The 69,284-nt window shown below is 43.0% G+C and overlaps 1 protein-coding gene and 2 long non-coding RNA genes across 11 annotated transcripts in view; 1 reads left to right on the forward strand and 2 right to left on the reverse strand.

Moving 5' to 3' along the window:
- Positions 1–33,360: 33,360 nt before the first annotated feature.
- LOC139746789 (uncharacterized) lies at positions 33,361–38,269 on the reverse strand. Its single transcript, XR_011712230.1, has 2 exons — positions 38,188–38,269; positions 33,361–37,113 (listed from the first exon to the last, which is right to left on the reverse strand). It is a non-coding gene; the product is annotated as an uncharacterized lncRNA (long non-coding RNA).
- A 3,801-nt stretch (positions 38,270–42,070) lies between these two features.
- Positions 42,071–55,695, reverse strand: LOC139746954 (uncharacterized). Of its 7 annotated transcripts, none has more exons than XR_011712275.1 (5): positions 55,545–55,695; positions 51,605–51,759; positions 47,858–48,019; positions 42,966–43,178; positions 42,071–42,762 (listed from the first exon to the last, which is right to left on the reverse strand). It is a non-coding gene; the product is annotated as an uncharacterized lncRNA (long non-coding RNA). The 7 variants fall into 7 exon arrangements; XR_011712278.1 differs by lacking the exon at positions 55,545–55,695 and adding an exon at positions 52,749–52,858; XR_011712277.1 differs by lacking the exon at positions 47,858–48,019 and having other exon boundaries at positions 55,545–55,693.
- Positions 55,696–63,914: 8,219 nt separating this feature from the next.
- LOC139746861 (uncharacterized) overlaps positions 63,915–69,284 on the forward strand; it is a 526,669-nt gene continuing 521,299 nt past the window's right edge. For all 3 annotated transcript variants that reach the window (XM_071658484.1, XM_071658485.1, XM_071658486.1), the window contains exon 1: positions 63,915–63,988. The gene's annotated coding sequence lies outside the window, so the exon portion shown is untranslated. The remainder of the gene's footprint in view (positions 63,989–69,284) is intronic.

Consider the following 69,284-nt stretch of genomic DNA (forward strand, 5'->3'; position numbering starts at 1 on the left):
TTTTCCGGGTTAAACCTTAGTGGATCGCAGTGAGGAGACTGCTCTGCCACTCACGGCACCCAGGCTGGTACGCAAGTCGTATGCAAACGGTTCGGCACAGCACATCAGGTTTTGGTTGATCCTTATTTGGGATGGGATAAAGTAGCAACTGTAGCTCTCAACTCTACCCAATTTCCTCCCTTTGCTGCTGCTGCGGCATTGGTGTAGAACACCAAGACCTACGATTCGCACGCGCACGGTCAAGCGACATGATGCATGTACTTGGCGAGGCAGAAGCTTGGGTCTAACCATCACCGTCTAATCATCATAATTGGCTGGAGTGGGTGCCACCACAACATCCCGCACCTTTTTAAGAGAAAATCCCATCTTGTGGAATTCTCAGGAAATGTGCTGCATTGAAGGCGACGGGGGAAGGCAGGCAGCACTCACAATAGGAAAAAGCCATAAACGGTGAGGCGCCGTCTCCTCCGTGCCGCAGCGGAGGCCATGACTGTTCCATATGGATAAGAATGTCTTCGAAAAGACAGACCAAGGATATCATTAGACTGGGTCTAATGGAATTGAAGAAGGATACTACTAATGCAGCTGCCGCTGATGATGTTGCTGCGGCGGCGGCATTGGGGTCGAACACTAATACTACGATTCGCATGCGCATGGCCGAGCGACAGGATGCATGTACTTGCCGAGGCAGGTCTCCCTGTACCGTCGTTTAAGTTTCTAACAAACCAACAACAAAAAGGAGAACTAAACGCATACGACCAAGGAACTCCATAGGCATTCGTACAAGTATTAGACTCTTATGGTTTTCGTGCCTAACCTAACCCAACCGCCCCAGGCACATACCACACACAAACCTAGCCAGCCAGCTACCTCCTCCTCACTCTCGCTTTCGATGACGCGCGGCCGACCATCCCTTCCTCACACACGGTGATGGTGGTGAACATCAGTGAACCATTAACGATCGACAAGTAAATGTACAAGTCGATGGCATGTACATTCACTTGCGTTTTATGTATGTCATCGACTTGTACATTCACTTACGTTTTATCTTTATGTCATCGACTTGTACAAGTCGATGGGTAATAAATAAAAGGCATTTGTACGATTTGCTGGCATATAAATGAAACGTAAGTAAATGTATAAGTCGATGGCATATATATAAAACGTAAGTATATGTACAAGTCGATGGCATACATATAAAACAATTGTGCAAGTCGATATATATATATATATATATATATATATATATATATATATATATATATATATATATATAGTAACGTATCCCAACTTCTTAAACCCTAAAAAAATTCATAACATGTGTTTCTTACCCCTAACAAGTTCCCCATTTTCTACAATGACTAATTTCTACCATTTTCTGTGATTATCATTTCAAGCCTAACGTAACCTAACCTGTCGATAGCATATAAATGAAATGTAAGTAAAATTAAAATTCGATATCATATAAATAAACCGTAAGTAAATATACAAATCGATGGCATATAAATCAAACGTAAGTAAATGTACGAGTTTTCTTTGATTATTATTTCAAGCCTAACGTAACCTAACATTTCGATGGCATATAAATAAAACGTAAGTAAAATTACAATTCGATGTCATATATAAATCGTAAGTAAATGTACAGGTCGATGGCTTATGAATAGATTTTAAGTAAATGTACATGTCGACGGTATATTAATAAAAGGTAAGTAAATGTAAAAGTCGATATATATCTATAGAGAGAGTAACGTAACCAAACTATTTAAACACTGAAAAATTCCTAACGTGTTTGTTAATCCTTAAAAGTTTACCATTTTCTACACTGAATAACTTACCATTTTCTGTGATTATGATTTCAAGCCTAACGTCACCTAGACTATCGATCGCATATGAATAAAATGTAAGTAAATGTACGAGTCGCTGGTATAAAAATAAAACGTAAGTGAATGTATAATTTGATGGCATATAAATAAAACTTATGGAAATTTACAAGTCGATGGCTTATAAAAACGAAAGTGAATGTACAAGTCTATATATATATATATATATATATATATAGAGTAACGTATCCCAACTTCTTAAACCCTAAAAAATTCACATGTTTCTTACCCCTAAAAAGTTTAACATTTTCAACAATTACTATTTTCTACCATTTTCTGTGACTATCAATTCAAACCTAACGTAACCTAACCTGTCGATGGCATGTAAATAAAACGTAAGTAAATGTACAAGACGATATATATCGAGTAACGTATTCCAACTTCTTAAACACTAGATAACTCATAACGCGTTTGTAGAAAATGGTAAACTTTTTAGGTGTAAAAATGAATAATTTCTACCATTTTATGTGATTATCATTTCAAGTCTAACATATCCTAACCTATCGATGGCAAATAAATCAAACGTAAGTAAATGTACAAGCCGATGGTATAGAAATAAAACGTAAGCGAATGTATAATTCGATGGCATATAAAAAAAAACCTAAGGAAATTTACAAGACGATTGCTTATAGGTAAAACGTAAGTAACTGTACAAGTCGATGGCAAATAAATCAAACTTAAATAAATGTAAAAGTCAATATATACACATACACACACACATATATATATATATATATATATATATATATATATATATATATATATATATATATATATATATATATTTATAAATATATATAAGAGAGAGAGAAACGTAACGCTACTTTTTAAACCCTAAAAAATTCATAACATGTATCTGTTACCCCTAAAATGTTTACCATTTTCTACAAGGACTAATTTTTACCATTTTCTATGATTATCATTTCAAGCCTAACGTAACCCAACCTGTCGATGGCATATAAATACAACGTAAGTAAATATACGAGTTGCTGGCATATAAATAAAGTAAGTATAAATAAGACGTAAATGAATGTACAATTCGATGGCTAAAGGGTACAACGTAAGTAAATGTAAAAGTCAATGGAATATAAATAAAACGAAAGTAAATGTACAAGTCGATATATATAGAGAAATTTATTCCAACTTCTTAAACCCTAAAATTCATGACGTGTTTGTTACGCCTAAAAAGTTTACCATTTTATACAACCATTAATTTTTACCATTTTTTGTGATTATCATTTCAAGCTTTACGTAACCTAACCCGTCCATGGTATATAAATGAAACAAAAGTAAAAGTAGAAATCGATGGCATATAAATAAAACGTAAGTAGATGTACAAGTCGATGACATATAAAACATAAGTATATGTAAAAGTAGATGGCATATGAATAAAACGTAAGTAAATGTACAAGTCGAAATATATAGAGTAACGTATCCCAACTTCTTAAACCCTAAAAAATTCAAAACGTGTTTCTTACCCCAAAAAAGTTGACCATTTTCTACAATAACTAATTTTTACCATTTTCTGTGATTATCATATAAAGCCTAACGTAACCTAAATTGTACATTTACATTTTATCTATATGCTATCGACAAGTCGATGTCATATAGATAAAACGTAAGTGAATATACAAATTGATGGCATATAAATCAAACCTGAGTAAATGTACGGGTTTTCTGTGATTATTATTTGAAGCCTAACGTAATCTAACCTTTCGATAGGATATAAATAAAATGAAATTAGAATTATAATTCGATGTCAATATAGATACAAAGTAAGTAAATGTACAAGTCGATGGCATATAGATAAAAAGTAAATATACAAGTCGATGGCATAAATAAAACGTAAGTAAATGTACAAGTGGATATATATATATATATATATATATATATATATATATATATATATATATATATATATATATACACAGCTTTCCATGGTTTACCCCAGACGCTTCACATGCCCTGATTCAATCCACTGACAGCACGTCAACCCCGGTATACCACATCGATCCAATTTACTCTATTCCTTGCCCTCCTTTCACCCTCCTGCATGTTTAGGCCCCGATCACTCAAAATCTTTTTCATTCCATCTTTCCACCTCCAATTTGGTCTCCCACTTCTCCTCGTTCCCTCCACCTCCGACATATATATCCTCTTGGTCAATCTTTCCTCACTCATTCTCTCCAATTGCCCAAACCATTTCAAAACACACTCTTCTGCTCTCTCAACCACACTCTTTTTATTTCCACACATCTCTCTTACCCTTACATTACTTACTCGATCAAACCACCTCACACCACACATTGTCCTCAAACATCTCATTTTCAGAACATCCACCCTCCTGCGCACAACTCTATCCATAGCCCACGCCTCGCAACCATACAACATTGTTGGAACCACTATTCCTTCAAACGTACCCATTTTTGCTTTCCGAGATAATGTTCTCGACTTCCACACATTCTTCAAGGCTCCCAGGATTTTCGCCCCCTCCCGCACCCTATGATTCACTTCCGCTTCCATGGTTCCATCCCCTGCCAGATCCACTCCCAGATATCTAAAACACTTTACTTCCTCCAGTTTTTCTCCATTCAAACTTACCTCCCAATTGACTTGACTTGACCCTCAACCCTACTGTACCTAATAACCTTGCTCTTATTCACATTTACTCTTAACTTTCTTGTTTCACACACTTTACCAAACTCAGTCACCAGCTTCTGCAGTTTCTCACATGAATCAGCCACCAGTGCTGTATCATCAGCGAACAACAACTGACTCACTTCTCAAGCTCTCTCATCCACAACAGACTTCATACTTGCCCCTCTTTCCAAAACTCTTGCATTCACCTCCCTAACAACCCCATCCATAAACAAATTAAACAACCATGGAGACATCACACACCCCTGCCGCAAACCTACATTCACTGAGAACCAATCACTTTCCTCTCTTCCTACACGTACACATGCCTTACATCCTCGACAAAAACTTTTCACTGCTTCTAACAACTTGCCTCCCACACCATATATTCTTAATACCTTCCACAGAGCATCTCTATCAACTCTATCATATGCCTTCTCCAGATCCATAAATGCTACATACAAATCCATTTGCTTTTCTAAGTATTTCTCACATACATTCTTCAAAGCAAACACCTGATCCACACATCCTCTACCACTTCTGAAACCACACTGCTCTTCCCCAATCTGATGCTCTGTACATGCCTTCACCCTCTCAATCAATACCCTCCCATATAATTTACCAGGAATACTCAACAAACTTTTTTTTTTTATTATTATACTTTGTCGCTGTCTCCCGCGTTTGCGAGGTAGCGCAAGGAAACAGACGAAAGAAATGGCCCAACCCCCCCCCCCCATACACATGTATATACATACGTCTACACACGCAAATATACATACCTACACAGCTTTCCATGGTTTACCCCAGACGCTTCACATGCCTTGATTCAATCCACTGACAGCACGTCAACCCCGGTATACCACATCGCTCCAATTCACTATTCCTTGCCCTCCTTTCACCCTCCTGCATGTTCAGGCCCCGATCACACAATCTTTTTCACTCCATCTTTCCACCTCCAATTTGGTCTCCCTCTTCTCCTCGTTCCCTCCACCTCCGACACATATATCCTCTTGGTCAATCTTTCCTCACTCATTCTCTCCATGTGCCCAAACCACTTCAAAACACCCTCTTCTGCTCTCTCAACCACGCTCTTTTTATTTCCACACATCTCTCTTACCCTTACGTTACTCACTCGATCAAACCACCTCACACCACACATTGTCCTCAAACATCTCATTTCCAGCACATCCATCCTCCTGCGCACAACTCTATCCATAGCCCACGCCTCGCAACCATACAACATTGTTGGAACCACTATTCCTTCAAACATACCCATTTTTGCTTTCCGAGATAATGTTCTCGACTTCCACACATTCTTCATATATATATATATATATATATATATATATATATATATATATATATATATATATATATACAGTAACGTATCGCAACTTCTTAAACCCTAAAAAATTCATAACGTGTTTGTTACCCCTAAAAAGATGACAGTTTTCTACAATAACTACTTGTTACCATTTTTTGTGATTATCATTTCAAGCCTAACCAAACTAAGCTGTCGATGGCATATAAATAAAACTTAAGTAAAGGTACAAATCGATGGCATATATGACGTAAATTAATGTACAAGTCGATGACATGTAAACAAAACATAAGTAAATGTAAAAGTCGATGTCAAATGAATTTTTAAAACGTAAGTAAATGTACGAGTCGATGGTATATACCTAAAACGTAAGTACATGTATAAGTCGATATATATATAGTAACGTATCGCAACTTCTTAAACTCTAAAAAAAATCATAACGTTTTTGTTACCCCTAATAAGATTACCGTTTTCTAACTACTTTTTACCATTTTTTGTGATTATCAATTCAAGCCTAACGTAACCTAACCCGTCGATGGCATATAAATAAAAGGAAAGTATATGTACAAGTCGATGGCATATAAGCAAAACATAAGTAAATCTAAAAGACGATATATATAGAGTAACGTATACCAACTTCTTAAACCCTAAAAAATTCTTGACGTGTTTGTTACTCCTTAAAATTTTACCATTTTCTACAATAACCAATTTTCACCATTTTCAGTGATTATTATTTCAAGCCTAACGTAACCTAACCTGTCGAGGGAATATAAATAAAATGTACGTAAATGTACAAGTCGATGTCATATATATAAAACGTAAGTAAATATACAAATCGATGGCCTATGAATCAAACGAAAGTAAATGTACGAGTTTTCTGTGATTATTATTTGAAGCCTAACGCAACCTAACCTTTCGTTGGCATATAAATAAAACGAAAGTAAAATTACAATTCGATTTCAATATAGATAAAACGTAAGTAAATGTACAAGTCGATGGCTTATAAATGAACTTTAAGTAAATGTACATGTCGATGGCATATTAATAAAAGATAAGTAAATGTAAAAGTCGATATATATAGAGTAACGTATCCCAACTTCTTAAACCTTAAAAAATTCATAACATGTGTTTCTTACCCCTTAAAAGGTTTCCATTTCTACAATGACTAATTTTCACCATTTTCTGTGATTATCATATCAAGCCTAACGTAACCTGACCTGTCGATAGCATAAAATAAAATGCAAGTAAATGTACAAGTCGATGTCATATAGATAAAACGTAATCAAATATACAATTCGATAGCATATAAATCAAACGTAAGTAAATGTACGAGTTTGTGATTATCATTTGAAGCCTAACGTAACCTAACCTTTCGATAGCATGAAAATAAAACGAAATCAAAATCATAATTCGATGTCAATATAGATAAAACGTAAGTAGATGTACAAGTCGATGGCATACAAATAAAGTGTAAATAAATGTACAAGTCGATATATAGAGAGTAACGTATCGCAACTTCTTAAACCTTAAAAGATTCACAACGTGTATGTTACCCTAGAAAGATTACCGTTTTCTACAATAACTACTTTTTACCATTTTTTGTGATCATTTCAAGCCTAACGTAATCTAACCCGTCGATGGCATATAAATAAAAGAAAAGTAAATGGACAAGTCGATGGCATATAAATATGACGTAAATTAATGTACAAGTCGATGGCATATAAGCAAAACATAAGTAAATGTAAAAGTCGATATCATATGAATAAAACGTAAGTAAATGTACGAGTCGCTGGGAAATAAATAGAAGGTAAGTAAATATACAAGTCGATAGCATATACCTAAAACGTAAATGGACAAATCAATGTATATATAGAGTAACGTATACCAACTTCTTAAACCCTAAAAAATTCCTAATATGTGTTTGTTACCCCTAAAAAGTTTACCATTTTTTTGCAATGACCAATTTTTACCATTTCTGTGATTATCATCTGAAGCCTAACGTAACCTAATCTGTCGAAAGCATATAAATAAATTGTAAGTAAATGTACAAGTCGACGGCATATAGATAAAACGTAAGTAAATATACAAATCGATGGCATCTAAATCAAACGCAAGTAAATGTACAATTTTAAGTAAATGTACATGTCTGGCATATTGATAAAAGGTAAGTAGATGTAAAAGTCGATATATATAAAGCAACGTATCCCAACTTCTTGAAACCCTAAAAAATTCATAACGTGTTTCTTACCCCCAAAAAGTTCACCATTTTCTACAATGACTAATTTCTACCATTTTCTGCGATTATCATTTCAAGCCTATTGCAACCTAACCTGTCGATGGTATAGAATTAAAATGTAAGGAAATATACGAGTCGCTGGCATAATTAACCGAAAGTAAATGTACAAGTCGATACATATATAGAGTAACGTATTCCAACTTCTTAAACCACAAAAAATTCATAACGTGTTTCTTACGCCTAGAAAATCTACCATTTTCTACAATGACTAATTTTTACCGTTTTCTGTGATTATCATTTCAAGCCTAACGTAACCTAACCCGACAATGGAATATAATTGAATGTAAGTAAATGTACAAGTCGATGGCATAATGAAACGTAAGCAAATGTACAAGTCGATGGCATATAAATATAACGAAAGTAAATGTACAAATCGATGTCATATGAAAAAAACGTAAGTACGAACCGCTGGCATATATATAAAGCGTCAGTAAATGTTTAAGTCGATGGCATATAAATAAAACGTAAGTAGATGTATAAGTCGATGACATATATAAAACATATGTAAAAGTCGTTGGCATATAAATAAAACGTAAGTAAATGTACAAGTCGATATATATAGAGTAACGTATCCCAACTTCTTAAACCCTAAAAATTCATAAAATGATGTAAATGTACATGTCGATGGCATATTGATAAAAGGTAAGTAAATGTTCAAGTCGATATATAGAGTAACGTATCCCAACTTCTTAAAACCTAAAAAATTGATAACGTGTTTGTTACCCCTAAAAAGTTTACCATTTTCTACAATGACTTTTTTTACCATTTTCTGTGAATATCATTTCAAGCCTAACGTAACCTAACCTATCGATGGCATAAATAAAATGTAAGTAGATGTACAAGTCGATGGCATGTAAATAAAACAAATATGCAAGTCGATAGCATATATATAAAACAAGTAAATGTACGAGTCGATGACATATTAATAAAATATAAGTAAATGTACAAGTCGATGGCATATAAATCAAACATAGGTAAATGTTCAAGTCGATATATATAGAGTAACGTATCCCAATTTCTTAAACCCTAAAAAATTCATAACGTGTTTTTTACCCCTAAAAAGTTTACCATTTTCTACAATGACTAATTTTTACCATTTTCTGTGATTATCATTTCAAGCCTAACAACCTAAACTGTCGATAGCAAATGAATAAAATATAAGTAAATGTACGAGTCGCTGGCATATAAATAAAAGGTAAGTATATCTATAAAGCGATGGCATATAGATAAAACACAAATGTATAATTCGATGGCATAAATATAATACGTAAGTAAATGTAAAAGTCGATATATATAGTGTAACGTATCCCAACTTCTTAAACCCTAAAAAATTCATAAGGTGTTTGTTACCCCTAAAAAGTTGACCATTTTCTACAATGACTAATTTTTACCATTTTCTGCGATCATCATTTCAAGCCTAACGTAACCTAAGCTGTCGATGGCATATAAATAAAAGAAATGTACAAATCGATGGCATATAGATAAAACGAAAGTAAATATACAAGTCGATGACATATAAATAAAACTTAGGTAAATGTACAAATCAATGGCATATCAATAAAACGTAAGTAAATGTACGAGTCGCTCGCATATAGATAAAACGTAAGTAACTGTATAAGTTTTATAAATAAAACACAAATAAATGTAAAAGTGGATATATATACAGTAACGTATCTCAACTTCCTAAACCCTAAAGAATTCCTAATACGTGTTTGTTACCCCTAAAAGTTTACCATTTTCTGCAATGACTGATTTTCCCATTTTCTGTGATTATCATTTCAAGCGTAACGTAACCTAAGCTGTCGATGGCATATAAATAAAACGTAAGTAAAAGTCCAAGTCGATGACATAAATAAAACGCAAGTAAATGTACAAGTCTGGGGAAGAAAAGTGATGTTTTTCATGCTCCAAATTCAAGCATTTATAAAAGTCGGTCACTAAGTAGATAACGAGGAGCCATTTATAATAGTTTGATAGTTATCAACCATAGAAGTATCCTAATATACTTCTTTTTGGAGGGGCACTCGAACATGGGAAACATTTGCAAGCCCCAATCCACATCAAGAGAAGGTTTGAACGGATTACCCACTCCTTTCGGAGGGGGATAGCACGTTGAACACTTCTGTGTAGCACGCGTTCGGCCCAGAACATCTAAGGGCATCACAAACATGTTATTGCTCAATCTCCTGCGGCGTCGCTCAAGAGAGGCATTTGCTCTTGGCACGCCGAAGGAGTCAGAAGCCGTGGGTAGATATAGGAAAAAAGGAGGAATCCCCTCTTTGGGGACTCCTCCTGAGAAGACTAAGAACGAATCCCATAACATCCAAAAATGTACTGCATTGAAGGCGACGGGAGAAGGAAAGCCGTGCTCACACCAGTTAGAGCCTAACAAGACACATACTTCCATGGTGAGGCGTCGTCTACCCCGTGCCGCAGCATGTGCCGTGACGGTTCCATATGGAGAAGAATGTCTTTCGAAAAGACCAAGGATATCATGCTCCGTGTTTTAGCAGTTATTACTATTCACACTGCTACACCCCTCTGATCTATCCTCTGACCGACCAAATACACCGCCCCTAAGTGCATGGTTTCTCTCTGGTTCTAGCCAACACCAGCAACAGTAGCTTTCAAGATCGTAATAATCATAGAATCAATGCATGGCTTATTATCTGACCGACCCACATGCAACACCCCCAAAGTGCATAATCTTTGGTTTTGGGGTCTAGCCAACACCAACAGCAGCTTGGGGTAGAAAAACAAGACCTACGATTCGCAAAAACGAGCACGGTCAAGCGACATGACATGATGCATGCCTGCAGTTGCCGAGGCGGCGAGGTAGAAACTTGGATGTCCCAGTACAATATCAACAGGATCTTCTTTCCCCGCTCTTTGGCGCAGGCCCTACGTTCTCCTACCTGTGGGTTCGCTAGATAGTAGATGAGGACATTGGATATCACTAACTCGTTCATAAGCGTCACTATTTACACGAGACATTTGTTAACAATACACATACAAAGCAGAGCATGTGTATTGAAGGAGGATGCTTGTACTTACATTTGCATGGCTTAATCTTTGAGACAAGCATATGAGTATGCTCATGCACGACCCGTGAAATACATGTCTTATCCTGTGACCGACCCACATGCATGCACCCCGCCCCAAAGGTCCATGCTTTGTCTGGGTCTGTCCAACACCAATAACCGTAGGGCTTTAAGACCATAATCAACATAAAATCATTCGGTCTTATAATGTTATATATATATAACCAGTCTTGCACTCTCTGGTTCCCATAGCACATACACACCATTGTACGCATGTTCAAGACCGCTATCTTCATCATAGAATCATTCAGCATGTTTGCCTCTGGGTCTGGCCAACACCAACAACAGTAGGTTTCAAGACCGTAATCATCATTATAGAATCAAAGCATGGCTTATCCTCTGACCGACCCACATCCGCCGCCACTAAGTGCATGGTTTGTCTTTGGGTCTGGCCAACACCAACAACAGCTTGGGGTAGAACACTAAGACCAACGATTCGCACGCGCACGGCCAAGCGACATGATGCATGTACTTGCCGAAGCGCGGAGGTCTCCCTGTACCGTCGCCTAACAAACCAACATAAAGGAGAACCAAAGCGCCTACGACTAAGATACTCCACAGGCATTCGTACAAATGTGAAAAGACTCTTAAGGTGTTCATGCCTAGCCTAACCTAGCCAAACCTAACGCTATCAGTCGCAACAAGCCTCTGATAGTGCAGACTGCATTTCACAGATGCAGCATCAAAAGCGTTGTCATTTTAAAGGTTGAAATAGTATAGGCTGTCCACACTCAACAATAGGTCGCTCTGTCCAAGAGCACTGCTTTCGCTGCTCAGGCTGTGAGGGAGAGCCAAGGCGCCTATGACCAAGGAACTACACAGTCATTTGTACAAGTATGAAAAAAAAAAAAGATGTTTTTCATGCCCCAGATTCAGCATCTATAAAAGTCAGTCACTAAGTAGATAATGAGGACGCATTTGTCATGGTTTCATAGGTATCAACCATAGAAGCATCCCCATATACTACTTTTTGTCTTACGCGGTTTCCATTTTCTCGACATGCTTTGCATGAACTTTTACTCAAACAAACATATAGGCGAACCCAAGCATATTCTCCATATACCCCATCAGTCGACACAAGCCTTTGAAAGGGCACACTGCACTTCACAAACAGCAACAGAGCCGTCATTTCAAAGGTTAAAATAGTGTAGGGTATCTGCACTCAGCAAAGACCGCTTTAGCTGCTCAGGCTGTGAAGGAGAACCAAAGAACCTGCGACCAAGGAACTCCACAGGCATTCGTACAAGTAAAAACTCGTGTTTTTCATGCTCCAAATTCAGGATTTATGAGAGCCCGCGTCATTAAGTAGATACTGAGGAGCCATGTATCATGGTTTGATAAGTATCAACCATAGAAGTATCCTAATATACTTCTTTTTGTCGAGACACTCGAACATGGGAAACATTTGGAAACCCCAATCCCCATCAAGAGAAGGTTTGAACGGATTACCCACTCCTTTCGGAGGGGGATAGCACGTTGAACACTTCTGTGTAGCACGCGTGCGGCCCAGAACATCTAAGGGCATCACAAACATGTTATTGCTCAATCTCCTGCGGCGTCGCTCAAGAGAGGCATTTGCTCTTGGCGCGCCGAAGGAGTCAGGAGCCGTGGGTAGATATAGGAAAAAAGAGGAATTCCCTCTTTGGGGACTCCGAGAAGACTAAGAACGATTCCCATGACATCCAAAAATGTGCTGCATTGAAGGCGACGGGGGAAGGCAGGCCGCGCTCACACCAGGAAGAGCCTTACAAGACTTATTACTTCCCCGGTGAGGCGTCGTCTACCCCGTGCCGCAGCATGTGCCATGACGGTTCCATATGGAGAAGGATGTCTTCGAAAAGACCAAGGATATCATCCGGCGGTCTTTTTAACTTGTTCCGTGTTTCAGCAGCTATTGCTATGCACACTGCTGCACCACTCTGATTTATCCTCTGACCGACCCACAAGCACCGCCACTAAGTGCATGGTTTCTCTTTGGGTCTGGCCATCACCAACAACAGTTGTTTTCAAGATCGTAATCATAAAATCAATGCATGGCTTATTTTCTGACCGACCCACATGCACCGCCACTAAGTGCATCTTGTTTGGTCTTTGGGTCTGGCCAACACCATCATCTTGGGGTAGAACACTAAGACCTACGATTCGCAGAAACGCGCACGGTCAAGCGACATGACATGATGCAGGCATGCAGTTGCCGAGGCGGCGAGGTAGAAACTTTGATCTCCACGTACAATATCAAGCTAGAGTAAAGCTCAATAGGATCTTCTTTCCCCGCTTTTTGGCGCAGGCCTACGTTCTCCTGTCTGTGGCTTCACTAGATAGTAGATAAGGACATTGGGAATCACTAACTCATTCATAAGCGTAATTGTTTAGGTGACGAGGCATTTGTTAACAGGACACAACCTAACCTAACTATACACCGGACCTAAGTGAATCTTCTTTGGTCTTCAGTTCTGACCAACATCATCTTGGCTAAATATTTGAGAAGCATATGACTATGCTCATGCACGACCCGTGAAATGCATGTTTTATCCTGTGACCGACCCACATGCATGCACCCCGCCCCAAAGGTCCATGCTTTGTCTGGGTCTGTCCAACACCAATAACAACCGTAGGGCTTTAAGACCGTAATCATCATCATAAAATCATTCGGTCTTATAATGTTATATATATATATATATATATATATATATATATATATATATATATATATATATATATATATATAACCAGTCTTGCACTCTCTGGTTCCCATTGCACACACACAATTGTACGCATGTTCAAGACCGCCGTCATCATCATAGAATCATTCGGCATGTTTGCCTCTGGGTCTGGCCAACACCAACAACAGTAGGTTTCAAGACCGTAATCATTATAGAATCAATGCATGGCTTATCCTCTTACCGACCCACATCCTCCGCCACTAAGTGCATGGTTTGTCTTTGGGTCTGGCCAACACCAACAGCAGCTTGGGGTAGAGCACTAAGACCTACGAATCGCACGCGCGAGGTCAAGCGACATGACATGATGCATGAAGTTGCCGAGGTAGAAATTTAGGTCCCCCTCCCCCCTTATCGTTTGATCATCATATTTGGCTGGGGCGGGTGTCACCACAACATCCCGCCCCCTTTTTAAAACAAGGAGAAAATCCCATCTTGTGGAATTCTCAGGAAATGTGCTGCACTGAAGGCGTCGGGGGAAGGCAGGCAGCACTCACAATAGGAAAAAGCCATAAACGGTGAGGCGCTGTCTCCCTCGTGCCGCAGCGGGTGCCATGAAGGTTACATATGGAGAAGAATGTCTTGGAAAAGACAGACCAAGGATATCATTAGACTGCGTCTAATGGCATTGAAGGATACTACTGATGCTGCTGCAGCTGTTGTTGCTGCGGCGGCGGCATTGGGGTCGAACACTATTACTACGATTCGCACGTGCACGGCCAAGCGACATGATGAATGTACTTGCCGAGGCGCCGAGGTAGTAACTTGGGTCTCCCTGTACCGTCGTCTAACAAACCAACAACAAAAAGGAGAACCAAGGCGCCTACAACCAAGGATCTCCACAGGCATTCGTACAAGTATGACAAGACTCTTATGGTTTTCATGCCTAACCCAACCTAACCTAGCCTAACTTAACCAAACATAACCCTATCAGTCGCAACAAGCCTCTGATAGTGCAGACTGCATTTCACAGATGCAGCAGCAAAAGAGTTGTCATTCTAAAGGTTGAAATATTATAGGCTGTCCACACTCAACAATAGGTTGCTCTGTCCAGGAGCACTCCGCTTTCGCTGCTCAGGCAGTGAAGGAGAACCAAGGCGCCTACGATCAAGGAACTACACAGTCATTCGTACAAGTATGACAAGGCTCTATGTTTTTCATGCCCCAAATTCAGCATCTATAAGAGTTCGTCACTAAGTAGATAATGAGGAGGCATCTGTCATGGTTCCATAGGTATCAACCATAGAATTATGCCCATATACTTCTTTTTGTCTTTCGCGGTTTCCATTCTCTAGACATGCTTTGCTTGAACTTTTGCTCAAACAAACATGAAGGCGAACCCAGGCATATTCGCCATATACCGCATCAGTCGAAATAAACCCTTGAAAGGGCAAACTGTACTTCACAGAAACGGCAGCAGAGTCGTCATTTTAAAGGTTAAAATAGTGTAGGCTGTCTGCACTCAGCAAAGGGTTGCTCTATCCGAGAGGATTCCGCTTTCGCTGCTCAGGCTGTAAAGGAGAACCAAGGCGCCTACGACCAAGGAACTCCACAGGCATTCGGAAAAGTAAAAAAAGACATGTTTTTCATGCTCCAAATTCAGGATTTATAAGAGTCCGTCACTAAGTAGATAACGAGGAGCCATTTATAATGGTTTGATAGGTATCAACCATAGAAGTATCCTTATATACTTTTTTGTCGGGACACTAGATCATGGGAAACATTTGCAAGCCCCAAGCCCCATCAAGAAGAGGTTTGAACGGATTACCCACTCATTTCAGAGGGGAAAAGCACGTTGAACCCTTCTGTGTAGCGCGCGTGCGGCCCAGAACATCTAAGGGCATCACAGACCTCTTATTTCTCAATCTCCTGCGGCGTCGCTCAAGAGAGGCATTTGCTCTTGGCGCGCAGAAGGAGTCAGAAGCCGTGGGTAGATGTAGGAAAAAAGGTAACTTAGGCCTCCCCGTACAATATCAGGCTAGAGTAAAGCTCAACAGGATCTTTTTTCCCCGCTCTTTGGCGCAGACCCTACGTTCTCCTGTCTGTGGGTACACTAGATAGTAGATAAGGACATTGGGAATCACTAACTCATTCATAAGCGTCACTATTTAGATGAAGCATTTGTTAACAAGACAAAACCTAACCTAACAATACACTGAACCTAAGTACATCTTTGGTCTGTAGGTCTGGCAAACACCAACAACAGCTTGGGGTAAAACACTAAGACCTGCGATTCACACGCACACGGTCAAGTGACATGACATGATGCATGCATGCAGTTGCAGAGGCGGCGAGGTAGAAACTTAGATCTCCCTGTACTATATCAAAATAGAGTAAAGTTCAACAGTATCTTTCCCCGCTCTTTGGCGCAGGCCCTACGTTCTCTTGCCTTTGGGTTCGCTAGGTAGTAGACAAGGACATTGGGAATCACTAACTCATAAGCGTCACTATTTAGATTACAAGGCATTTGTTAACAGTACACATACCAAGCAGAGCATGTGCATTGGAGGAGGATGTTTGTACTTACACTTGCATGGCTTAATCTTTGTGACACTTATGCACGGTCCGTAAAATGCATGGCTTATCCTGTGACCGACACGCATGCACCCCACCCCAAAGGTCCATGCTTTGTCTGGGTCTGTCCAACACCAATAACAACCGTAGGGCTTTAAGACCGTAATCATCATTATAGAATCAATGCATGGCTTATCCTGTGACCGACCCACATGCATGCACCCCGCCCCAAAGGTCCATGCTTTGTCTGGGTCTGTCCAACACCAATAACAACCGTAGGGCTTTAAGACCGTAATCATCATTATAGAATCAATGCATGGCTTATTTTCTGACCGACCCACAAGCACCGCCACTAAGTGCATGGTTTGTCTTTGGGTCTGGCCAACACCAACAACAGTAGGTTTCAAGACCGTAATCATCATCATAAAATCATTCGGTCTTATAATGTTATATATATATAACCAGTCTTGCACTCTCTGGTTCCCATAGCACATACACACCATTGTACGCATGTTCAAGACCGCTATCTTCATCATAGAATCATTCGGCATGTTTGCCTCTGGGTCTGGCCAACACCAACAACAGTAGGTTTCAAGACCGTAATCATTATAGAATCAAAGCATGGCTTATCCTCTGACCGACCAAATACACCGCCCCTAAGTGCATGGTTTGTCTTTGGGTCTGGCCAACACCAACAACAGTAGGTTTCAAGACCGTAATCATCATCATAAAATCATTCGGTCTTATAATGTTATATATATATATATATATATATATATAACCAGTCTTGCACTCTCTGGTTCCCATAGCACATACACACCATTGTACGCATGTTCAAGACCGCTATCTTCATCATAGAATCATTCGGCATGTTTGCCTCTGGGTCTGGCCAACACCAACAACAGTAGGTTTCAAGACCGTAATCATTATAGAATCAATGCATGGCTTATTTTCTGACCGACCCACAAGCACCGCCACTAAGTGCATGGTTTCTCTCTGGTTCTAGCCAACACCAGCAACAGTAGCTTTCAAGATCGTAATAATCATAGAATCAATGCATGGCTTAATCTTTGTGACACTTATGCACGGTCCGTAAAATGCATGGCTTATCCTCTGACCGACCAAATACACCGCCCCTAAGTGCATGGTTTGTCTTTGGGTCTGGCCAACACCAACAACAGTAGGTTTCAAGACCGTAATCATCATCATAAAATCATTCGGTCTTATAATGTTATATATATATATATAACCAGTCTTGCACTCTCTGGTTCCCATAGCACATACACACCATTGTACGCATGTTCAAGACCGCTATCTTCATCATAGAATCATTCGGCATGTTTGCCTCTGGGTCTGGCCAACACCAACAACAGTAGGTTTCAAGACCGTAATCATCATCATAAAATCATTCGGTCTTATAATGTTATATATATATAACCAGTCTTGCACTCTCTGGTTCCCATAGCACATACACACCATTGTACGCATGTTCAAGACCGCTATCTTCATCATAGAATCATTCGGCATGTTTGCCTCTGGGTCTGGCCAACACCAACAACAGTAGGTTTCAAGACCGTAATCATTATAGAATCAATGCATGGCTTATCCTCTGACCGACCAAATACACCGCCCCTAAGTGCATGGTTTGTCTTTGGGTCTGGCCAACACCAACAACAGTAGGTTTCAAGACCGTAATCATTATAGAATCAATGCATGGCTTATTTTCTGACCGACCCACAAGCACCGCCACTAAGTGCATCTTGTTTGGTCTTTGGGTCTGGCCAACACCAACAACAGTAGGTTTCAAGACCGTAATCATTATAGAATCAATGCATGGCTTATTTTCTGACCGACCCACAAGCACCGCCACTAAGTGCATCTTGTTTGGTCTTTGGGTCTGGCCAACACCAACAACAGTAGGTTTCAAGACCGTAATCATCATTATAGAATCAATGCATGGCTTATCCTGTGACCGACCCACATGCATGCACCCCGCCCCAAAGGTCCATGCTTTGTCTGGGTCTGTCCAACACCAATAACAACCGTAGGGCTTTAAGACCGTAATCATCATCATAAAATCATTCGGTCTTATAATGTTATATATATATAACCAGTCTTGCACTCTCTGGTTCCCATAGCACATACACACCATTGTACGCATGTTCAAGACCGCTATCTTCATCATAGAATCATTCGGCATGTTTGCCTCTGGGTCTGGCCAACACCAACAACAGTAGGTTTCAAGACCGTAATCATTATAGAATCAATGCATGGCTTATCCTCTGACCGACCAAATACACCGCCCCTAAGTGCATGGTTTGTCTTTGGGTCTGGCCAACACCAACAACAGTAGGTTTCAAGACCGTAATCATTATAGAATCAATGCATGGCTTATTTTCTGACCGACCCACAAGCACCGCCACTAAGTGCATGGTTTGTCTTTGGGTCTGGCCAACACCAACAACAGTAGGTTTCAAGACCGTAATCATTATAGAATCAATGCATGGCTTATTTTCTGACCGACCCACAAGCACCGCCACTAAGTGCATGGTTTCTCTCTGGTTCTAGCCAACACCAGCAACAGTAGCTTTCAAGATCGTAATCATAAAATCAATGCATGGCTTATTTTCTGACCGACCCACATGCATGCACCCCGCCCCAAAGGTCCATGCTTTGTCTGGGTCTGTCCAACACCAATAACAACCGTAGGGCTTTAAGACCGTAATCATCATTATAGAATCAATGCATGGCTTATCCTGTGACCGACCCACATGCATGCACCCCGCCCCAAAGGTCCATGCTTTGTCTGGGTCTGTCCAACACCAATAACAACCGTAGGGCTTTAAGACCGTAATCATCATTATAGAATCAATGCATGGCTTATTTTCTGACCGACCCACATCCGCCGCCACTAAGTGCATGGTTTGTCTTTGGGTCTGGCCAACACCAACAACAGTAGGTTTCAAGACCGTAATCATCATTATAGAATCAATGCATGGCTTATTTTCTGACCGACCCACATGCATGCACCCCGCCCCAAAGGTCCATGCTTTGTCTGGGTCTGTCCAACACCAATAACAACCGTAGGGCTTTAAGACCGTAATCATCATTATAGAATCAATGCATGGCTTATCCTGTGACCGACCCACATGCATGCACCCCGCCCCAAAGGTCCATGCTTTGTCTGGGTCTGTCCAACACCAATAACAACCGTAGGGCTTTAAGACCGTAATCATCATTATAGAATCAATGCATGGCTTATCCTCTGACCGACCAAATACACCGCCCCTAAGTGCATGGTTTGTCTTTGGGTCTGGCCAACACCAACAACAGTAGGTTTCAAGACCGTAATCATTATAGAATCAATGCATGGCTTATCCTCTGACCGACCAAATACACCGCCCCTAAGTGCATGGTTTCTCTCTGGTTCTAGCCAACACCAGCAACAGTAGCTTTCAAGATCGTAATAATCATAGAATCAATGCATGGCTTATCCTCTGACCGACCAAATACACCGCCCCTAAGTGCATGGTTTGTCTTTGGGTCTGGCCAACACCAACAACAGTAGGTTTCAAGACCGTAATCATTATAGAATCAATGCATGGCTTATTTTCTGACCGACCCACAAGCACCGCCACTAAGTGCATCTTGTTTGGTCTTTGGGTCTGGCCAACACCAACAACAGTAGGTTTCAAGACCGTAATCATTATAGAATCAATGCATGGCTTATCCTGTGACCGACCCACATGCATGCACCCCGCCCCAAAGGTCCATGCTTTGTCTGGGTCTGTCCAACACCAATAACAACCGTAGGGCTTTAAGACCGTAATCATCATTATAGAATCAATGCATGGCTTATCCTCTGACCGACCAAATACACCGCCCCTAAGTGCATGGTTTCTCTCTGGTTCTAGCCAACACCAGCAACAGTAGCTTTCAAGATCGTAATAATCATAGAATCAATGCATGGCTTATCCTCTGACCGACCAAATACACCGCCCCTAAGTGCATGGTTTGTCTTTGGGTCTGGCCAACACCAACAACAGTAGGTTTCAAGACCGTAATCATTATAGAATCAATGCATGGCTTATCCTCTGACCGACCAAATACACCGCCCCTAAGTGCATGGTTTCTCTCTGGTTCTAGCCAACACCAGCAACAGTAGCTTTCAAGATCGTAATAATCATAGAATCAATGCATGGCTTATTTTCTGACCGACCCACAAGCACCGCCACTAAGTGCATGGTTTCTCTCTGGTTCTAGCCAACACCAGCAACAGTAGCTTTCAAGATCGTAATAATCATAGAATCAATGCATGGCTTATTTTCTGACCGACCCACAAGCACCGCCACTAAGTGCATGGTTTGTCTTTGGGTCTGGCCAACACCAACAACAGTAGGTTTCAAGACCGTAATCATCATTATAGAATCAATGCATGGCTTATCCTCTGACCGACCCACATCCGCCGCCACTAAGTGCATCTTGTTTGGTCTTTGGGTCTGGCCAACACCAACAACAGTAGGTTTCAAGACCGTAATCATTATAGAATCAATGCATGGCTTATCCTGTGACCGACCCACATGCATGCACCCCGCCCCAAAGGTCCATGCTTTGTCTGGGTCTGTCCAACACCAATAACAACCGTAGGGCTTTAAGACCGTAATCATCATTATAGAATCAATGTTGTGTCCTTTTGAAGACCTTCTCCGTACGGAACCGTCACGGCACATTTGCTGTGGCACGGGGTAGACGACGCCTGACTGCGGAAGTAATAAGTCTCGTAAGGCTTTTCCTGGTGCAAGTGGTGCCTGCCTTCCTCCGTCGCCTTCAGTGCAACGCCTTTCTTGGTTTCGTGGTAATCGCTCTCTAATAGTTCCCAGGACGTTGTAAAGGGGCAAATGTATAGGAGGAGCGATCGATGGTCCATAGGTAATATGTAGCGCCTGGCCCTACGCTACTTGCCTAGTACTCAACGCCAAGAAGAAGTGGTCGACGTCGAGAAAAGTTCTGCCAAATGCACACATATCTAGGTAGCTTGGTCTTTTTCGAAGACGTTATTCTTTTGCGAGATAACTGTACGGGGAGACCTAAGTTTCTACCTCGGCAAGTACATACATCATGTCGCTTGGCCGCGCGCGTGCTAATCGTATTATTAGTGTTCGACCCCAATGCCACCGACGAAGCTGCAGGAGCCTTCTTCAATGCCATTAGACCCAGTCTAATGACATCATTGTTATCTCTTTTTGAAGACCTTCTCCGTATGGAGCCGTCACGGCACATTTGCTCTGCTACGAGGGAGACGACGCCTGACCGCTGAAGTAATAAGTATTGTAAGGCTTTTTCCTGGTGGAGGCAGACCTACGAATCGCACGCGCACGGTCAAGCGAAATGACGATGAATGCAGTTGCCGAGGCAGAAGTCCCCCCCTTAACGTCTCATCATTATCATAAAAATTGGCTAGGGCGGGTGTCATCACAACATCCCGCCAATTGTTAAAACAAGGAGAAAATCCCATCTTGGGGAATTTTCAGGAAATGTTCTGCATTGAAGGCGACGGGGGACACGACGCCTGACCGCGAAAGTAATAAGAAATCTTGTAAGGCTTTTACTGGTGTGAGTGCCGCCTGCCTTCACCGTCGCCTTCAATGCAGCACCTTTCTTGGTTTCATGGGAATCGCTCTCTAATAGTTTCCAGGACGTTCTAAAGGGGCAAATGTATCGAAGGAGCGATTGATGGTCCATAGGTAATGTATAGCGCCTGGCACTATCCTACTTGCCCAGTACTCAACGCCAAGAAGAAGTGGTCGACGTCGAGAAAAGTTCCGCCAAATACAAACCCAGCTAGGTAGCTTGGTCTTTTCGTAGACATTGTTGGTTTCTGAGATGACGGTACGGGGAGACCTAAGTTTCTTCTTCTGCCCCTCGTCAAGTACATGCATCATGTCGCTTGGTCGTGAGCGTGCAAATCGTAGTATTAGTGTTCGACCCCAATGACGCAGAAGAAGCAGCAGGAGCCTTCTTCACTGCCATAAGACCTAGTCTAATGACATCATTGTTGTGTCCTTTTGAAGACCTTCTCCGTACGGAACCGTCACGGCACATTTGCTGTGGCACGTGGTAGACGACGCCTGACTGCGGAAGTAATAAGAACTCTTGTAAGGCTTTTCCTGGAGTGAGTGCCGCCTGCCTTCTTCCGTCTCCTTCAATGCAGCGCCTTTCTGGGTTTCATGGGAATCGCTCGCTAATAGTTTCCAGGACGTTCTAAAGGGGCAAATGTATCGGTGGAGCGATTGATGGTCCATAGGTAATGTATAGCGCCTGGCACTATCCTACTTGCCTAGTACTCAACGCCAAGAGGAAGTGGTCGACGTTGAGTAAAGTTTCGCTAAATACAAACCCAGCTAGGTAGCTTGGTCTTTTCGAAGACATTGTTGGTTTCTGAGATGACGGTACGGGGAGACCTAAGTTTCTACTTCTGCGCTTCGGCAAGTACATGCATCATGTCGCTTGGCCGTGCGCGTGCGAATCGTAGTATTAGTGTTCGACCCAAATGCCGCCGAAGAAGCAGCAGGAGCCTTCTTCAATGCCATTAGATCCAGTCTAATGACATCATTGTTGTCTCTTTTTGAAGACCTTCTCCGTATGGAACCGTCATGGAACATTTGCTGTGGCACGGGGTAGACGACGCCTGACTGCGGAAGTAATAAGTCTCGTAAGGCTTTTCCTGGTGCAAGTGGTGCCTGCCTTCCTCCGTCGCCTTCAGTGCAACGCCTTTCTTGGTTTCGTGGTAATCGCTCTCTAATAGTTCCCAGGACGTTGTAAAGGGGCAAATGTATAGGAGGAGCGATCGATGGTCCATAGGTAATATGTAGCGCCTGGCCCTACGCTACTTGCCTAGTACTCAACGCCAAGAAGAAGTGCTCGACGTCGAGAAAAGTTCTGCCAAATGCACACATATCTAGGTAGCTTTGGTCTTTTCGAAGACGTTATTCTTTTGCGAGATAACTGTACGGGGAGACCTAAGTTTCTACCTCGGCAAGTACATACATCATGTCGCTTGGCCGCGCGCGTGCTAATCGTATTATTAGTGTTCGACCCCAATGCCACCGACGAAGCTGCAGGAGCCTTCTTCAATGCCATTAGACCCAGTCTAATGACATCATTGTTATCTCTTTTTGAAGACCTTCTCCGTATGGAGCCGTCACGGCACATTTGCTCTGCTACGAGGGAGACGACGCCTGACCGCTGAAGTAATAAGTATTGTAAGGCTTTTTCCTGGTGGAGGCAGACCTACGAATCGCACGCGCACGGTCAAGCGAAATGACGATGAATGCAGTTGCCGAGGCAGAAGTCCCCCCCTTAACGTCTCATCATTATCATAAAAATTGGCTAGGGCGGGTGTCATCACAACATCCCGCCAATTGTTAAAACAAGGAGAAAATCCCATCTTGGGGAATTTTCAGGAAATGTTCTGCATTGAAGGCGACGGGGGACACGACGCCTGACCGCGAAAGTAATAAGAAATCTTGTAAGGCTTTTACTGGTGTGAGTGCCGCCTGCCTTCACCGTCGCCTTCAATGCAGCACCTTTCTTGGTTTCATGGGAATCGCTCCTAAGTTTCCAGGACGTTTCTAAAGGGCAAATGTATCGTGAATTGAGGCCATAGAATGTTGCCTGCCTATAACACCTTGCCAGGAACTCAACGAAGAAGTGGTCGACGTGAGAAAAGTTCCGCCAACAAAACCGCTAGGTAGCTTGCTTTTCAAGACATTGTTGTTTCCGAAGCGGACGGGGAGACATGTCTCTCGTGCCCGCAAGTAATGCATATGTCCTTGGCCGTCGCGTGCGATCTAGATAGCTTCCCTTCAATGCCGATGAAGACCGACTCTCAATGCATACATCTGTTCATGATGATAGCCTTCTCTAGACTCCGCTGCACGCATTCTCTTACGATGGAGACGACGTGGCTGGAAGTAATAAGAGTTTGTAAGCTTTTCTGGTGAGCACTCTACGTCGCTACGCGCCTTCAGTCGAATATGTAAGCATTGCGAGCAAAGCCTTAAAATCCAATTCTAAAAATTGCTAAGAGCGGTGTCCAACACGCAATTTTAACAGGGAAACGCATTGGGAACTTAGGAAATGTTCGCATTGCGGGCAGAGACCGCCGGCCAAGTAATACTTGGCTTTACTTGTGCACAGTAGGGCTGCGTCCGAGCAAAGTTCCAATGCACACTTCTAGGTTCTAAGTCTTCTACTTTTTCGACGTAAAGGGAACGGGGACAAGTTTGCTGGCTCAAGAATTAAGCGCTGGCTCTCTGCCTAGATAAGTCAGCCAATGTGCCGACGCAGAAAAGTCTCTTCACAAACTTATGAAAATTTCCTTGAACCGTAGGTAGGCTTTGCTTGCAGTGGTACCGCTGAGGATATAGTTAGGTTTCCTGAGTGATGCGCATTCCCGGTAACAGGATGACCTAGTTTCTTCTTTGAAGCCCTCTGTCAGTAGGCACGGCAGTTTGGTCTGTAGGAGCGCGCTGCAAATCGTATGTAAGTTTCCTGAGAGACCCACGATCGCAGACGCAAGCAAATGACGAGAAGCGCTTGCTCAGCAGAAGTCCCTTAATCATCATTATCTAATTGTAGCCTTGTCATACACATCCCATGTACAGGGAAACCCTCGGTTCAGATGTTGCTGTGGCACGGGGAACACGCCTGACGCGAAATAGATCTGTAAGCTTTGGTGAGTGCCGCTGCTTCGTCCTTCAAGCAGCTTTCTGGTTTCTGGATCGTTATAGTTCCAGACTTCTAAGGCAATGATCGGGGAGCGATTGGGCCATAGTAAGTATAGCGCGGCATTCTATTGCCAGTACTCAACGCCAAAGGGTGGTGGAATTCGCAACAAACCGCTAGGAGTTGGTTTTCGTAGACATTGTTGTTGAGATGACGTACGGGACCTAAGTTCTCTCCCTCTAGTAATGCATTGTGTTGTTGAGTGCATGTATTAGGTTGACCAATGCAGAGAAGCAGCAGCTTTCATGCATAAGCTTAATGACAATTGTTGTGCTTTGAAGACCTTCGTACGAACGTACGCAATGCTGTGCAGTGTGACGAGCTGAGCGATAATAAGAACTTGTAGTTCTGAGTGATGCGCTGCCTTCTCGTCTCTTATGCAGCGCTTTTGGGTTTATGGGACGTCGCTATAGTTTCAGCGTCTAAGGCATATCGGTGAGCGATTGATGGTCCTAGTATGCGCTGACTTCTATGCTAGTACTAACGCAGAGTGGTCGACTGAGAAGTTAATACACAGTGGTTGGTTTTCGAGACATTGTTGGTTTTGAGATACGGTACGGGGAGACAGTTATTTGCTGCAGTATGATAGTCGCTTGGCCGTGCGCGTGCGATCGTATATTGTGTGCAATGGCGAAGAAGCGAGGAGCTTCTTCATGCCATTGCCGTCTAATGATATGTTGTCTTGAGCCTTTCGTATGGTAATTGTGTGCGGTAGAGGCCTGACTGCGGAAGTAATAAGTCTGTAGGCGAGCTAGAGCCTTCTTCAATCCATTAGACCCAGTCTAATGACATCATTGTTATCTCTTTTTGAAGACCTTCTCCGTATGGAGCCGTCACGGCACATTTGCTCTGCTACGAGGGAGACGACGCCTGACCGCTGAAGTAATAAGTATTGTAAGGCTTTTTCCTGGTGGAGGCAGACCTACGAATCGCACGCGCACGGTCAAGCGAAATGACGATGAATGCAGTTGCCGAGGCAGAAGTCCCCCCCTTAACGTCTCATCATTATCATAAAAATTGGCTAGGGCGGGTGTCATCACAACATCCCGCCAATTGTTAAAACAAGGAGAAAATCCCATCTTGGGGAATTTTCAGGAAATGTTCTGCATTGAAGGCGACGGGGGACACGACGCCTGACCGCGAAAGTAATAAGAAATCTTGTAAGGCTTTTACTGGTGTGAGTGCCGCCTGCCTTCACCGTCGCCTTCAATGCAGCACCTTTCTTGGTTTCATGGGAATCGCTCTCTAATAGTTTCCAGGACGTTCTAAAGGGGCAAATGTATCGAAGGAGCGATTGATGGTCCATAGGTAATGTATAGCGCCTGGCACTATCCTACTTGCCCAGTACTCAACGCCAAGAAGAAGTGGTCGACGTCGAGAAAAGTTCCGCCAAATACAAACCCAGCTAGGTAGCTTGGTCTTTTCGTAGACATTGTTGGTTTCTGAGATGACGGTACGGGGAGACCTAAGTTTCTTCTTCTGCCCCTCGTCAAGTACATGCATCATGTCGCTTGGTCGTGAGCGTGCAAATCGTAGTATTAGTGTTCGACCCCAATGACGCAGAAGAAGCAGCAGGAGCCTTCTTCACTGCCATAAGACCTAGTCTAATGACATCATTGTTGTGTCCTTTTGAAGACCTTCTCCGTACGGAACCGTCACGGCACATTTGCTGTGGCACGTGGTAGACGACGCCTGACTGCGGAAGTAATAAGAACTCTTGTAAGGCTTTTCCTGGAGTGAGTGCCGCCTGCCTTCTTCCGTCTCCTTCAATGCAGCGCCTTTCTGGGTTTCATGGGAATCGCTCGCTAATAGTTTCCAGGACGTTCTAAAGGGGCAAATGTATCGGTGGAGCGATTGATGGTCCATAGGTAATGTATAGCGCCTGGCACTATCCTACTTGCCTAGTACTCAACGCCAAGAGGAAGTGGTCGACGTTGAGTAAAGTTTCGCTAAATACAAACCCAGCTAGGTAGCTTGGTCTTTTCGAAGACATTGTTGGTTTCTGAGATGACGGTACGGGGAGACCTAAGTTTCTACTTCTGCGCTTCGGCAAGTACATGCATCATGTCGCTTGGCCGTGCGCGTGCGAATCGTAGTATTAGTGTTCGACCCAAATGCCGCCGAAGAAGCAGCAGGAGCCTTCTTCAATGCCATTAGATCCAGTCTAATGACATCATTGTTGTCTCTTTTTGAAGACCTTCTCCGTATGGAACCGTCATGGAACATTTGCTGTGGCACGGGGTAGACGACGCCTGACTGCGGAAGTAATAAGTCTCGTAAGGCTTTTCCTGGTGCAAGTGGTGCCTGCCTTCCTCCGTCGCCTTCAGTGCAACGCCTTTCTTGGTTTCGTGGTAATCGCTCTCTAATAGTTCCCAGGACGTTGTAAAGGGGCAAATGTATAGGAGGAGCGATCGATGGTCCATAGGTAATATGTAGCGCCTGGCCCTACGCTACTTGCCTAGTACTCAACGCCAAGAAGAAGTGCTCGACGTCGAGAAAAGTTCTGCCAAATGCACACATATCTAGGTAGCTTTGGTCTTTTCGAAGACGTTATTCTTTTGCGAGATAACTGTACGGGGAGACCTAAGTTTCTACCTCGGCAAGTACATACATCATGTCGCTTGGCCGCGCGCGTGCTAATCGTATTATTAGTGTTCGACCCCAATGCCACCGACGAAGCTGCAGGAGCCTTCTTCAATGCCATTAGACCCAGTCTAATGACATCATTGTTATCTCTTTTTGAAGACCTTCTCCGTATGGAGCCGTCACGGCACATTTGCTCTGCTACGAGGGAGACGACGCCTGACCGCTGAAGTAATAAGTATTGTAAGGCTTTTTCCTGGTGGAGGCAGACCTACGAATCGCACGCGCACGGTCAAGCGAAATGACGATGAATGCAGTTGCCGAGGCAGAAGTCCCCCCCTTAACGTCTCATCATTATCATAAAAATTGGCTAGGGCGGGTGTCATCACAACATCCCGCCAATTGTTAAAACAAGGAGAAAATCCCATCTTGGGGAATTTTCAGGAAATGTTCTGCATTGAAGGCGACGGGGGACACGACGCCTGACCGCGAAAGTAATAAGAAATCTTGTAAGGCTTTTACTGGTGTGAGTGCCGCCTGCCTTCACCGTCGCCTTCAATGCAGCACCTTTCTTGGTTTCATGGGAATCGCTCTCTAATAGTTTCCAGGACGTTCTAAAGGGGCAAATGTATCGAAGGAGCGATTGATGGTCCATAGGTAATGTATAGCGCCTGGCACTATCCTACTTGCCCAGTACTCAACGCCAAGAAGAAGTGGTCGACGTCGAGAAAAGTTCCGCCAAATACAAACCCAGCTAGGTAGCTTGGTCTTTTCGTAGACATTGTTGGTTTCTGAGATGACGGTACGGGGAGACCTAAGTTTCTTCTTCTGCCCCTCGTCAAGTACATGCATCATGTCGCTTGGTCGTGAGCGTGCAAATCGTAGTATTAGTGTTCGACCCCAATGACGCAGAAGAAGCAGCAGGAGCCTTCTTCACTGCCATAAGACCTAGTCTAATGACATCATTGTTGTGTCCTTTTGAAGACCTTCTCCGTACGGAACCGTCACGGCACATTTGCTGTGGCACGTGGTAGACGACGCCTGACTGCGGAAGTAATAAGAACTCTTGTAAGGCTTTTCCTGGAGTGAGTGCCGCCTGCCTTCTTCCGTCTCCTTCAATGCAGCGCCTTTCTGGGTTTCATGGGAATCGCTCGCTAATAGTTTCCAGGACGTTCTAAAGGGGCAAATGTATCGGTGGAGCGATTGATGGTCCATAGGTAATGTATAGCGCCTGGCACTATCCTACTTGCCTAGTACTCAACGCCAAGAGGAAGTGGTCGACGTTGAGTAAAGTTTCGCTAAATACAAACCCAGCTAGGTAGCTTGGTCTTTTCGAAGACATTGTTGGTTTCTGAGATGACGGTACGGGGAGACCTAAGTTTCTACTTCTGCGCTTCGGCAAGTACATGCATCATGTCGCTTGGCCGTGCGCGTGCGAATCGTAGTATTAGTGTTCGACCCAAATGCCGCCGAAGAAGCAGCAGGAGCCTTCTTCAATGCCATTAGATCCAGTCTAATGACATCATTGTTGTCTCTTTTTGAAGACCTTCTCCGTATGGAACCGTCATGGAACATTTGCTGTGGCACGGGGTAGACGACGCCTGACTGCGGAAGTAATAAGTCTCGTAAGGCTTTTCCTGGTGCAAGTGGTGCCTGCCTTCCTCCGTCGCCTTCAGTGCAACGCCTTTCTTGGTTTCGTGGTAATCGCTCTCTAATAGTTCCCAGGACGTTGTAAAGGGGCAAATGTATAGGAGGAGCGATCGATGGTCCATAGGTAATATGTAGCGCCTGGCCCTACGCTACTTGCCTAGTACTCAACGCCAAGAAGAAGTGCTCGACGTCGAGAAAAGTTCTGCCAAATGCACACATATCTAGGTAGCTTTGGTCTTTTCGAAGACGTTATTCTTTTGCGAGATAACTGTACGGGGAGACCTAAGTTTCTACCTCGGCAAGTACATACATCATGTCGCTTGGCCGCGCGCGTGCTAATCGTATTATTAGTGTTCGACCCCAATGCCACCGACGAAGCTGCAGGAGCCTTCTTCAATGCCATTAGACCCAGTCTAATATTGTTGTCTCTTTTTGAAGACCTTCTCCGTATGGAGCCGTCACGGCACATTTGCATTGCTACGAGGGAGACGACGCCTGACCGCTGAAGTAACAAGGCTTGTAAGGCTTTTTCCTGGTGGAGGCAGACCTACGAATCGCACGCGCACGGTCAAGCGAAATGACATATGATGTATGCAGTTGCCGAGGCAGAAGTCCCCCTCTTAACGTCTCATCATTATCATAAAAATTGGCTAGGGCGGGTGTCATCACAACATCCCGCCAATTGTTAAAACAAGGAGAAAATCCCATCTTGGGGAATTTTCAGGAAATGTTCTGCATTGAAGACGACGGGGGACACGACGCCTGACCGCGAAAGTAATATGAAATCTTTTAAGGCTTTTCCTGGTGTGAGGCCTGCTTTCCCCCGTCGCCTTCACTGCAGCACATTTTTGGATGTCATGAGAGTCGTTCTCAGTCTTCTCCGAAGGAGTCCCCAAAGAGGATATTCCTCTTTTTTCCAGTATCTACACACGCCTTCTGACTCCTTCGGCGCGCCAAGAGTAAATGCCTCTTTCTTGAGCGACGACCGTAACAAAAAGGAGCCTTCTGAGCGAGCAGCAAATTAAATGTTTGTTGTTCTCCAGTGCTAATATCACACTCCTTGGGCATTGCAATACTTGTCACGTGTGTGCAAAAGCAATATCAAGTTGAATTATGTTACTATAGAGGCATAGAAGTTGGACAGAAAGTGAATAAAGCATGGATGATTTGTTTGAGTTGACTTGAGGTCGGTCGGTCGGTCGTTTGCTTAAGGTGGTTTGTGAAAGTACGAGGGAACCCGAGTTTCTACCTGGGCGCCTCGGCAAGTATATACATCATGTCGCTTGGCCTTGCAGGTGCGAATCGTAGTATTAGTGAACTGCCCCAATGCAGCAGCAGCCTCCTTCAATGCAACCTCCTCAACGAGTCAAAAACGAAGGCAACAAAAAAGAATCCAATGGCATGCATACATTGGTGTGTATGTTCCATGGGATAATGTAGAGAAACAATTACCCGAAAGATGACCACACATAGGCACGTGTCGCTGTTTGAGTTTTTCGCTTTCTCGGATAGCATGCGTCTCTGCTTCACTCGAAGCAGGCAGCCTAAATCCGATGGCATGCATATATTGGTGTGTATGTTCCATGGGATAATGCAGAGAAACCATTACCCGAAAGATACCACACAGGCGCGTGTCGTTGTTTGGGTTCTTCGCTTTCTGCTTCAGTCGAAGCAGGCAGTCAGTCAAGCCTGACTAGTGGTGGTTGGTGTTGTGGTGGGTGCATGTATGCTATGAGAGGTTCGGTGGAGTCATCCAGCCTCGAGCGTCTTACAACGGTGCAGCAGCAGCCGCCCAAATGATTATTGTGACTCTTGGTGGTAGAAGGAAGTCAGGTTGGTGTTGGCCAGACCCAGAAAGACAAAGCATGCATGCACCTTTGGGGAGGGGTGCATGCATGTGGGTCGGTCACAGGATAAGACATGCATTTCACGGGTCTTCCATGAGCATATTCATATGCTTGTCTCAAAGATTAAGCCATGCAAGTGTAAGTACAAGCATCCTCCTTCAATGCACATGCTCTGCTTTGTATGTGTACTGTTAAATGCCTCGTCATCTAAATAGTGATGCTTATGAATGAGTTAAAGTGATTCCCAATGTCCTTGTCTACTATCTAGAGAATCCACAGGCAGGAGAAAGTAGGGCCTGCTCCAAAGAGCGGGGAAAGAAATCCTGTCGAGTTTTACTCTAGCCTGATATTGTACAGGGAGATCTAAGTTTCTACCTCACCGCCTCGGCAACTGCATGCATACATCATGTCATGTCGCTTAACTGTGCGCGTTTCTGCGGATCGTAGGTCTTTCTGCTCTACCCCAAGCTGTTGTTGGCCAGGCCCATATGCCAAAGAAGATGCACTTAGGGGCAGTGCTCGTGGGCCGGTCAGAGGATAAGCCATGCATTGATTCTACGATGATTACGGTCTTGAAACCTACTGTTATTGGTGTTGGCCAGACCCAAAGACAAATCATGCACTTAGGGGCGGTGCATGTGGGTCGGTCAGAGGATAAGCCATGCATTGATTATGATGATGATTACGGTCTTGATAGCTACTGTTGTTGGTGTTGGCCAGACCCAAAGACAAACCATGCACTTAGGGGCGGTGCATGTGGGTCGGTCAGAGGATAAATCAGAGTGGTGCAGCAGTGTGAATAGCAATAGCTACTGAAACATGGAGCAAGTTAAGAAGACCGCCGGATGATATCCTAGGCCTTTTCGAAGACATCCTTCTCCATATGGAACCGTCACGGAACATGTTGCGGCACGGGGTAGACGACGTCTCAACGTAGAAGTAATAAGTCATGTAAGGCTCTTCCCGGTGTGAGCGCACCCTGCCTTCCCCCGTCGCCTTCAATGCAGCACATTTTTGGATGTCATGGGAATCGTTCTTAGTCTTCTCAGAAGGAGTCCCCAAAGAGAGAATTCCTTTTTTTCCTTTATCTACCCACGGATTCCGACTCCGGCGCGCCAAGAGCAAATGCCTCAGAGAGACGACAGTAACGAAAAGGAGTCTTCTGAGCGAGCAGCAAATGAAATGTTTGTTGTTCTCCAATGGTTATATCGCAATCCTTGGGCGTTGCAAATACTTGTCACGTGTGTGCAAAAACAATATAAAGTTGAATTATGTTACCATAGAGGCATAGAAGTTGATGGACAAAGTGAATAAATCATGGCAGATTTGTTTGAGGTGAGGTGAGGTCGGTCGGTCGTTTGCTTAAGAAGGTATGTGAAAGTACGGGGGGATCCGAGTTTCTACCTCGGCAAGTACATACATCATGTCGCTTGGCCTTGCGCGTGCTAATCGTAGTATTAGTGAACTGCCCCAATGCAGCAGCAGCCTCCTTCAATGCAACCTCCTCTTGAATGAGTCAAAAACGAAGGCAACAAAAAAAGAATCCGATGGCATGCATACATTGATGTGTATGTTCCATGGGATAATACAGAGAAACAATTACCCGAAAGATATCACACATAGGCGCGTGTCGTTGTTTGAGTTTTACCGAATCGAGAACGAGCTCTCAATCTGTCAATCCTTCCGGTGTCTGGGCCTGGTGAGTTTCCCAGTGTTGAGTCAAATTAAGCCGCAGGCTCCACTCCTGGTGGTGCCCTTCCGCCAATTCCTTTAAGATTCAGCTTTGCAACCATACTTCCCCTGGAACCCAAAGACTTTGGTTTCCCGGAAGCTGCCCGCCGGGTCATGGAAATAACTCGAACGGATCGCTGGTCAGCATAGTTTACGGTCAATAAAAGATCTATTCTGCATAAAACAACTTTATGAAATATATTGATGAACAATAACTTTCAAAAACCTTTCAAAACAAAGCAAGGGTAGCGACAACGTAGGGAGGAGCAGTAACAACTAGCTCTGAAAGAACGACTACAGCTCCGAACATGTCAGTAGCTGGCACGCGACCGAGTCGGAACACCAACGATTGCACATTGTCCTGCGCAATATCGCTGCGCATGTAGTTATGGCTACCACCGCTACGGAGCAGTGATGGCTTGCCTAACTGACGTATTCGAGCATGTTGATCCTTTGGAATTCTTATTTTCTTTTAGCTAAACTCCATATATGCAAGGTTATATTAGCGAGACGAATTTAACGATGTTTTATTGCCGTTTTGCCGTTTTGAAAGTCTTAGAATTGAAGCGTTTTACGCAACCAAGGCCGCCAAGCACCTAAAATTGGCAAATCATAAAACAGCAAAGAACCCAACATTTACCAGAATTTGCGAAGCCCAATTCTAAGGTTTGAAAGCCAAGCAGAACGCAAGGGTCAGCGAATCTCATTAGCTTTGTCTAACTATGAACTAGGCAGACGCACTAGAGGAAACCCTCCCGCTTAACACTAGTTAATGGCCCACAAAATGAAAAGAGCTTGCTGTTCGGGCTCTCAAGAGGCTGGCTGCCAATTTTGACCCCTTCGAAAGGCAAATTAGAACGGTAGAAGCAAGGTTCAGAACCCACGATCCAATGAAGTTCGCTGGCAACGAAGCAACAGTGTCCGCGCCTTTGCGACAGCGACGGGGCTGGTCTCTAACAGTGTTCAGATTGAGCCACTGAAGGTAATACACTACTTTGATCCCAACCCTGAGCACACGGAATCATAAGAACGCATTGCACTAAGTTTAAAAAACACTTGCTTGTAAACACTTCAAGTGAAAAATACCCCATTAAGCGCTGTTCCACACTTAAAAGGCAAGAAACATGCAAGTATACCAGACGCAGCACTGCAAACAAACACACAAAGATGAAACAAGAGAACATGTAATTATTAGACTAAGGCTCAAATTGAGGTAAATTAATTTTATAATGTCTGTCTGACAGTAAAGTGAATGAATATAATGATTGCCAAATACACCACCTGTTAACATCAAAAACGGTGCAAAAATTTATATCAAGATTCAAATAAGACCTACATGGTGATGAAGAAAGTATCAAGACATTGCTTGTAAACATACAATAGTGCATTGTTGAGAACGTACGGAAATTAATATGCTTTTCTTTTGTACCTGCAAAAATGTTTAAGCTTCTGCATTTTAGATGTTATGCGATACCCTCATTCTAATAAAAATATGCTTTGTACCATTGGGAAAATAGATCTATCTTTGTACGTTTTTTCCTTTGCAAAATTTAATATTGGCACAAATCATCCCTTTTATAACCAGTTTCCATATTGTACCGAAATATTTCTTTCCAATTCCTTCATATAAACCATTATTACTTTTTTGGTATAGTAAATCTACTGAAGTTACCCATACTTTCTCCTCTATATATACCCGTGATTTTATGCTGAAGGCTTGTGAAACGGAACAATGGTTTTCTTTTCTATATTTGTGGTATATGTATACAATTACAGTGTCATTATCCTTCGCGGATAAAAAAAAAAAATTTCCAAACCATCAACTACGATGATCGACTTGTGACATTCATCCTCATTCATTATCCTATCAATCAAAATGAACCTCGGACATTTCAGTTGGAGAGGGTGTGATATCTAAAAAGCTGAGGTAGGTGAAGGCTGCAAGTGGTTAATGCAAACCACTGAACCAAGTGCTGCAGTAGTACGGCTAAGTATCTGAGCAGCAAGATATATTTTTAACTGAACACTGGTGATATCAATTCTGCAAATAGGTTACAATTATGCCACACGATTTCCCCGTTATAATACGATATTTGCATGAACACTCCTGCCTGTCCTTCTCGTAAGCAGGATATTGATACACTTCATTCGTCAGCGATAAAGTTGGCCGATACCGAAATTATCACTTTCTCTTCACTGACGACTCTTCGTTCGTATCACACTGATGCGTTGTTGTGCGAGGTTCGACATTCAATATATCATGAAATATATTGAACAATAAATTTCAAAAACCTTCAAAACAATGCAAGGGTAGCGACAACGCAGGGAAGAGCAGTAACAACTAGCTCTGAAAGAATGACTACAGCTCCGAACATGTCAGTAGCTGGCACGCGACAGAGTCGGAACACCAACGATTGCACATTGTCCTGCGCAATATCGCTGCGCATGTAGTTATGGCTACCACAGCTAGGAAGCAGTGATGGCTTGCCTAACTGACGTATTCGAGCATGTTGATCCTTTGGAATTCTTATTTTATTTAGCTAAACTCCATATATATAAAGTTTTATTAGTGAGACGAATATAACTATGTTTTATTGGCCTCAATAATGTTCAAAACTTGCCGTTTTGAAACAGTCTCAGAGAATTGAAGCGTTTTACACAACTAAGGCGCCAAGCATCTAAAATTGGCAAATCATAAAACAGCAAAGAACCTAACATTTACCAGAATTTGCGAAGCTCAATTCTAAGGTTTGAAAGCCAAGCAGAACGCAAGGGTCAGCGAATCTTATTAGCGTAGTCTAACTATGAACTAGGCAGACGCACTTAACGCTTAACACTGGTTACTGGCCCACAAAATGAAAAGAGCTTGTTGTTCGGGCTCTCAAGAGGCTGGCTGCCAATTTTGACCCCTTCAAAAAGCAAATTAGAACGGTAGAACTAAGTTTCAGAACCCATGATCCAATGAAGTTCGCTGGCAACGAAGCAACGGTGTCCGCGCCTTTGCGACTGCTGCGGAGCTGGTCTCTAACAATATTCAGAGTGAGCCACTTTAGATAATACACTTTGATCCCAGCCCTGAGCACACTGAAACATAAGAACGCATTGCCCTAAGTTTTAAAATCACTTCCTTGTAAACACTTCACCTAGTGAAAAACACCCCTGTAATCGCTGTTCCACACTTAAAAAGCAATAAATATGCATGTCTGCCAGACGCAGAACTTCGCATATGTTCAATAAACACACACCAAATTTGAAAATAAGTGAATAATCCAAAGAAAGCAGGGAAGGTTAACGGAAGATAGGAGGGCTGAAAGAAGAGTGTTGATCATGGCATTCTAAACGAAACCAAAATGGCGTCCTAGCTAGGAGCTGTGTAATCTACCTACGTATTGATACGTCGAATAAAAGCTCAAGCAAGCCACTTGTCAAGGAAAAATGCACAGAAACATTGCCTTAGCGCTAAGGAAATTCTGACTTACCAAAAAGACGAGTAGACACCAAGACATCAGGCAACACAGACTGGAAATACAGAGCGTAAGAACACATCCGTCTTTGGAACCGACACAGAGAAGACTAAAAATGGCGGCCGAGCTCAGCAGCAAGAAACATAAACAAAGAAGCGCAATTTCAGACTGACATACTAATTTTTGTGATGTTTTTCATACACGTGAAGGAGGTACCACCCTCCTTGACTCGACGGTTTATCCCACCATCAAACTTGCACGTGAAGGAGGTACAACCCTCCTTGACTCGAAGGTTTACCCCTCTATCAAACTTACACGTGAAGGAGGTACCACCTTCCATGACTCGACGAAGGTTTACCCCACTATCAAACTTGCACGTGAAGTAGGTACCACCCTCCTTGACCCGACGATGGTTTACCCCACTACCAAACTTACACGTGAAGAAGGTACAACCCTCCTTGAGGCAAGACGAGTGCTGTCATGACGGCTTCCTCCCTCCCTCTTGCGATGTCAGCTGGCGACTGAGGGTGACGTGGTCCTCGACGTTGGTTGGAAGGTCAACATATCCAACCCGTTGTTTGACTGGAATTATGGAAATGAACGGTGTCTTAATTTCTATTTCAACTTGAACACATTACGTCATATTTTTATTAAGTTAAATTACGACATGTATATAACATCTACCAGTCTTTATTTGTGGGTTATGATAGACCTGAAGTCATGGGTACATTATAGATTAATCTTATCATCCATCTCTGAATATTTGCTTAAAATGGGTGGCAACTGCGACGACAAAAACCTCTCACTAGCAATGTTATCCTTACTATTCTTGTTCTGTGAAAATTTAGGGTAAACAAAATGCAATCGGATGTCATCATTTACCAGCAAAAGGAGCTTCAAAAGCTGGTCTCTTATTGTTTGTATACTGCAAACATAAAACTTTAGTCATTATTCCCATGTTGAGCTAAACTGCTAATTGAGGCAAATAACCATACAACAACCTATTAGGCCTATAAGCCTAATTTCATAACTTATAATCTACGTAATACCTTTAATATGAAAATGAGGTTATAATAATGACAAATATTTCCAAATATATTGCCTACTTCCTTGTTATCAAAACTTAGCCATACCCATATATAGTTACCCGCGAACAGACACTTCGGCTTTGGCTGCTAATAAACTCCGATGCAAGTATTTCATTCTCTATACATCATTCACCATTGCTGTCATGTTCCACTCCTTTTCACACACTGAGCACATGGAAACGTAACGAATTGCACTAAGTTTAAAAAACACTTCCGTGTAAACACTTCACCGAGTGAAAAACACCTCTATAAGCACTGTTCCACACTTAAAAAGCAATAAACATGTATGTCTACCAGACACAGCACTTCACATATGTTCAATAAACACACACCAAATTTGAATATAAGTGAATAATCCAAAGAAAGCAGTGAAGGTTAACGGAAGATAGGAGGGCTGAAAGAAGAGTGTTGATCATGGCATTCTAAACGAAACCAAAATGGCGTCCTAACTAGGAGCTGTGTAATCCTTCCTACGAATTGATACATCGAATAAAAGCTCAAGGAAGCCTCACTTCTCAAAGAAAATGCACAGAAACATTGCCATAGTGCTAAGGAAAGTCTGGCTTACCAAAAATAAGAGTAGACACCAAGACATCAGGCAACACAGACTTGAAATACAGAGCGTAAGAACAAATCCGTCTTTGGCACCGACACATAGAAGACTAAAAATGGCGGCCGAGCTCAGCAGCAAGAAACATATACAAAGAAGCGCAATTTCAGACTTTGACATACTAATTTTTGTGATGCTTGCAATAACGCCATGTGGGGGCGAATCAAGAACTATTAGAAAACGGGAAACAGAGCTTAACTATCAAAGAAAACGAGGACCTTAAAAGTAATTGCAAGTTATTCAAATCTGCCATAATTTCTGCAGGGAATAAAGACCTTTATTGTACTTCGTGTGGTATAAATGTTATGTTTTGCCTTAGCAATGATAAGACTTAATACAAACTGACATTTTGTTAACTTATACAAAATTCTTTGCTAGTGCTGATATGAATTAGTAATTATGTATACATGTCATGATACTATCGTCGGTTTGTGCTGGTAATTTATGGTGATTTAGATTTCCATAATACTCTTACATTTCACCTTATTCTTGAATATTGTGGTAAAAGGAAAGAAATTATCGTGTGATATTCATTTGGTGCATTACAGATTGATGAATATATATCAGAACATTTTTTTCGCCTTGTGATAGACTGTATGTACATGCGTACACACATGCATGCAGTAATACAAAATAGAATATCAAAGTGTAACTGTGTGAAATGCATGCATATCGAAATTCACATATAATCACAAGCAGTCATAAATCTGCTTAAAATATAAACACAGACAGTAATATATTATAGTCTTTATAAAGAATTCAATAGTGTATTGTACATGGATGTAAAATAGTTATCAAGTCTTACAAATTAAGATAATTCTTTCAAAGTATAACAAACTGATATGCAAAAGTATTTCTATCTATATGGAAATATATTCAGTCATACTCGTTGAAAACGAAAACACAGGTAGTAATATGCAGAGTCAGTTTATATTTCATATAATTTTGTAAAGCGAAATACAGGATCTTGCGAATAAACACACAAAGATGAAAAAAGAGAATATACGCAATTATTAGAATAGGGTTCAAATTGAGGTAAATTAATCTCATAATGTCTGCCTGACAGTAAAGTAAATAAATAAAATGATTGCCAAATACAACACCTGTTAATAACATCAAAAACGGTGCAAAAATTTATATCAAAACAACTCAAGACCTACATGGCGATGAAAAAAGTATCAAGCCATTGCTTGTAAACATACAATAGTGCATTGTTGAGAACGTACGGAAATTAATATACTTTTCTTTTGTACCTGCAAAAATGTTTAAGCTTCTCCATTTTAGATGTTATGTGATACCCTCATTCTAATGAAAATTAATATGCTTCGTACTATTGGGAACACAGGTCAATCTTTGTACTTTTTCCTTTGCAAAATTTCATATTAGCACAAATTATCCCTTTCATAACCAGTTTCCATATTGTACCGAAATATTTCCTTCCAATTCCTTCATATAAACCATTATTACTTTTCTGGTACAGTAAGTCTACCGAAGTTACCCATACTTTCTCCTTTATATATACCCATACTTTTGTGCTGAAGGCTTGAGAAACAGAACAATGGTTTTTTTTTTCTATATTTGTGGTATATATTGAGAGGGTGAAGGCATGTAAAGAACATCAGATTGGGGAAGAGCAGTGTGGTTTCAGAAGTGGTAGAGGATGTGTGGATCAGGTGTTTGCTTTGAAGAATGGAATGTATGTGAGAAATACTTAGAAAAGCAAATGGATTTGTATGTAGCATTTATGGATCTGGAGAAGGCATATGAAAGAGTTGATAGAGATGCTCTGTGGAAAGTATTAAGACTATATGGTGTGGGAGGCAAGTTGTTAGAAGCAGTGAAAAGTTTTTATCGAGGATGTAAGGCATGTGTACGTGTAGGAAGAGAGGAAAGTGATTAGTTCTCAGTGAATGTAGGTTTGCGACAGGGGTGTGTGATGTCTCCATGGTTGTTTAATTTGTTTATGGATGGGGTTGTTAGGGAGGTAAATGCAAGAGTTTTGGAGAGAGGGGCGAGTATGCAGTCTGTTTTGGATGAGAGAGCTTGGGAAGTGAGTCAGTTGTTGTTCGCTAATGATACAGCGCTGGTGGCTGATTCATGTGAGAAACTGCAGAAGCTGGTGACTGAGTTTGGTAAAGTGTGTGAAAGAAGAAAGTTAAGAGTAAATGTGAATAAGAGCAAGGTTATTAGGTACAGTAGGGTTGAGGGTCAAGTCAATTGGGAGGTAAGTTTGAATAGAGAAAAACTGGAGGAAGTGAAGTGTTTTAGATATCTGGGAGTGGATTTGGCAGCGGATGGAACCATGGAAGCGGAAGTGAATCATTGGGTGGGGGAGGGGGCGAAAATTCTGGGAGCCTTGAAGAATGTGTGGAAGTCGAGAACATTATCTCGGTAAGCAAAAATGGGCATGTTTGAAGGAATAGTGGTTCCAACAATGTTATATGGTTGCGAGGCGTGGGCTATGGATAGAGTTGTGCGGAGGAGGGTGGATTTGCTGAAAATGAGATGTTTGAAGACAATATGTGGTGAGGTGGTTTGATCGAGTAAGTAATGTAAGGGTAAGAGACATGTGTGGCAATTAAAAGAGTGTGGTTGAGAGAGCAGAAGAGGGTGTTTTGAAATGGTTTGGTCACATAGAGAGAATGAGTGAGGAAAGATTGCCCAAGAGGATATATGTGTCAGAGGTGGAGGGAACGAGGAGAAGTGGGAGACCAAATTGGAGGTGGAAAGATGGAGTGAATAAGATTTTGAGTGATCGGGGCCTGAACATGCAGGAGGGTGAAAGGCGTGCAAGGAATAGAGTGAATTGGAACGATGTAGTATACCTGGGTCGACGTGCTGTTAATGGATTGAATCAGGGCATGTGAAGCATCTGGGGTAAACCATGGAAAGTTGTGTGGGGCCTGGATGTGGGAAGGGAGCTGTGGTTTCGGTGCATTATTACATGACAGCGAGAGACTGAGTGTGAACGAATGTGGCCTTTGTTGTGTTTTCCTAGCGCTACCTCGCACACATGAGGGGGGAGGGGGTTGTTATTTCATGTGTGGCGAGGTGGCGATGGAAATTGATAAAGGCAGACAGTATGAATTATGTGCATGTGTATATATGTATATGTCTGTGTATATATATGTAAACGTCGAGATGTATAGGTATGTATATTTGCGTGTGTGGACGTGTATGTATAAACATGTGTATGTGCGTGGGTTGGGCCATTCTTTCGTCTGATTCCTTGCGCTACCTCGCTAAAGCGGGAGACAGCGACAAAGCAAAAAAAATAAAGAAAAAGAATGTATACAATTATAGTGTCATTATCCTTCGTGGATAAAAAAAAAAAATCTTATTTCCAAACCATCAACTTCTACGATGATCGACTTGTGACATTCATCCTCATTCATTATCCTAACAATCAAAATGTACCTCGGACATTTCAGTTGGAGATGCTGTGATATCTATAAAGCTGAGGTAGGTGAAGGCTGCAACTGGTTAATGCAAACCACTGAACCAAGTGCTGCAGTAGTACGGTTAAGTATCTGAGCAGCAAGATATATTTTTAACTGAACACTGGTGATATCAATTCTGCAAATAGGTTACAATTATGCCACACGATTTCCCCGTTATAATACGATATTTGCATGAACATCCCTGCCTGTCCTTCTCGTAAGCAGGATAATGATACACTCCATCATTCGTCAGCGGTAAAGTTGGCCGATACTGAAATTATTAACTTCTCTCTCTTCACTGACGACTCTTCTTTCGTATCATACTGATGCGTTGTTGTGTGTTGTGGGAGGTTCGACATTCAGTACATCATGAAAACAATATACATAATCAAACACAATCAACCATTCAAATGCTTTATTGCAATCGTTATCAAAAGTTAATCGTTCCCTACAGCTGGAAAGACAAGACAGAATATATTGATGACATGAACAACCCTCATAAACGTGAATAAATCATAAACATACATATATTTTCCTCTACATACCGTAGAAGTATACATTGTCTTATGCTTATTATTGACATGTATTAAGCAATAATAAACCAATCAATTTATAAAGACAAATGAAACCCAATTTTTAGGTACAGTTTAATACACCGACCAGCCTACAGAGTTCCCCAAAGGCGTGGACGTGGTTCAGTAGTTGATGGCTAGTCATCTTAGTCTCCTGGTTGCCAGGTGTACACACCATTTTTGCCCAAACATGTTCAATGATAATTTGGTCTGTTCATTGCTGGCTTGTCCAGGAGCTACAGGGTGTCTTGTTCCTAAGTACCAGCATTGAACGGCACGAGCAGTGTGGACGGGGCACCTATCGTTAATAGAAATGACAGGCCCGGCATTGATAGGTAAACTCCTCGCCCGCAGAGACGGTAGAAACGTTCCTCCAGCACTTACTGCAACAGTCGTTGCAGTAAAGCAACCTCCAATGTGGAAAACGTCACCCACTCCATGTAATGTCACTCTCCTCTACATGAAACAGGTAAAGTGATATGAACGGGCCTCCTCGCTCATGCTGGCTCGGTCATATGTGCCTGCGAAACATTACGATTTTAACGCTTATTGTAGTGATTCGGCAAGATTTATATCAATAGTGGTTTATAAACAGTATATCATTAACTTTTGGTTACCCACATGAATTTCTCGTTACTATAACTATGCCGTTCTAAGTCTTTGAAGAACAACAAGTTCTCAACGTCATATCGGTTACAGTTCCTCCTCCAGCAGTGAACCTTACCATGAGAGTTGGATATACACATCTCCTCCGTGAACACTGCTTCAGACCAGATTCTGTTTCACTCAGAATGTGCTGTTCCCTCAGGCGTTCATTCCTCGCGGGAGTTCTGTGGTGTGTTCCTTTGTCGTGCAAAATTCACCTGCGGCTCAACGGAAAATGTCTCATGCCCATCACGTTCGCTGGAGGGGGTTGCCTCTGCCGTTCATGTTCTCTCTACCAACAATAAAACACAACCATGTTCACAAAGAATGGACACAGTTCCCTGAATTGAAAATCTAATTTCAATTATCATGTTTAGATAATAAGCCTAATTTCATAACATACAATCTACGTAATACCTTTAATATGAAAATGAGGTTACAATAATGACAAATATTTTCAAATATACTTCCTACTTCATTGTTATCAAAACTTACGCATACCCATATATAGTTACCCGCGAACAGACACTACGGATTTGGCTGATAATAAACTCCGATGCAGGTGTTTCATTCTCAATACATCATTCACCATTGCTGCCATGTTCTACTCCTTTTCACACACTCTTATAACTTACATTAAGTCGTTAAGGTTACCGCTCTCCAACCTTCTTCTATTCCACTTCATGGTGTTGGAGGACAAGACAACTTCATGTGCGATGCCCAGTATGGAGAACACATTATCAAGGAGAGTGATCATGCGACCTCTGAGCACCAACCTCTCATCTCTCAGATTCACCCTAGCCTACCTCGCCGCGGTCCAGTAGACGAGCTACCGTTCCCCGGCCAGCCGACCCAACCTACCTCACCATAACTCAGTACAGAAGCCACCACTCACCTGCCATTTCTGGGCTACCTCACCGCGACCCAGTGTAGTAACCACCGCTTCGCGGCTGACCGAACCTAAACCTACCTCACAATGATCCAGTTTGGTAGCCACCACTGACCCGCCTATTCTAGCCTACCTCACCTTAACCCAGTGCTATACCTCCCCGCCCACCCGACCGTAGCCTATGAAAATCTTACCTAACCTCCCAAGAAGCAGATAATTATAATGGAAATGTGCCATTATAATTGTGGTCTGCTGGTGTTAGAACGGATGAAATGACCACGTATAGGGGAGGTTAGGCAGTGGGGCGAACTCTTACCACAATTTCTAATTTCTTTCGCTGGCAACACGAAACTTCAAAAGGACCCGGTGGTCTGCTACTGTTTGTATTTTGCATATCCAAAACAAAGAACGTCATTCGGATGAGCTAAACTATCATTTTACCAAAACCATGTTAACTGTAGTAACGTCTATGGCGGGTTACACGTTCCAGGATGAACAATCATCAGCTGTCACCTGAGTGAATAGCAATATACTTCGAAGTCTCTGTCTACCGAGTTAAGCGTTCTCTACATTTTCTAGCAGTTGTAATTACATTAAGTACACCCAACTATAGTTCACCACTCACTCTACATTGGTTACAACTATAAATCTACAAATGTTACTCTTACCTGACTAGAAATAAGACCTTTGTTTATGCAGAAATCAGTCAACTCCGAGCCGGGAGCACGAAGCCAGCTGGCAGCTACCGACTGGAGACCAGTCACCTGTGGTCACATATCCTCACCTTTCCACCACCACAAGACTTGTGTCAGCAAATTGAGTTTTACCCTGTGTCTCAGTGACCAGATTCTTACCTCTTCTCTAGTACCCTGAAGCCTCCTCGACGACTACACTTCCCGGAATCCTTAACGCGATACTGTCACTCAACACAACAACCCAGGAAATGAACATATGAACCAGAAACATAGTAATCTTCGGTTTCGGAATGAACGCGCTCGTCCGCCATCTCGAAGCAGAAGCGGGGAGTCATTGTATGGCAAGGCGTTGTCTTAATCCAGTGAAATGACTTGCATGGCCTTTATCGTTTTGGAACATTCGTTTTTGACTATATACTTACTAATATTCCATGTACTTGTGCTACATGCTTATGTTACTAAAAGTTTATGCACGAAAATTACTTCTGTTGCATAATAAAGTATATATTTTGAACGTGAGTCCGTCCAAGTCAGAATCAAGATAACAATTCGGATTCAAACATCGTCCACGTTTATAATGTTTTCCAACTCTTCTGACGTCAGTCAATTTCTAAATATTGTTTTACTTTTTTTTCTTTTTACGGCAAACCACGACTGAGACAAAATGTGATCTTAAGAATACATTTTGTCCTTGACGTTGGAAATACACATTTTATCGCGATTATAGATAGAACATCTCCGAGGACGGCCGTAACCAGGACTACCAACCTATATCACCATTACCACACTCACCATAGAAAATGCAATTTCGCTAATGGTTTTCAATGACCCCATATGTATTCACAGTACTTCCCTAACGTGTAACAATAAGTGGACACAGAATCAACAGAAGTGTCAACAGACCAGACTAAAACATGAGCAATATGCTCGTCCTGCTTTTAATGTGGTATTTCCCAAAACAACCTTCGTCGACGGGAATTTCCAAGACACGTATGGGAACTGTCGTGACCGATCTATTTTTTCTACGGTGTCCGAGGCAGCAGGGCCATATGAATGCCCTAATCACGGGATCTTGTTAACGAGTATATATATACGTACGTCTTGACGTACGACAGTGCACTACGACGGCTTGTTCTCTGTTAAACAAGAACGAATGTAGCATCAGAGCCGCTTTTTCCAATAATGTCTCGCCAGCTGGCATACGTCAGCACCTCACAGCCTGGCGCGCGTTGGTACGTTTCCTGCTGACACAGGACGTCAGCGCACTCCAAGACTGACGATGAAGCCCGACATGCCGGCGATTCACTCCCTGATAGCAGGGTGTCAGCCACCACCATGCGACGATGCTTTACTCCCAGCAGTGGCTCTCTCTCCTTGGGAGACTACAGCAACTCGCTCCCTAACACACAACCTCCCGGCTAATACCTTAAGCTCATATCACTCCCTAAAAGCTAAATATAATCGCCAGTCATGGACCAGAAATATATGATTCCCAAAGTGAAGCTTATTTTCACCTGTGGAGCTCGATAGAGCTGTAAAGTATCGTTTGGCATTGTTCATCATAAATCAGCGCAAGGCTTTACTTTGATTACCTGTGGTGCCCTCAACAACAAAATAAAATCGTCAGGCGAAGCCAGAGTAAAGTCACCAACGTGCAGCTTTTCTTTGATGACCCATGTAGCACGCACAAGTGTAAGCCAGAGGAAAATTCTTAAAGTAAAACTTTAATTCGACGACCAACATATGTGTCTCACAAAACCTATATAAAACCGTCAACCGTTAGCCTAAATAAAAGACTGAATGTAAAGCTTTACTTTGACGACCCATAAACCATGCAAGTGGAAAATAATCGTCTGGCATTAGCTAGAACAAATGTCCTAAAGGGACGCTTTAGTTTGGCGTCGTTGGTTCATTCCTCGACAATCTACTTCGACTAATACGTTTATACATACATTGCGGCTTCCTGCCTTTCACACTACAAATGTGAAAAGAAAACGTTACTCACTCTCGACAGGCGTCGTTGGCTAAGTCTCTGATACATGTTGGTAGCTTACTTCACCATACATTACTACGACGAACTCAAAAAGAAAAATCTGCCCTCTCCAACAGTCATCGATGGCTTCGTCTCTAAGACATGTGGCGGTAGCTCACTTCATGGCAAACAAATTCGATTTTCTCTTTGAGACACAACGGTGGCTTCCTACCTGACACACTTAAAACACTGCTCACTCTCTGACAGACGTCGGTGGCTCCGTGTCTGATACACGTCGGTAGCTCACTCCAAGATATGCTACATTGCCTAACTCCCTAACGATGGCTTCTTGCCTGACAGACTTCAGACGCAAGAAACAGTGATTATTCCCTATAAGAAAACAATGGTGGCTTCGACTGTAACATACTTCGGTAGTTCACACCATGACACAATACATGATTAACTCCCTGATACACAAGGCTGGCTTCCTACCTGACATTACAGCGGCGACAAAAAACCGCTGCGCACTTCCTAACACACTACCGTGGCAAAGAAATGCTGCTCACACTGACAGATTCTCTGGATTTGTCTCTACCACACATCGGCACCTCACTCTAGGACACGCTGTTCCCACTAACTTCCTGGCACACAAGGGCGGCTTCGTGTTTGACGGCGAAGAAACGCTACTCACTCCCTAACAGATGTCAGTGGGTTCGTTTCGACCACACGTCGTGAGCTTATGCCCCAATGTGCGATAGTTTACCATGGTGGCTGTTCTCTGGCACACGATAGGTTCTCCCCAACCCTGACAAACAACAACGCTCGACTCGTCAAAACATCAAAGCCGCTCACTTTCAAACGACCGTCTCATCAGCTGACGTGCGTTTGCACCTCATATTCAGGCGCACTGGCATGCCCCTTTCTGTTAAATGGTGCCAGATCACTCCACGACAGACGAAGACGACCGACATCCCAGCAATTCATTCCCCGACACACAAGTGTCTTACTACCACGCGTCGGGTTTACTCCCTTCCCTCTGGGAAGCTAATGCAACACTCCCTGACACAAGACTATAGCCTCCCAGCTAATATCATGAGAGCATAGCGCTCTCTGAGGAACCAACGCTCTCTATTCTGACACAAGTCAGATGGAGTGTCCCAGTCTGAAACATACCGTCCTGTCAACCACTTATTAATATCAGTGGTTCACGCCTTGACTCGACGAAGGTCTACCCCCCGTATCAAACAAACGTGGTGGTGGTACCCTCCCTGACTCGACGGAAGTTTACCCCTCTATCAAACCTACATGTGGAGGAGGTACTCTCCTTGACTCTTCAAAGTTTTACCTCCTATCAAGCATACGTGGAAGAGGTACCCTCCTTGACGCGACAAAGGTTTACCCCTTATCAAACTTACACGTGAAGGAGGTACCACCCTCCTTGACGCAGGACACTTGACGAGTGCTCTCATGGCGGCTTCCTCCCTCCCTCTTGCGACGTCAGTAGGCGACCGAGGGTGACGTGGTCTTCGACGGTGGACGGATAATCATGGTATCTAACTCGTTGTTTGACTAGAATTCTGTAAATGAAAGGTGTTTCAATTTCTGTTTCAATTTGAATATATTAAGGTCTATTTTTCTATCAACATAAGTAAATTACGAAATTTTGTATATAACACCTACCAGTGTTTATGTGTGGGTAATAATGTATTTGAAGTCATGGGTTCATTATACCTCATTAAACTTATGCTTAAGATTTATTGCAATTGCGAGGACAAAAAACTTTAGGGTAAAAAAAGATGCAATTGTTAGATTTCACCTACAAGCACAAGTAGCTTCAAAAGCTGGTCTCTTATTGTTTGTATACTACAAATTCAAACCGTAAGTAGTCGTTCCGATGATGAGCTAAACTAGTGATTAACACAAACGACCATATAACTGTAATAACCTTTATGGCGGGTCAGACGTTGAATGAACAATTAAAAGCTGTTGCCCGAACGAATAGTTTCTGACTAATGACTTCATTCTACATTTTCTTGCTGTGGGAGCTACAGAGTTGTCCACACCTCCATGTTCACCTATTGTTGACCAGTCATTCACCACTGGTCACAGCCAATGATCTCCCATTACACATTGACTTGACTACAAACAAGACCTATGTTTATGGAGCAATCAACTCCAAGCGGAGAACACGAAGCCGGCAGACTACGTTTGTTGTGTTTTACGGCAATGAGGAAGGTCATTAGGCCTGCACCCCTACTTAATGTGATTGAAATCATCATCCCTAAATACCTTACGTCCTGATGTACGACAGTGCAATACGACGGGCCTCCCTCCCCAACGCACGTCGTAGCCTTACGTCATGATGTACGACAATGTACTACCACGGGCCTGGTCTCCGACGCACGTTTAAGGTATTCGCTCCCCGATAAGCAAAAAGGACTCGCTCCCTGATAAGCAAGAACGACTCGCTCCCCGATAAGCAAGAACGACTCGCTCCCTGATAAGCATGAACGACTCACTCCCTGATAAGCAAGAACGACTAGCTCCCTGATAAGTAAGAACAACTCGCTCCCTGATAAGCAAGAACGACTCGCTCCCCGATAAGCAAGAACGACTCGCTCCCTGATAAGCATGAACGACTCACTCCCTGATAAGCAAGAACGACTAGCTCCCTGATAAGTAAGAACAACTCGCTCCCTGATAAGCAAGAACAACTCGCTTCCTGATAAGCAAAAACGACTCGCTCCCTGATAAGCAAGAAAAACTCGCTCCCTGATAAGCAAGAACGACTTGCCTCCTAATAAGCAGGAACTACTAGCTCCCTGATCAGCAAGAACGACTCGCTCCCTGATAAGCAAGAACAACTCGCTCCCTGATAAGCAAGAACAACTCGCTCCCTGATAAGAAAGAGCGACTTGCCTCCTATTAAGCAGGAACGACTCGCTCCCTGATAAGCAGGAACGACTCACTCCCTCATAAGCAAGAACGATTCGCTCCCTGATAAGCAAGAACAACTCGCTCCCTGATAAGCAAGAACTACTCGCCTCCTATTAAGAAGGAACGACTCACTCCCTAATAAGCAAAAACACATCGCTCCCTGATAAGCAAGAATATCTCGCTCCCTGATAAGCAAGACCGACTCACTCCCTGATACACAAGAACAACTCGCTCCCTGATAAGCAAAAACGACTTGCCTCCTAATAAGCAGGACCGACTCGCTCCCTGATAAGCAAGAACGACTCGCTCCCTGATAAGCAAGAACGACTCGCTCCTTGATAAGTAAGAACGGCTCACTCCCTGATAAGCAAGATTAGATCGCTCCCTGATAAGCAAGAATGACTCGCTCTCCGATAAGCAAGAACGACTCGCTCCCTGATAAGCAGGAACGACTCATTCCCTGTTATGCAAGAACAATTCCCTCCGTGATAAGAACGACTCTCTCCCTAATAATCAAAAACGGCTCTCCCTGATGAGCAGGAACGACTCGCTCCCTGATAAGCAAGAACGATTCGCTACCTGATAAGCAAGATGGACTCGCTCCCTCATAAGCAAGACCGGCTCGCTCCCTGATAAGCAAAAACGGCTCCCTCCCTGATAAGCAAAAACGATTCGCTCACTGACGAGCATGAACGACTCGCTCCCTGATAAGCAAGAACGAATCGCTCCCTGATAAGCAAAAACGATCCCTACCTGATAAGCAAGAACGACTCGCTCCCTGATAAGCAAAAACGGCTTCCTCACTGATAAGCAAAAACGACTCTGATGAGCAGGAACGACTTACTCCCTAATAAGCAGGAAGGACTCGTTCTCTGATAAGCAAGAACGGTTCACTCACTGATAAGCAAAAATGACTGGATCCCTGATAAGCAAGACCAACTGAATCCCTGATAAGGAAGAACGGCTCGCTTCCTGATAAGCAAGAACGACTTGCCCCCTAATAAGCAGGAAAGACTCGCTCCCTGATAAGCATGAACGACTCATTCCCTGATATGCAAGAACGATTCCCTCCCTGATAAGAACGACTTTCTCCCTGATAAGCAAAACGGCTCGTTCCCTGATAAGCTAGACCAACTCGCTCCCTGATAAGCAAGAGCGACTCACTCCCTGATAACCAAAAACGGCTCCCTCCTTGATAAGCAAGACCAACTCGCTCCCTGATAAGCAAGAACAACTCTCTGATAAGCAAGACCGATTCGCTCCTTGATAAGGCCGATTTACTCGCTGGTAAGCATAACCGACTCGCTCCCTGATAAGCAAGAACAAATCGCGCCCTGAGAAGCAAGAATATCTCGCTCCCTGATAAGCAAGACCGACTCACTCCCTGATATGCAAGAACGACTTGCCCCCTAAGCAGGATGGACTTGCTCCGTGATAAGCAAGAATGATTCACTCCCTGATAAGCAAAAATGACTTGCTCCCTAATAAGCAAGACCAACTGACTCTTTGATAAGCAAGAACGACGTAGTCCCTGATGAGCAAGAACCTCTCTCTCCCTGATAAGCAATAGCGGTTCGCTCCCTGATAAGCAACAACGGCTCCCTCCCTGCCAAGCCAGAACCATTCGCTCCCCGATAACCAAGAAAGGCTCACTCCCCGATAAGCAAGTTCGGCTCGCTCCCTGATAAGCAAGAACGGCTCGCTCCCTGATAAGCAAGATCGACTCGTTCCTTGATAAGCAAGAACGACCCGCTGCCTGATAAGCAAGGCCGACTCGCTCCCTGATAAGCAAGAACGGCTCGCCCCATGATAAGCACGAATGACCCGCTCTCTACCGCATCAAAGTCGCTCTTTCCAATGATGTCTCACCAGCTGACATACGTCAGCACCTGAGAGCCTGGCGCATGTTGGGACGTCTCCTCCTGACACAGGACATCAACGCACTCCAAGACTGACGACGACACCTGACACATGCCCACGCTATCCCCTCATTGACAGCTGTGTGTCAGCCACCGCCACACGCTCGGTGCTGTACTCCCTGACTCCCTACAGTGGTCCTCTCCTCTCCCTGGGAGTATACGGTAACTGGCTCCCTCTCACACAACCTCCCTCAAGAATACACTCCCTGATAACCAACGCCCCGCCCCACCCCACCCCGCTTCCTGAAACAAGTGGGTAGCTCACTCCTCGACCCATCCAAGGCTTACCCCTCTCGTCAAACTTACCCCCTGAAGTATGAAGGAGTCGCTCCTCCTTCCTCCTGACGGAGTGCTGTCTTATTGGCTGACTGTCTCTTGTGAAGCCAGCTGACAACGGAGGCTGACTGGTCTGTGGGCAGTTAGTTACTACTTACTCCCAACTCCGGAGTTTCACTGGAACTCTGCAAATGACCATCGTGCTAGTTTCCTACATCAATAGAAATATCTTATATAGGCATATTTATCTGTAATGTTATATTTAGTTAAATTAACCTATTTTGTAATTAACATTCACCAGCGTTTCTGTGTTGGAGTAAGAGATTTTAAGTCATGGGTGTATTACACCTCCTCACTTTACTATTTTTGAGAATTATTCTTAAAATTAGCAGCATATTACAAGATAAAATTATTCAGTAACAATTTTAGTCTATCCATTTCTGCTAATCTATCCTTCCGTTTTCTTCCACTAGCACAAGGAGCATCAAAAGCGAACCACTGGTCTGTTACTGTTTGTATATTGCAAACTCAAAACAAAATCAGCCATTTCGATGGTGAGCTAGACTGGTAATTTACCCAAACAACTATGTAATTGTAATAACCTGTATGGCTGGTCACATGCTCCAGGACGACCAATCACAAGCTGTCACTTGAACGAATGATATATACTAAATTCTCTGCCTAGTGACGTCATACATTTTCTATGTTCGGCCTGGGGTAACTACAATAAGAAACGTCATCTCTTCCCAAGACACCTAAATGAATACAGTTCATCAATCATTTAACAACTGGTTACAACCATTACAAATATGACTCGTAAACCTGGCTACAAGTGCAACCTTTTGTTTATAGAAATATCAAGCATCTCCTAGCCGAGAACACGAAGCTAGCTGGGAGCTACGAAGCCTGGCAGACAGCTAGCTAGGAGCTATCTAGCTAGGTAGCTCCTAGCTAGCTGAGAGCTCCATAGCTTGGCTGACAGCTAGCAAAGAGCTACCTAGCTGGTTGACAGCGACATAGCTTGGCTAAAAGCTAGGTAGGAGCTACCTAGCTGGCTGACAGATATATAGCTTGGCTGACAGCTACCTACTAACCGTCTGAAAGCTAAATATCAGGTTGACAGTCGCCAGTGTCCACTCATGCTAACCTTCTAACCCTCACTGGTCTCACTTACCTGAGTGGCTCAGTGACAAGCGCCGTACCTCTGTAGTTTCCTGGGTGACGGCTCCACCATGTGTCTTGTCGGACCGCACAACCGTAACTTTCTACCATAACGGAACAAATAAAGACGCAGGAGCCAACAACGTAGTCACTAGTCACGGTTCCGAACATCGACATGAACATAAGTGTTGTCTCAATCCGGCAAAACGACTTGCATGCGTTTATGTAACGTTATTTTTGCACTACATACTACCCAATGAGGCCATCTATTCATGCCAAATGAGTATGTTATTAACAATTAACCGTAGGAAGATGATTTTGTGCATAGAAGGGCTAAAATTGAATAATGCTGAACCTAAGTCAGCCCAAGTCACAGCCAACATAACAATCCGGACTCAAACATCGTCCACCTTTCAGACTAATTCGAACCATTTCGACGCCAAGTCAACTTTTAAATACTGTTTTACTCGTATATTTCTCAATCGGAAACCAAGACACAAGACAAAATTTCGATCAGTGTAACATATTCCATCAATGACATTGCAATTACAACGACCAATTTCGTCGTAACTGACCATTAAATACATCAAATCTTAACTTGTTCATAGTCAGACACCACCATAGGAAATGGAATCATGTGGGGGGGGGGGGGGGCGGTAAACCAATGGGTTCTTACAATACTTCCAAATGTGTTATGATATGTAAAAATTGGATGAACATAATGGTAATAAGATACTAGATGATGACACGTGGAGCCAGCAAGAGCTGAATGAAATTGTCTAACGTCACCCAAATAATAAAGTTAGAAAAGTGAAGCTTTACCATGATACCTCTAGGGGAGCCAGCAAAAGCTTAATGGAATTGTCAGGCATGTTCCAAGTAACGTTCCCAAAGTGAAGCTTTGATTTAGTGATCTGTAAAGCCCAAAGAAAATGAATAAGATCGTCTGGCCTCGGCGAAAATCAAATTCCCAAATTCAAACTTTACTTTCATGATTCGTGGAGAAAATGAAAGCTAAATATAATCGCCAGTCATCGACCAAAAATATATAATTCCCAAAGTGAAGCTTATTCTGATGACCTGTGGAGCTCGATAGAGCTGCAAAATATCGTTTGTCATTGGTCAGAATAAACTCAGAGTAAAGCTTTACTTTGATTAAGTGTGGTGCCCTCAACAGCTAAATAAAATCGTCTGGCGAAGCCAGAGTACAGTTGCCAACGTGCAACTTTACTTTGATGACCCATGTAGCACGCACAAGTGTAAGCCAGAGGAAAGTTTCTAAGTAAACCCTTAATTTGACAACCCACATATGTGCCCACAAAATCTATATAAAACAGTCTAGCGTTAGCCTGAACAAAAGTCTGAATGTAAAGCTTTACTTTGACGACCCATGAGCCATGCAAGTTGAAAATAATCGTCTGGCATTAGCTAGAACAAATGTCCTAAAAGGACGCTTTAGTTTGTTGTCGTCGGTTCATTTCTCGACATTCTACTTCGACTAATTCGTTTATAAACACATTGCGGCTTTCTACCTTACACACTTCAAAGGTGAAAAGAAAGCGTTACTCACTTTCGACAGGCGTCGGTGGCTCAGTCTCTGATACATTTCGGTAACTTGCTTCACTACATATCACTTCGACAAACTCAAAAAGAAAACTCTGCTCACTCTCCAACAGTCATCGATGGCTTCGTCTCTAACACACGTGTCGGTAGCTCACTTCATGGCAAACAAATTCGATTATCTCTGAGACACAACATTGGCTTCCTATCTGACACCCTAAAAACACTGCTCACTCCCTGACAGACGTCGGTGGCTTCGTGTCTGATACACGTCGGTAGCTCACTCCAAGATACACTACATTGCCTAACTCCGTAACGATGGTTACCTGCCCCACACACTTCAGAGGCAAAAAATGGTGATTATACCCTAAATGAACGTCGGTGGCTTCGTCTGTAACATGCATCGGTAGTTCACACCATGACACAATACATGACAAACTCCCTGATACACAAGGCTGGCTTCCTGTCTGACACTACTAAATTGGCGACAAAAATCCGCTGCTCACTTCCTAACACACTGTCTTTAGCACACGTCGGCACCTCACTCTAGGACACACTATTCCCACTAACTCCCTGGCACACGAGGCCGGCTTCCTGTCTGACGGCGAAGAAACGCTACTTTCTCCCTAATAGACATTAGTGGCATCGCTTCGACTACACGTTGTGGGCTTATGCCCCGATGTGCGATAGCTTACTATGGCGACTGTTCTCGGGCACACGAGAGGTTCTACCCAACCCTGATAAAATACGGCAGGTCACCGCAAGACAGACGAAGGCGCCTGACACATCCCAGCCATTCATTCCCTGACACACAACAGTGTCTTACTCACTGCCACGCGTTGGGTTTACTCCCTTCTCCCTCCCTGAGATGCTACGGCAACTCTCTTCCTGACGAGAACCTATAGCCTCCCGGCTAATGCCCTGAGAGCATAGCGCTCCGTGAAGAACCAACGCTCAATACTCTGACACAAGACGGAAAGAGGGTCCCAGTCTGCCACATACCGTCATGCGAATCACTTTCTTATGTCGGTGGTTCACGCCTCGACTCCACGAAGGTTTATCCCCAACCCCCGAAGAAACACATGTGGAGGAAGTACCCTCCTTGACTCAACGAAGGTTTGCCCCCTTCCCCTATCAAACATGGAGGTACCCTCCTTGACGCGACAAAGGCTTATGCCCCTCATCAAACTTACACGTGAAGGAGGTACCCTCCTTGACTCGACAAAGGTTTATCCCCTATCAAACTTACACGTGAAGGCGTTACCACCCTCCTTGACGCAAGACACTTGAGTGCTCTCATGACGGCTTCCTCCCTACCTCTTCTGACGTCAGCAGGCGACTGAGGGTGACGTGGTCCTCGACAGTGGACGGAAGGTCATGATATTCAACCCGTTGTTTGACTGGAATTGTGTAGATGAACGTTGTTTAATTTCTATTTCAATTTAAATACAGTGAGGCATATTTTTCTATTAGCATACGTCAAGTTAGATTTAATGTGATTGAAATCATCCCTAAATACCTATTCTAATAAAAAAATAGAAAACATAGAAAAACTAGAAAAGGTAGAATTCTGCTATGATGGATATAAATTATCATTCAAAAATAATGGAAAGAAAAGATTTTGTGGGTATTGAGCCACCGTGGCGGAAAACACCCTCCGTCAGAGCAGCAGCCACAGTTGCAGTTTATCCAAGAGTGCGAGGAGATAAGACAGACTAGAGATAGTCCTCCGCCACGTTATGCACATAGATGATCTAATTCATTCGGAAGTCCACCGGCTCAACCTCATGGCGCAGCTGCCTCGGATGATCACCTCCTCCCCTCAAGGCCGACCGCCTAATGAGTGAACATATCCACCCACCATGCGACTAGCCCAAGTAGGAGGAGCCTCACACCGAAGCCAACCCCTCCACAGAGAACAACCCACGAACCACCTTACGTCATCTTCATTAATAATTTCTCTGAGGATGACCATCAATTTGTCAATAGTGCTCGAGTTGTCCCAGAGTATATTGACAATGTTAAAACATGTTTTTCTTGTAATACTCTATCAAGTATATCCGGCGATGACAAGGATAAATCAATTGCCGAGATATTGCCAGTCTGGTCATCTACACGAACTCCACTACCATCGTTCGGAAGAGTGAAGTTAGTACTGATGATAATATCAAGCATTTGCTCCCCTCTGGCGTCTGCCCGGATACTTCCCAACTGATACTGATGAGCATTGAAGTCTCCTAAAAGTATTTTACGTGAGATAATCAACAAACAGATTGAACTCATTATCAAGTGCATTGGAACCGGAGTATTACATCAAAAAGGTGGTCAGGTATGCGATATTAGATTTTACTCTACGTGCGACAGCGTCTAGAGTAGAATTTAGTCACTAGTGTGTGAGGTATACTTTGGTGCAAATAGCTAGCAACTTCACGATTCTCGTCTCTTCTGTACGAGTGATAGTTATCTAAAACGGAACAGTCTTCGACTGTGCCATATAGAAGGGTCTCTTGTAAACAGATCTCGGCTGGCCCATACAGTGCAAGCAACATTTGTCGTGCTTGCTTATGCCTATGTCCTCTACAATTCCTCTGAATGATATTGAATGTACTGGTTTAAGAGTTATTTAACCGACCAGCTTTCTTAGCGCGTTTATGTCGTGCCTTGGAAGAGTCCCCTTGGGGAATATGAACGGTCCCTGGATGTGCATTGTCTCACATCCATCAATTCTATGTTCAACGAAAAGGACCTGTAAACCGCAGGCCTCCTTGTTGGAGGTATCGAAACAATGAAGTGCGACGTAATTTTTTCAAGTTTAATTAAGTGTAAAGATACATTAGTTTTGTTCTCTTTCTTTTCTATAGGTCAGACAGAGGATGTGGTATTGGCATAAGATTTGTTATGGGCTGTGGTGGGAAGATTAGGTGTAGGTGTAGGGATAGATGGAGCTGGGTGTTTGGAACTGACGGTCGGCGTGTCATAAGGAGGCTGTGTCGAGATTGTTCGCATAACCGGCTTACATTTCAAAGGTGACGCGTAGGATTCATTCGGTTTAGGGATCTTATGAGACTCCTTCACCCTCCTCCTAGCTTCGCTATATGAGATCTTATTTTGTGTCTTGACTGCACAGACTTGCTTCTCTAACTGGAACCGGGGACTGGCCCGGTCCGAGTTTGGGTGGCTGCCATCGGAGTCAACACGCAACATCCTATTACCCGTACAAACCTCAGCAGTAAGACCCTCCGCAGCACACTTCCCTCCCCAACTTAGCAGAAAGAGTGCAAGACTTTCAGGAGTGGCCTAATTTCTGGCATTTAAAACAACGTAAGGGATTCGGAATGTAGGGATGAAGTTTACATCGCGTTTAACAAACAGAGATATTGTCCGGTAGCCGAGCTTTTCCGAAGGTTAGCTTAAACAGGGGAGTTCTACTCCGTTCGCCATTGACAAATATGGTGATGAGCCTGGCAGTGATAACGTCCTCGTTTGCTAGTTCCTTGGCAATGTCGTCCTCAGACATATCCATGTCATCAGTGCAGTAGATGACTCCCTTGCAGAAATTCATGGAAATGGGTATCGAGACCACAACTTCATGAATATGGTACTTCAACTTAAATAGTTCCGCCACCTGTTTCATCGACTTGACATTTATCAGGAAATCGCCACTAACCAGTTTCCTTTCAGTTTCAAGAGGCCCAGACCAGCCATCAAAGACCTTTCTGATTAGGAAGGAACTGAGGGAAGCAAGAGTCGTTGCTCCGGTCACATGGGCCAAAACAAAATCAGCGCTGCTACTTTTTATGGACAATCCGTCACCAATACCCCGTGCATTGAAGGAGGATGCTTGTACTTACACTTACATGGCTTAATCTTTAACTATGCTCATGCACGGCCCGTGAAATGCATGGCTTATCCTGTGACCGACACGCATGCACCCCACCCCAAGGTGCATGCATGCTTTGTCTCTCTTGGTCTGGCCAACACCAGTTTGACTTGCTACTACCACCAAGAGTCATAATAATCATTTGGGCGGCTGCTGCTGCACCGGTGTAAGACGCTCGAGGCTGGATGACGCCGCCGAACCTCTCACAGCATACATGCACCCGCAACAACAGCAACCACCACCAGTCAGGCTTGACTGACTGCCTACTTCGACTGAAGCAGACGCGAGTGTTAGCTGCGAAAGCGAAAAACTCAATGACACGCTCCTATGTGTGGTATCTTTCGGGTAATGGTTTCTCTGCATTATCCCATGGAACATACTCACCAATGTATGCATGCCATCGGATTTTTGCTGCCTGCTTCGACTGAAGCAGAGATGCGTGTTAGCTGAGAGAGCGAAAAACTCAAACAACGACACGCGCCTATGTGTGGTCATCTTTCTGGTTTTGCTGTCTCTCTATCATCCCTTGGAACATACACACCAATGTATGCATGCCATCGGATTCTTTTTTGTTGCCTTCCTTTTTAGCTCATTGAGGAGGAGGAGGTTGCACTGAAGGAGGCTGCTGCGGCATTGGGGCAGATCACTAATACTATGATTCGCACGCGCAAGGCCAAGCGACATGATGTATGTGCTTGCCGAGACGCCGAGGTAGAAACTCAGGTCCCCCCGTACTTTTTCACAAGCCTTCTTAAGCAAACGACCGACCGACCTCACCTTAACTCAAACAAATCAGCCATGCTTCTTTCTCTTTCTGTCCGTCAATTTCTATGCCTCCATGGTAACAGAATTCAACTTTACATTGCTTTTGCACACACGTGCCAAGCATTTACAACGCCCCAGGATTGCGATATTACCATTGGAGAACAATAGACATTTCATTTGCTGCTCGCTCAGAAGACTCATTTTTGTTACGGTCGTCGCCCAAGAGAGAGGCATTTGCTCTTGGCGCGCCGAAGAACTCAGAAGCCGTGGGTAGATATAGGAAAAAAAAGAGGAATCCCCTCTTTGGGGTCTCCTTTGGAGAAGACTAAGAACTATTCCCATGACATCCAAAAATGTGCTGCATTGAAGGCGACGGGGGAAGGCCGCGCTCACACCAGGAAGAGCCTTACAAGACATTACTCCACGGTGAGGTGTCGTCTCCCCCGTGCCGCAGCATGTGCCGTGACGGTTCCATATGGTGAAGAGTGTCTTCGAAAAGACCAAGGATATCATCTAGCGGTCTTTTTAACTTGCCCCGTGTTTCAACAGCTATTGCTATTCACTCTCTTGCACCACTCTGATTTATCCTGTGACCGACCCACATGCACCACCCCTAAGTGCGTGGTTTGTCTTTGGGTCTGGCCAACACCAACATCAGTAGGTTTCAAGACCGTAATCATCATCATCATAGAATCAATGCATGGTTTAACCTCTGACCGACCCACATGCAACGCCCCTAAGTGCATGGTTTGTCTCTGGGTCTGGCCAACATCAACAACAGTAGGTTTCAAGACCGTAATCATCATAGAATCAATGCATGGCTTATCCTCTGACCGACCCACATCCGCCGCCACGAAGTGCATGGTTTGTCTTTGGGTCTGGCCTACACCAACAACTGCTTGGGGTAGAACACTAAGACCTACGGAGCGCACGCGCAAGGTCAAGCGACATGACATGATGCATGCAGTTGCCGAGGCAGAAACTTGAGTCCCCCCTTAACGTCTCATCATCATAACAACTGGCTGGGGCGGGTGCCACCACAACATCCCGCCCCTTCTTAAAACAAGGAGAAAATCCCATCTTGTGGAATTCTCAGGAAATGTGCTGCATTGAAGGCGACGGGGGAAGGCAGGCAGCACTCACAATAGGAAAAAGCCATAAACGGTGAGGCGTCGTCTCCCCCGTGCCGCAGCGAGTGCCCTGACGGTTCCATATGGAGAGGAATGTCTTTCGAAAAGACAGACCAAGGATATCATTAGACAGCGTCTAATGGCATTGAAGAAGGATACTACTGCTACTGCTTTGTATTATTGCTGCGGCGGCGGCATTGGGGTCGAACACTAATACCACGATTCGCACGCGCACGGCCAAGCGACATGATGCATGTACTTGCCGAGGCGGCGAAGTAGAAACTTAGGTCTCCCAGTACCGTCGTCACACAAACCAACAACAGGTACCTTCTTTTAAGCAAGCGACCTCAAACATAAAGGCCATGCTTTTTCTCATTTTCTCTTTCTCTGTCCATCAACTCCCCACAGTTGTACTAGTAACATTATATATATATATATATATATATATATATATATATATATATATATATATATATATATATATATATTTTTTTTTTTTTTTTTTTTTTTGCTTTGTCGCTGTCTCCCGCGTTTGCGAGGTAGCGCAAGGAAACAGACGAAAGAAATGGCCTAACCCACCCCCATACACATGCCTTGATTCAATCCACTGACAGCACGTCAACCCCGGTATACCACATCGATCCAATTCACTCTATTCCTTGCCCTCCTTTCACCCTCCTGCATGTTCAGGCCCCGATCACACAAAATCTTTTTCACTCCATCTTTCCACCTCCAATTTGGTCTCCCTCTTCTCCTCGTTCCCTCCACCTCCGACACCTATATCCTCTTGGTCAATCTTTCCTCACTCATTCTCTCCATGTGACCAAACCATTTCAAAACACCCTCTTCTGCTCTCTCAACCACGCTCTTTTTATTTCCACACATCTCTCTTACCCTTACGTTACTTACTCGATCAAACCACCTCACACCACACATTGTCCTCAAACATCTCATTTCCAGCACATCCATCCTCCTGCGCACAACTCTATCCATAGTCCACGCCTCGCAACCATACAACATTGTTGGAACCACTATTCCTTCAAACATACCCATTTTTGCTTTCCGAGATAATGTTCTCGACTTCCACACATTCTTCAAGGCTACCAGAATTTTCGCCCCCTCCCCCACCCTATGATCCACTTCCGCTTCCATGGTTCCATCCGCTGCCAGATCCACTCCCAGATATCTAAAACACTTCACTTCCTCCAGTTTTTCTCCATTCAAACTCACCTCCCAATTGAATTGACCCTCAACCCTACTGTACCTAATAACCTTGCTCTTATTCACATTTACTCTTAACTTTCTTCTTTCACACACTTTACCAAACTCAGTCACCAGCTTCTGCAGTTTCTCACATGAATCAGCCACCAGCGCTGTATCATATATATATATATATATATATATATATATATATATATATATATATATATATATATATATATATATATATATATATATATATATATATGCATATGTGTTCTGTTCGGAAACTACCGATAGACCCCGTTGCTCACCATTGTGAGACGAAGGGTATTCGAGTACTTAGTATTTCGAATAGTTATTTCCTATTATACAGTCCCTTAGCCTAGCGGTTACATGCCTGCCTCTTGCACAAGGGGTCCCAGGTTCGATCCTGGCTGTTGGAGCTTTGTATATTCTATGAAGGTGCGCGTTCATATACACTTTATTCGTATATATATATATATATATATATATATATATTATAGAGGTAGCGTTAAGAACAGAGGACTGAGCCTAAGAGGGATCCTCACCTGGCCGTGTTGGATTTTGAAAAACGTTGGCGATGCCTTAACACATGCCGAGGATCCGGTATGCAGATTAACACCAATGGCTCCCCTCAAGGTCATTCGTAGCCTGTTCCTTAACAACCTTTCCAGACAACTAACACCTGTTTTTGTTTTGGCTAGTCCTGCTAGTCAGGGCACAGATTTTCATTCATCTGTAATTCTCTTCGTAAGTCATTTACTATGTGTAACCTAATGTCTGATATGATGATTTTGTACAAGTGTGAGTAAAGGCTTGCATTGTGTTCACTTTTGAAAACACTAAGTAATAAAGGATAACCTTTCTTTCCGAATTATTGCAGTGGTTAGCACATCGCCCAAACTAGTGATGAAGCATGTTTGTAATGTATTCCATAAAATTTGCACTTCAACGAACCTCGCCGAGCATAAAAGCAGGAGAATGTATTGCACTATTTGTTATAATTTTGCACACTGTCAAGGTGTCTGTTGTACTTGTACGTGATAGACAGCAGTAAGGCCGTTCATGATTGGTCAGTGGTCACCCTCTCTCTCTCTCTCTCTCTCTCTCTCTCTCTCTCTCTCTCTCTCTCTCTCTCTCTCTCTCTCTCTCTCTCTCTCTCTCTCTCTCTTTCTCATGCCGCCATACCACACTGAAAACAGAGCCTTTAATGTTATTCGAGAAGTTAAGCATTGTTGGATCTGAATGAGTGTCAACCTGGGAGCATCAGGTGGTGTTAACATAAGTGTTTAGCCGTACTTGCTAGCCCTACCGAACAGCAAAATATCAACATAATTACTCATAATCTTTCTATCACCACCCTTCTAGACGAAAATAATTCCTCAATATATCTTAAGTTGGTTGCACATATGCCTCTTCATTTACGCTTATTGTGTATGTATGCTTGAGGATAAGAGAATTTCTCATAGCTTAAATAAAACCAACAATGAAGTGTTTTTCATTTTTCAGGATCCTTTCCGGGACTTCATATGAATATGGAAATGATCACCATCAGAAACAATATGATCATTGTACTGGTGAAACACTTATCGTAGAAAGAAAGCAATCTACATATACTCTATTCAGCCATACAGAAATCCATTCATCAGCGTTTACATAATCTAAACACCATTTCCACATACATGCATATGTGCGTTTGTATATGTGTGTGATCGTATGGGCACGTATTTATGTGGATGTCGCGTGTTGTGAGCCTATGTGATTTCTTATTACGGAGAGAGATTTTTTTACCCTCGTGGTGCCCCTTCTCATAGCCGTGCTGACTCATGGTAAGCAACGCCAACCATTTCACGATGAAGGCTCGCGCGCACTCAAAATCATTTTCGGTACATTACATAAGACAGCTAGAGAATGGATGTGAGCGGATGTGGTCTTTCTCCGTCTGTTTCTTGGCATTACCTTGCAGACGCAAGGGGTGGCAATGCTGTTTCCTGTAGGGCGGGATGGCTCCGGAAATTGATAAAGAGAAGCAAGTCATACTCATGATTCAAGTATTGGATGATAACCACTAGTTACCCCTGGAGATGTAAAGCACGAAAGTGCGCTCGTGACTTACAGTGTTTCATTATTCCTCGTGGTTATATGAAAGAAAACTTTATGTAACCGTTCTGACAACAGCATCTTGGATGAAGACATGAGAATGAAAGCCGTACATAGTTTTTCTGTTGAAGAATAGCCGCTTCATTTTAAGGTCTTCACTACGTACAGTATCATACAGTTTTAAATATGCCTTGGTTTCTTTACATAACTCCGTGGACTTGAACATATATAAGGCAAATCACAATTCCTTACTAATTTGAGTTTTCAAGACATTCGGGGAATATTCATGGAAAGACATGCAGAACACTGAATAATGGTTTTCATGACAGTCCACGGTCTCTGTTAAACCGGTCTGTACATTCTCCATGCCCAGCCAGTTTACACTCTCCAGCCTCCGCCGTGCCTGATACCTCCGCTCACCCAACCATTGTGAGAGCGTACATTACACTGTGGAAAAGGTGATCCTGCTGGGTCACGCCGCTCACCGAAGCCACACAACTGGCACCCTTGTGGGCGGGCAGACTATCTTTGGGAGTTCTCGTGTGCAGAGGTGCGGCGTCGATAGTCCCACTGATAAGGAAGATAATAGTGAGGGTTAGTGGTGTGTGTGATCACTAGATGTGATGATGAAAAATGTATGAAATTAACAAGGAAACCCATTGTGACAAATGTTCTTAGATGTGTAGTTGAATTTAATGGTGATGGTGAGATGCAGTATGATTACGGTTATCACTCATGACTTTTAAAGGCAAAAGTTTCGTAAACGATGTTAGAAAAAAATACAAGAAAATATTCAGAAGTGTTAGAGTCCAGTGTACTTGTAAAAGTGTTACTAAAAGAAAATACTGAGGATTGATGAATTACGAGAAGGCCAACGCCCAAGAACGTTTCTTAATGATACAGTGTTTGCCTGAGTTCAGTATTTTTACTATTAAGAATGCCACAGCATTTATAGATGATTATTTACCCAGTCTTTTAAGATTCTGCCTATGTTCGATGCTCCTAGGAATTACTTAGATAATCATCCAATTAGGGAAAGTTGGTAAGGTCGGATGAAAAAGCATATTCATCTATTGCCCAAAGTGCCCTTTATGACCCCGACACCTGGAGGTCATTATAGCACATAGTCGTGACAACAGAAAACGAAAGTAAGACGGTGTTGACAGAGAGTGAGCGCTAACCTAATTCCTGAACCCATTACACTGGTTAATCTTGTACGATGATCACAGCAATAATGTTAATGCCTATGAACGATAGTGCCTTAAACAGTTACTCGAACCCATCACATATCACTTTTAAGATGGTGAAAATGGCATTTATGCTGGCTGTAGATACTAATATGATGGTGAGTATAAAGAGGGTGATGGGATCGCTGATGAAACAACAAACCATCTAATACTTACTTTTGACATTTCATGCAGTAATCAATACAGCATCTGTGGCACCTTCCCCACCAGAAGCTCTTTCTAAGCTTAATTATTACCACCTTAACAAAGCCAAATGGAATGACTCAGGAAAATTCTTTTCTGACTTTCCTTGGGTAAATTACTGTCTTGTATGTGGAGATGCTTTTGTCTCCGCCAAACTCATAGGAGAGGTTACTGCTGCGGGAATGGAATCATCTATTCCCTATTCCTCCAAGCCGACCTCATCTTCCAATCCATGGTTCAACCGCTTCTATTCTGAGACCATTCAGGCAAGGGATCAGGCATATCGAGCGTGGAAAAACTCTCCTCCTGACTCCCATGCAGCAAAAATCACTGCCCGTAATTAGTGCAAGTATGTTATCCGGGAAACAAAGCGTTCTGTTATCTAAAAGAAGTGCGATAACCTTTCCCAGTCATCCACTGATGAATCTCTCTGGTCTTTAGCAGAGGACATCGCCAACAACTTCTGTTGCTCCACCTTTCCTCCACTTTTCCGTTCTGACGGCACTCTAGCTGTCTCTGCAGTAGACAACCAACTCTCTTTGGTTCCCGTTTCTCCTCTAACTCTAACCTGAATGACTCTAACATTCCTTCACCCCCTGATGCTCGTTTTACTAATCCTATGCCCTTCCCCCGTTACCTCTTTTCGATCTGTCTGAAAAGCATTTCTCTCTCTAGACACAAGCAAGGCTTATGGTCCTGACGGCATCCATCCCCGTATAGTGAAAGAATGTGCCCCCTGAACTTGCACCAGTGCGTGCTCATCTGTTTCGTTTCTATTTAAAAACCAGAACTTTTACATCCCAAAAAAGGGTGAGCGTTCTAACCTTCGAACTACCTCTCTGTTGTTTTATCATTACCATTTCCAAAGTCTTTGAATCCCTTCTCAACTCCTATATCCTTAGACCTCTTGAATCACAGTCATTTCTCTGATCACTAGTATGGCTTCCTTAATGCGAGATCAATTTGCGATATTCTTTCCTATCTTACTATTGTCTGGACATCACCCCTGAAAGATTTTGGGGAATCTTATGTAGCTGCGCTTGACTTATCCAAAGTTTTTATAGGGCTTAGCATGTGGGTCTCATCTCTAAGCTCCCTTCTTTCGACTTTCCCTCCTCACTCTGCTCCCTTATATCTAGCTTCCTCTCTGTTCATTCTAACTCTGTGGTTGTTGATGGATCAGCCTCTCCCCCCTTTCCCATCAACAGCGGTGCCCCTCAAGGTTCTGTCCTATCCCCTACACTTTTTCTTCTTTTTATCAACGATTTTCTCTCTTCCACAAATATCCAAATGTACTCATATGCTGGCGACTCAATCTTGCCTTCATCCACGTCCTTTAGTTCTGATCCTTCTTCTCTTAATAAATTAGATTGGACAGGGCAAGTAAACGAAACTTGGTTAAGTTTATAGCCTCCAAGACTCAGTTTCTACCCATTTCTCTATCGGAAATTCTTCACAGCTCACTTCTCTTCTTTGGTGGTTCTGTAAATCCATATCTTAACTCAACGAACATATTTGGTATCAATGTAATATCCAATTTTTTGGAAACCCCACAATACGGATTTCGCCATGTTTACCTCTAAGAAACTGGAAGGCCTGTTTAGATGCCGAAATTTCTTCTGAACAATTGCTCTGTTTATACAAAGGATTAATCCGTCCTTTTATGGAGTACTGCTCTCACATCTGGGGTGGCTCTAGCCCTGGATCTTTACTTGACAGTATTGAGTTGAAAGAGGTTGGACTTATAGACTCCTCCAGGAAGACTTAAAAACTTGACCCGCTTACCTTACGCCTCAATGTTGGTGTACTTTCCCCTCTTCTATAGGTGATACTTTGGTTTATGCTCCCGACAGCTGGCTGCTTGTGTGCCCTCACCACTAGCTAGACCAGGCAATACTCGGCAAGCTGCTGCGTCACATGATTACGGCGTGGCCGTTGGCAACTCACGGGTGGGTCGTTTGATAATTTTCTTGCCCTACACGTTGAAGCTTTGGAACTCTCTACCCTTTCATGTCTTTCCCAATAACTATGAACTGACACATTTTAAAAGGCAGGTTCTTCACTTCCTACAAAATTCGTAAATGATTTCCCTTGTCTCTTCTTTTTCCCTTTCACAATCTTTTCCCTATTTCACTTAAGGCCCGGCTTTGAAATGGACGTATGTCCGTTACTGGAGCCTCCAACGTAAAAAAGATGTAAAAAAGCATGTTCATGGGAATGTGGAGGTGAGGGCTGTCTGATGATGAAATCCTCCTACCTGGCTTCTACCTGGACCCCAGACTGCCTGACTTCCCCTTGTACCACCAGTTAGCTTGGTTTTCACGTGGATTTTAGCCTGTTTGACTCCAACTGCAACCAGGCTACCTAGCTACCACCTGGACCCCAGGGTACCTGGCTTTTACCTAGATCCCAGGCAGCTAGGAATCCAAATGGAATCTAGGGCATCTAACTTCAAGGTGGACCCAAGGCTGCATAACATCCACCTGGACCCCTGACTGCCCGGGTTCCACCTAGACCCCTGACTTCCCGGGTTCCACCTGGATCCCAGGCTGTCTGGCATCCACCTCTAACCAAGGCTGCTTCACCTCCACTTAGACCTCATAAGGGCTGCTTGGCTTCCTCATAGTGAATGTGGTATGAACAACCATTATCTGGTGGTCCCCTCCTTATTCCTATGCTTTCATACATTAGATATTACCCATTAATTCTGTGATTAGGAGTCAGAATAAGTGATATGTTATAAAACAGTATCATCGTCCGCACCACTTAGAATATCTATCAAATTTCATTCTACAGTGGATAGTGTATGAACTCCTAAGTGTATTAGTCTGTGTGGCTGCTCTGAGTCCCTCAGCTTTCTTCCTGGTTACAGGCTATTTAAGCACACTAGTACCTATGTGCACGTAGGGTTTCTCTGTATGGCTTCAGCTTCAACAAAAATGAAAACGGTATCGACAAATTATATACTGAATATGAATCCTATACCTACAGACATATAAAGAAGTATAATGATTATGAAATACATAGGTATAACATACATATTTAAGAAGCAAAAGTAGGGCAGAAAAGTTTGACGAATGCACTTAAGGTTCTGTCAAGTATCAGGTATGTACAAACATCGTAATATGATAGCTACTGGGATGAGGACATTGAATTACTTTTTGTTCAGTGGCGCTACAGTTAGACAAACTGACGGTGTAATGATAGGTTCCACACGAGATCCAACATTAGCTAGCACATTTCTATCACCATAAAGTTAGATGGCTGGAAGAGCGTCCATCACATTTCAAACCTTTCTTTTAAGTATGATATTCAGACGATACATTCTGGTATCTTAAGACTGCGAACTACATTCCTTTAATCTCATATCATTTGAACTCCCAACATAACAACAAATAATTTACCTCGAAAGTGGAAAAATTGATATCCTACCCATTCTTGATACTAAGATAAGTAAATGTGCGAAATCCTTCACAACGACAGTATGCAAGAAGCTAACATTTACTGGTCTTTGTTAGAATTTTACATCTTTTATCCCAACCGAATGATAACCATAACTTATTGGTAACCCTGGCAACACAAGTGTTTCATATGTTCTGATTGTGTGTGTGTGTGTGTGTGTGTGAGTTTGTGCGTGTGTGTGTGTGTGTGTGTGTGTGTGTGTGTGTGTGTGTGTTGTGTGTGTATGTGTGTGTGTGTGTGTGTGTGTGTGTGTGTGTGTGTGTGTGTGTGTGTGTGTGTGTGTGTGTAAGAAGAGGAGAAAAGTACTTTGTGTACATTTGTGTTTATGTTTCCAAATACCTCCGTGCAATAACACATTTCTACAGTACGAGAGGGAGTGTGTATTCATCTTTTGTGTGTGGGCGACCGTGTGTGGATGTACTTTGGCTCTCTGTTGCGCACTTGCAACATGTTATAGCGACACAATGGTTCATCTGTGTAGGATAAAGTAAATGTGTGTCTTTGTCCGACGGCTTTACATAAAGAACTCTCTACGAATCTGTGTGATCGAAGATATGTGGAAACGTTGCTCGGCCTAATGACCCTTTTCCTGTCTTTCGCATCAGGCGTCATATATAGCAAGGTCCGTGTATGTGTCTTTCTGTTTATGACAATATAATACGAATGATAATGTTCGTTGTTTCGTTGTCTTGGGTATAGACTTACCAACTACAACTATGATTTAGTCAGTCGACGACAAGCTACATCACCAAACGAACAATTCTTTAATACCTTCAGGTTCATATATATATATATATATATATATATATATATATATATATATATATATATATATATATATATATATATATATATATATATATATATATATATATATATATATATATATATTCGTTTCACTCAGAGCCAAAACATCCAGGTTCCTTTCCTCAAACACACTACCTATCTCTTCTTTAATCTCATCTTGGTTACATCCACACACATTTAGACACCCCAAT

Source organism: Panulirus ornatus, chromosome 66 (genome assembly GCF_036320965.1).
Source record: "Panulirus ornatus isolate Po-2019 chromosome 66, ASM3632096v1, whole genome shotgun sequence".
NCBI classification, from domain to species: domain Eukaryota; kingdom Metazoa; phylum Arthropoda; class Malacostraca; order Decapoda; family Palinuridae; genus Panulirus; species Panulirus ornatus.